Source organism: Haliotis rubra, unplaced genomic scaffold (genome assembly GCF_003918875.1).
Source record: "Haliotis rubra isolate DU_JTF1 unplaced genomic scaffold, ASM391887v1 Scf797, whole genome shotgun sequence".
Lineage (NCBI taxonomy): Eukaryota > Metazoa > Mollusca > Gastropoda > Lepetellida > Haliotidae > Haliotis > Haliotis rubra.
The window spans coordinates 171,030-243,118 of record NW_025767520.1 but is presented as its reverse complement, the minus strand read 5'-3'; the positions used below and the strand labels follow the sequence as shown (position 1 = coordinate 243,118).

Here is a 72,089-nt window from a genome sequence, read left to right as displayed (position 1 = left end):
CGATATAGACCATACACATGGACGATCATAGCGATAAGACGATCTCAACTCAGTTTTCCTGACCGATATAGACCATAGACATAGATGATCATAGCACTAAGACGATCATAACTCAGTTTTCCTGACCGATATAGACCATAGACATAGATGATCATAACGCTAAGACGATCATAACTCAGTTTTCCTGACCGATATAGACCATAGACATAAATCATAGCTCTAAGACGATCATAACTCCGTTTTCCTGACCAATATATACCATAGACATAGATGATCATAGCGCTAAGACGATCATAACTCAGTTTTCCTGACCGATATAGACAATAGACATAGATGATCATAGCGCTAAGACGATCATAACTGTTTTCCTGACCGATATAGACCAAAGACATAGATGATCATAGCGCTAAGATGATCATAACTCCGTTTTCCTGACCGATCTAGACCATAGACATAGATGATCATAGCGCTAAGACGATCATAACTCAGTTTTCCTGACCGATATAGACCATAGACATAGATGATCATAGCGCTAAGACGATCTCAACTCAGTTTTCCTGACCGATATAGACCATAGACATAGATGATCATAGCGCTAAGATGATCATAACTCCGTTTTCCTGACCGATGTAGACCATAGACATAGATGATCATAGCGCTAAGACGATCATAACTCAGTTTACCTGACCGATATAGACCATAGACATAGATGATCATAGCACTAAGATGATCATAACTCCGTTTTCCTGACTGATATAGACCATAGACATAGATGATCATAGCGCTAAGACGATCATAACTCAGTTTTCCTGACCGATATAGACCATAGACACAGATGATCATAGCGCTAAGATGATCATAACTCAGTTTTCCTGGCCGATATAGACCATAGACCTAGATGATCATAGCTAAGATGATCATAACTCCGTTTTCCTGACCGATATAGACCATAGACCTAGATGATCATAGCGCAAAGATGACCATAACTCCCTTACTCTGACACAGACATACACGCTCATAGTGCTGAGATCACTAAGAGTCATACTGGCCTATGTGAGAGGTAGAACAATGTGGATATCAATATTATCATACTGTGTATTTGCCCATATAATACCAGAATGAAGGACACATTGAAGAACAAGGGTGTGAGTGGACAACATGAACCCCACCCTTAATAAGATCTCAGATATTGCCTGCAGAATAAATTCCTATCTCTGACCATCAAATACCCAAGACCATGTATAGATTTACAAGTCCTGTTAGTACAAAACTCTTGTCATAGTTACCACTGACACTGTTCGCTGTTGTACCTGTTGACGGAAAGCTTTCCTTCATGGATCAACCACTTGATATTTGGCGGGTCTCAAACATTTGCAAATAGCAATTACCATATTCGCCGTTTTAAGGGTACCAGTATCTGTTAGTAAGTTCCTGGGAAAAACTTAAAGGCCAATTTGTATGTTGTGATTCCACGAAATCTGACCTGTACACAAATCTTTTACAGTAAACACCTACCAACATTCACTGATAAGGCTTTACTTTCATGAACATTCTGACCTTGGAGAAAGAGTTTTTCTTGTTTACAATTTAAATTATGCAACCCTTCTGTTAATTTTCGAAAGGCACCTATTACAGAGAATGCAGTAGTTACTGAAAACCACAAACTTTGTCTCAAACTTCACCACCATTCAGTCCTGAAAAGATTGAGTTATGGTTAAAATAGAAAGTTCAGTGTCCACCTTCACAACATCTTGAGGCGTTCCTCTCAAACTAAAGGTCAATCTATTTAATGGTAAGTCTGTAACCATGGTAACTTCAACAGGTATAGTTTGAACCGGAATACTGATTCATACTACTCAACCAAAATCTTCCATAATTGTTTGTTTGGCATTCTTGAAGTTGGTGAGTCAAAACTGAAACATACAACTTAAATGATGACAACTTCTTCTAGCTTGATAACAGTGTAAGAATCTAGATCGAAACGTTGCTCTATATAATAAACAAGAAGTTGTCATCCATAAAGTTGTAAGCTTCCATTTTCAAAATCTTCCATATTCAACATTGTTCAATCTCCACATCTCCTATTTCATAACTCAATCTTTGGTGTATTGCAACATTATATTTGAAAAAACCATCAATATGTCTTTCACACTAAAGTAAACCCAATCACTGTAATGACACAAGACATTCTTCAAACAGATCTTACCGCACCACCCAGCAATCAAAGGTCGCAGCTTTTTCTTAAAGTCTAGCAACTTAACATCGGTTAACATAAGTTGTCAGTAACAATGATAACATCTTTAATGTATGCTGCAAATCAATGACCTTTAAATAATTATTAATATTAAACAATGCCTAGTGAACATATGTATCATGTATTGAAATCTAACCCTCGATCTGCTCATGTCATATTTCACAAACAAAGGTAATGTTTTTGCAGAATAATCAAGATCTCATTTAGAAAACCTCTTCTCCTCTAATGTCGTAAAATACATAATGAAAATATAAATTCAAAGATTTGAAAAGGGCACTTTTGGGTGTCTAAAAATTCTACAAACTTGTGAGCATGATGTTAAACCATGTCAACAGGTAGATCCATATGAAGTTCAGTTGCACTGTTGAAAAGAGAAATAACAAAAATTCAACAACCTTGCCTAATATTGAATAACAAAACAATTTAAACTCATGAAGGCCCTTGTAGAATATCTTTTACACCTTCGGCCAATGTGTCACAACGATCCAGGTATTTCTGAAAAGAGAAAAAAAGACAGTATTTTATTGAGTACTGTTTGAATCAAACATTAGAGACCAAAGCATGATGATCTGGCTTCATTTCCTTACCCCCTCCATCCACAAATCTCAACCTCTGGAAAATCAAAATGCCACTGAGCAACTGTACGATCAATTATACAATTACATTTCCACACTAACATAATAGTTTTACAGTATCTGTTTGTTTTAGGAGCTCTCTGATATTTTGCATTGAGAAATTTCTTTCTTACATATTTGCTGATGAGAAAGTTAATTATTGGTGCCTCTGATGGAGATTACTTAAGTCCAGATTAAGAAAGGTAACCCTAAGGGACCATTCATAATTTATGGCTAGAGAGGGTGATGATGATTTTTATGGAAAGGCATGTACAATGTGAATGTACCAGCCTAAGATTTATGTACGAAGTTACCTCCCCTGCATGTCATGTATAAAATCAATGACACCCCCACGTCATAATTTTTATGTACAAAATTGATGAACAACACCCCCAGCCCCCTTAGAACAAAATGGGTGACCACCCCTTAAAATCATCATCACCCCTCCAGCCATAAATTATGAATGGTCCCTTATTTCTTTAAACAAATTTATAGGATCACATATTGTTGAGAAAACATACACTGCTTTCACCTGCTTTGAAATTTTTTCATCACTCAATTAAGTTAACAGGGGTGCCAGGCAGAAAATGGGGTCTTCCAACATAAATTTTAATTTAATTCTGAATTTAAATGAACTAAAACGCTATATTAAGTAGAAAGCAGAGTGTCTTGGAGGCATCACCTGTATTCTGTCAACCATGTTTTTCTTCTTAATCTTCGGGCCCTTATTGTCCTCTGCAAAACGGAGAGCGTCAAGTGACTCGAGCAGCTTCATGAAGGCTTCGGACGCAGACCCAATCTTCTTGCCCAGCTTCTGCAGCGCTGGAGACTGAAGCTTCTTTTCCAGGAAGCCCTAGAACACATCGAGATGCTGGATTCATAACTGCATAATGCTGTTTGTACGAGACTAGCGCATTCAGGATTCAGGATGAACTCATGACATTTCCTTATAGGTCTCCGTTTGAACCATTGGTCAGACAAGTTTTACAATCAACAAAATTCCTCCACCTGATTTAGAAGCTGGTATGATGAACGGGAAAGATTTTTTATGGATTGGTAACTTCTTTATTGCAATGGGTGCCAAATTTCAGTGTAGATGGTAACACTGTTATCATCACTTGCTTGATAACGGTGTTAGCATCTGCACCGAAACGTCGCATCAGTTGAAATAGAGAAGTTGTCTATCCATTAAAAATCATTCCTGTTTCATATTTGTCAGTCTTATCATGTGCATTACTGGCCCCATATAATCATGATAATAAACATCATCACAAATTGTTCATTTTATGAATATTTCTAGGTGTGCTCGTGGAACTAGGCATTCTGTTACAGCACTGTTTATGCCATCCAACTGGTGCGTGATATTATTTATAACATTCAGCTGTGGTTTGATATCACTTACATTCCTTATACCATCCGGCTGGTGTGTGATATCACTCACACTGTTTACACCACGCAGTGTGTGCATGATATCTCACATTGCTTATACCATCCGGCTGGTGTGTGATATCATTTACCCTGTTCATACCATACACTGGTATGATATCTCACCTTATTTATACCATCCAGCTGGTGTGTGATATCATTTACCCTGATTATACCACACACTGTTATGATATCTCATGTTAATTATACCATCCGGCTGGTGTGTGATATCATTTACCCTGTTCATACCATACACTGGTATGATATCTCACCTTATTTATACCATCCAGCTGGTATGTGATATCATTTACCCTGATTATACCACACACTGTAATGATATCTCATGTTATTTATACCATCTAGCTGGTGTGTGATATCATTTACCCTGTTCATACCATACACTGGTATGACATCTCACCTTATCTAAACCATTCACCTGGTATGCAACATAATATGCCCTGTTAATACCATCTACTGGTATGATATCTCACCTTATTTATACCATCAAGCTCATGTGTGATATCACTGAGGGTTTTGGACAGTTTTTCCAGTTCTGCCTCAGCTTTCTTCAACTTCTGTTCATCCACCACATCCACTGACTCAGGCTGTTACCATGGAAACAAGAAAAGAGCAGATAATTTGTATACAAATAAATGCTGATCAGGTAAAATGAGGTCGGAATGACACCCTCAGAGTCAGGCACCTAATTGCCAGCACACAAAGTCAGTCGCCTAACCCACACAGCTACCATGGCTTCCACAAAAATGGTGTTACCATCTACACTGAAAAATCGTTCCCGTTCATCGTACCAGCTTCTAAATCAGGGGGAGGAATTGGTAGTCTAGACCACAGACTTTGTCTGCCCCTCTGATAAGTGTAAATTAGCACGGCTCCCATGGCCAAAAGCTATGAATACACAATAGTGTTGGGAATTGGTTAAAATCTAATAATTGATGATTGGTCCATTACAACCAATCAATCATCGAAAATAATTGGTTAGTGTCATTTATCAAATGTTCCTGTTATTTTTGCATATTTAAATGATGATTAGTATGTTAGGAACACATATTTCCTGGATTCTTTAAGATAAATTCAATCATGACTTGGAACGAGCTTGTGGTGCTTATGAAATGTAAATTTAATGACACAGACAAAACCAGCCTTGTGAAAAATATTGTTAATGCAAACAAGTGTTCCAAGATTGGTCGTGTTCGATTACAAGAAAACATGTTCGATTGTTTGGTCGTTTAGTCACTGCGACCAATCTTGGATTATTTCAATTAATCGGACCACCACTAACACACAATGCCATTTAGAAAATGGTGAAATGTAACACATGTTACATTTGTGATTGTGTATTCACAAGCACAAAGTAATATTCTTTTGTACATGGTATAGATGTCGTTAACTACTAGCAAACAAGGATAAGTTGGACCAGCGCAGAGAACCATTTGGTTTGTGAAAGGTAAAGCAGATGTAGGCTAGTGCACGTGCATTGCATGACGATGAAATTGATTCCGTACATATCTGGACACGCCTTGTGCCTTGCTTCACCCATCGCACTACACTTGATCGCGGACAACCTGGGGCCCCTTCACTAACAAATGCAAGCGCCAGTGGGCGGCACTCATACATGCTTATACGGGTCAATTGTCAGGTCGGTGCTCAACTTATCCTTGTTTGCCAGTAATAAATTCACTGTACCTTCCTTCCTAGCAGCATAATCTTCGAGCCTTGTTTCACCCCAAGTGATGTTAAACTTTCGTCTAGCTTTGTTAGTGAACGTCCTGTTGGTTATAAACGTTATAACCATATACTATTCTACAGACAAATTCATGGATGCTTATCGCTGACACATAAGGAATTACAGTTCCGGGCATAACTAAAAAGTGAATATTTTTAAAGAACACAGCAAATCAAGATAACATGATCTACAAAAGCTGAATTTAAATTAATGATGTTCGAACTACGCAGGTCTTCTGCATACAATGAGGCTCTTAGTTTTTCCATAAAAATCAGAGTAACTGGACTGGGTTTTATCTGATCTTACTGTCATCAGTGAGTGATCATTGTCACATGCAAACTGTTTTCAAAATGGCTGCCGATACCATGGCAGCAAGTTCCTGTCATGGTGAGGTGGAGCTCAAAGTCACACTTCACCTTCAAGAATACTGCACTGACAATGGACATGCAGGCACTCAGTGAGACGTCCGACAGTGAGCATTGCTTTGCCTTACCTTTAAAGATGAGCCTTTGATTTGCCTGTGGGATTTCAGTGAGATCAGCAACTGCCTCAGTGAGATGTCCGACAGTGAGCATTGCTTTGTATTACCTTTAAAGATGAGCCTTTGGTTTGCCTGTGGGATTTCAGTGAGATCAGCAACTGCCTCAATGAGGTGTCTGACAGTCAGCATTGCTTTGTATTACCTTTAAAGATGAGCCTTTGGTTTGCCTGTGGGATTTCAGTGAGATCAGCAACTGCCTCAGTGAGATGTCTGACAGTGAGCATTGCTTTGCCTTACCTTTAAAGATGAGCCTTTGATTTGCCTGTGGGATTTCAGTGAGATCAGCAACTGCCTCAATGAGGTGTCTGACAGTCAGCATTGCTTTGTATTACCTTTTAAAGATGAGCCTTTGGTTTGCCTGTGGATTTCAGTGAGATCAGCAACTGCCTCAGTGAGATGTCTGACAGTGAGCATTGCTTTGCCTTACCTTTAAAGATGAGCCTTTGATTTGCCTGTGGGATTTCAGTGAGATCAGCAACTGCCTCAATGAGGTGTCTGACAGTCAGCATTGCTTTGCCTTACCTTTAAAGATGAGCCTTTGGTTTGCCTGTGGGATTTCAGTGAGATCAGCAACTGCCTCAATGAGGTGTCTGACAGTCAGCATTGCTTTGTATTACCTTTAAAGATGAGCCTTTGGTTTGCCTGTGGGATTTCAGTGAGATCAGCAACTGCCTCAGTGAGATGTCCGACAGTGAGCATTGCTTTGCCTTACCTTTAAAGATGAGCCTTTGATTTGCCTGTGGGATTTCAGTGAGATCAGCAACTGCCTCAATGAGGTGTCTGACAGTCAGCATTGCTTTGTATTACCTTTAAAGATGAGCCTTTGGTTTGCCTGTGGGATTTCAGTGAGATCAGCAACTGCCTCAGTGAGATGTCCGACAGTGAGCATTGCTTTGCCTTACCTTTAAAGATGAGCCTTTGATTTGCCTGTGGGATTTCAGTGAGATCAGCAACTGCCTCAATGAGGTGTCTGACAGTCAGCATTGCTTTGCCTTACCTTTAAAGATGAGCCTTTGGTTTGCCTGTGGGATTTCAGTGAGATCAGCAACTGCCTCAATGAGGTGTCTGACAGTCAGCATTGCTTTGTATTACCTTTAAAGATGAGCCTTTGGTTTGCCTGTGGGATTTCAGTGAGATCAGCAACTGCCTCAATGAGGTGTCTGACAGTGAGCATTGCTTTGCCTTACCTTTAAAGATGAGCCTTTGGTTTGCCTGAGGGATTTCAGTGAGATCAGCAACTGCCTCAATGAGGTGTCTGACAGTGAGCATTGCTTTGCCTTACCTTTAAAGATGAGCCTTTGGTTTGCCTGTGGGATTTCAGTGAGATCAGCAACTGCCTCAATGAGGTGTCTGACAGTGAGCACATCGCCCGCCTCTTCCTCTGGTAGACACATCCCAAGTTCATGCTTCCTGGGACCTGCAAACAGAGACATAGACATGTCCTGTAATAGGTTGTCCTCAGATCTCCTCAGAACTAAGATCTGATTCCAATGAGAATAATGCCATGGTTTCCGTGATAGATTCCAGGGGTGGTGGGGTAGCCTTATTGTTAAAGTGTCACACTCAAGACCCGGGTTTGATTGTCCACAGGGGTACAATGTGTGTGAAGCCTATTTCTGGTGTCCCCCGCCATTTTATTGTTAGAAAATTGCTAAAAGCGGCATAAAGCCATACTCAGTTATCAGGGTTCGATTTAGTGCTTTGTTACTTGCACAAGTGCAAGCCAATATTACAAATTGCAACGTAGTTATTAGTCTAACTTGCACCAGGTGCAGGTCAATTCTTGAGTGGGTAAACTTCTGAATAAAACATCTAAGTAATTCAACAGCATATTTCTTTCATTACATATTGCAATAAAAGCAGTGCATCTGGAATTTGCCTGGTGCAACTAGGTTGCACCTGGTGCAAGTAAGTTAGCATCCCTTAAATCGAGCCCTGCTTACTTACTTGATAGATACTGGTTACCAATGGTTTAGCATGGGAATTAATAAACAACCACCTAAGACCTTGATTAATAAATGGTTTTAGGGCTGGTTATGGATGAAGATAACAGAGAACGACCATAGATATTAGAGAAATAACTTTGAGCCAAAACAGTCTGAAAGAAATCAACATATTTCACAATGTTCGTGTCACTTATGAGTGGTCACATATTTGTCATGTTTATGCATGGATTACAAATGAATACAGCATTCTGGATATAATTTAGATATTATGCCTTAGCAGTGGCAAATGAATAAAGACGTAACTATGTGTATTGTATGTTTCAATTAACCTTTAATTCACCACGATAATATGTTAGATATTATCAATGATAATTTTCCTATTGATAATCATTAATAATTCTTCCCATGGACAATATTTCTGATTATCGATTTTTCAGCCAGCCCTAGCTGATACTCTACTTAAACATGTCAAATCCCATTCTGACCATGTCTAAGCTATAATTATAACAATTACAGGTTTGGTGCTCCTAACAGTAGCCATGGTAACAATCCTTACTCAGTCACCTTAAACATGGTAAATCATTTACCATCAGCACATGTTGGAGGTGGTGATACAAATGAGTGAGTGAGTTGAGTTTTACACCGCTTTTAGCAATATTCTGGCAATAGCACGACGGGGGACACCAGAAATGGATTCAAATGAACTCATGCAATGTTGTAGTACTTCATAGAAAAATAGGTATTTGACTGGATCTCCTTCATGTTCTTTCTAGTAAATACCAGTATTATTTCCAAAAATGAAATTTCCCAATGCATGCTGCATAATTCATGTTATAGTGTTTTTGAAGGTGGTTGTCTTTCATTAAATTTCCTCCAAAAATACACATTTGATCACACCACAAGCCTCACCCTCTGTTTGCTCCCCTGAAAACATAATCCTCCATTCACCTTGTTCACCCATAGTCTGAGTGAGCGAGTGAGTTTAGTTTTATGCCGCTTTCAGCAATATTCCAGCAATATCACGGCGGGGGACACCAGAAATGGGCTTCACACATTGTACCCATGTGGGGAATCAAACCCAGGTCTTCGCATGATAAGCTTAACACTTTAACCACTAGGCTACCCCACCGCCCCCATAGTCTGAGACAAGCACCCAGCAAACACATTCTTATGTTACCCCTTTCACCCTTAGACATACCCCTATCTACAATTTAACTATGTTTGTTAGTACACAGTACCTTCCTTCATATATATGATATGGACTAAAGGATTAAATACACTATCGTTACAGCATGGTGGTGTGTGGTCCTGTGCACAGAGCTCAGGTCACTTAATCAGTTGAAATTAAGCAACGTTGAGCTCGGACAGTCCTTGGATGGGTGACCGCGTTTGGCTCCTGAGTTTCTAGGACTTCCATCCTGCCCCACAACAAAGCTAATGTGATACATGTGGTCTCACCTTAGGCAAGTGAGTGTGTTCAAAACTGCCTCTGTTCACCCAGCAGAAAATGGGTACCCGGTTGGACTAAGTCATGTGAGTATAACCTTCTAGCTCCTAACAGGCAGCTTTGGTTATCCAGAGTAATAATCATCAGATTCTGATTAAGCGCCGCGAGCAATCACTTGGTGTTTGGATGACTTATTATTTTTATTACAGTAAGTGAGTGTGTTGGGTGTGTTGATGGATTATGAATAAGATATAAAATAACACAAATATTCTTTGTCCTCTTTGTGGCGGTGTGTGGTCCTGTGCGGAGAGCTCATGTCACAATCAGTTAAAGTGAAGCAACGGTGGTCGCGGACAGTCCTCGGATTGGTGACCGTGTTTGACAGCTTGAGAGTTTCTATGACTTCAGTCCTGCCCCACAACAAAGCACATGTGATACATGTGGTCTCACCTTAGGCAAGTGAGTTTGTTCAAAAGTGCCTCTGTCCACCCAGCAGTGAACTGGGTACCTGGTATGATACGATGGTAGTCTGACTTTGAACCTTGAGCGCCTGACAGGCGACTGGTTGTATTCTCCACAGGGAGTGTTCTGTACTCGTTGACCAGGGGTAATATGTCAGGGCTTTGAGCATGCAATGTGCATGGACAAATGTGCAATAAAATGGACTATAATAAATAATTTATAACTACAGACCAATAATTTGGTTTATATCAACATGATCATATGAGATAACTCATTCAGTATGAAAAAATATGCAGCCGGCAGGGGTGGAAATAACTTTAAAATTGCTAGTGTACTCCGGTACAGTGGCACATGTAAAATCACTTGCCCTGATAAATTTTCCACTATACCGGCCGCTTTTTCTTGTTGATGTTTTAAATATTCAACATAATCAATATTGGAAAGTCAACTGGACACCAGTACAGTGTGATATACAAATTTGCTTGCCTGACAGAAAAAATCACTGGACTCAGGCATCGGGCAATGGGTTATTTCCACCCCTGCAGCCGTTGAAATACACAGTAGTCCACTAGCTTGAGCCTACAGACCTTTGAACTGTGTTGAGGACAAAGAAATCAATGATGGTAGTCCTACTAGACTAGTAGTAACAGAACAATAAAGAAACACAAGAAATGCTAGTTCTATATCAATATATCATGTTTCCATACCTGCATAAATCATGTTTTCAGGTATATGTTGCATGAATTTTGCTGAACACTTTAAATATGACACATAGATATGATGAAAATGGAGAACATGGCCAACAGGATTCACTTTTAAAACTAAAGCATTCAAATGACACACATCTATATCATGTAAATTATTATAGAACACTTTCATGTATTGATAAGCATAGTTAGTACATGGATTTATCAAGGACTGCAAACAAAGTGCCCTTGGAACTCAAAATGTGAAGAAAATCATATCCTTCAAGAGTTTGACTCTTTCACTTTGTAAATTCTGACACAGAGCTCCAGATAAGATTTAACTCATGTGGGTACTGTACCCATTGTATATTTTGGGAGTGGGTATTATGAATGTTGAGTGGGTATTTCATTTTCCGTTACCCACTGCTTTCAAATATGTGCGTATTTCAGTCATTTTACTCACCTAAGTATATGTCATTGAGTAAGTTTACTAAGCAGGTATGTTCTGCCTTATGTCATACCTAACCAAAACCAACTTAAATATAATGGAAATGATTTCATAAACGATCACTCATCCTATACTGACAGTACAACACTTGTCCTATACTAACAGTACAACTTGATAGCAATCGATGTCTTTTTCATTATGCAAGCGATTTTTATAAATATATTCCGTACGCATATGTTTAACACATTTTGCGTATCTAACATTTTAAATGCGTAATTAGTACGCAACAATTATTTTTCAATGCGTAATTGGAAATTTTCTATGCGTATTTTACCCGAGTACGCAGCTTATCTGGGCCTCTGCTGACATATTGGGGAATTTTCAATTTATATTTGGCATTTTTACTGTCTTATCTTACAGACATTGGGCCTTTACACCAGCCTCTCATAAGGTCTTGTTGAATCCCTGTAGTATATCACAAATATTAGTATTGATCTAGAAAAAGTAAAGCGGTGCAAATCAGTGTGTAATAGTGCCAAAACAGTCTTAGTGCTATGGAGATCTTAATTCCCAACATTAACACAGTCGTAGCACTAAGGTTGTTTTGCCCAAAAGCAAGTGTCTCTATTCTACAAGGAGAAAACTCAAGATACAAGAGAGTGTACATGATCTACAAGACAGAGAATATGTCACACAACACTAGATTGTTTACCTGGGATCGGTACATAGAGATCCTGTCTATCTGCACCTGGAGACAATCACAGACATGATAGATGAGGGTAATGATCATATTTATGATAACATTATTTAATGTGTCTCTCAAATAGGTCTTTGCTAAGAGCTTAATGTAAATTTAGAATCTCTCTTCATGAAACAAAAATGAACATGTGCATAAATCACTGTCTGCAATGTGATCTTAATGAGTTCCAAGACCTGTTTATACATGTAATCTACATAGAAACAAAAATGAACATGTGCATAAATCACTGTCTGCAATGTGATCTTAATGAGTTCCAAGACCTGTTTATACATGTAATCTACATAGAAACAAAAATGAACATGTGCATAAATCACTGTCTGCAATGTGATCTTAATGAGTTCCAAGACCTGTTTACACATGTAATCTACGTAGAAACAAAAATGAACATGTGCATATATCACTCTGTCTGCAATGTGATCTTAATGAGTTCCAAGACCTGTTTATACATGTAATCTACGTAGAAACAAAAATGAACATGTGCATATATCACTCTGTCTGCAATGTGATCTTAATGAGTTCTATGACCTGTTTATTTGTAGATTAGAATACCTTCCAAGCCTATCCAATGTTAATCACTACACAGTGAAACTCTTGTGTAATATATCAAATACAAACAACGAGGATACGTTACAAGCACTCACCATTTTTCTTTAAAATGTATTTCTATTGACATATAAATGGAAATAGAAATATTGCTGTACTGTACACCATGTGACATGTGTTTTACCGAAATACAACTGTATAGGCTATGAGGCCAAAATACTGAATAAATATATCTGATATATGATCAAATAACATTGTGTACAGTCATGATGACCGTGATCATAGATACACACACAAGTTCCCATTAAAAGGGAAGCCTGTTACCATGGTGATCCTAATGTCAAATTAGCAACAAATTGTTTACCATAATTCATGTGAAGTAGAATAAGTCGGGTTCTTATTGGAAAATCAAGAAAAATGATTATGCAACTAATGCCTGATTCATCTGAAGACAGCAGCAATTAACGTATCGCCACCTGTCAATCAAACAAATGACATGACCAATGAGAAACGTCCAAATTATTCAATCCGCATCCGCTGTTGCCGTCAGCTGACAGCTGACCACCATTTTGTCCGACATCAGCGGTCTGGCGGACTTTTCAAAATAAATGCGACGTTTACAGTCAACTTTTTATCATGGTGAAAAGGTGTAGCTGGGCTACCTGCAACTCGTCACGCGGTACCCGGAACGACTTGCTGGTGGTATCACCTTTATTCCATTTCCCAAGCCTGCCAGAAATTTTGACAAATGTCAACGATGGTTACGTTTGTGTGGTCGCCCCAAGTATCAACTGAACATGGACAATCGTGACCACAGCCGAGGAAAACATTTCTTCGTATGTACAAAGGTATGGAAACTAAAATTGAATAACATCTTAACCAATGTTGAAGTTAATGTAAATTTAGAAATCTTTGACTTGGTAGACTTTCAGTGCTTTTAGTTGTTATATAACCAGTTTACACAGATTTTCACTGATTTAGTTACTAATGTTTCACCGCGTGGTATGTCAAGGACAGACGATGTCTGTGTTTGAGCATACAATTTCAGATGCATCCATGTTGTTTTTCGTAGTTTCTATCGACTAATAAAAGCGAGCTTATTTACAGCACTTTGTTGATTGAAAACCCTCCAAGACATTTCCGGACCCTGTGTCTGCACTACCTCATGAACAAAATGAAAATCCAAAGACAGTAAGACCACGACCCAAACCACGCTTGCCATTTATGGGGGACGGAAAATGGAAAGTTCTTCTTGAAACACACAGGTAAAACATTGTTGCCTTTATACTTACTGATCACAAAACACGACAAAACCATTGAAATATGAAAATCAAACAAATCCTTGTTTATTCTGAGAGTATCACAGAAAGTTAGTAAAGGTAATGTCACACATTTAGATCCTTTGTAGTTACGAAAAGACAGAAGTATCACATGCATCACAAGATCACAATCATACTCAAGTTCTATTCATATAAGCATGGTGAAGGGACTGATGTCACCTGCAGCAGGTGCATATTGACATAAAAATCTAATTGCACAAAACTGTGTTTCACCCAGGTCCCATAATATTGAGTGATAATACACAATAACTCTGAAGGATTCAAAGTATTCATTACAATCCATCATAAATATTAATACATCAACATGGACATTTGCTATAACCACTGAGATCAGCCACGACAGTGGTTCTTTTAAATATGTTTAAATACAACATTAATTTACATATTTATAGATGTATTTTGACATGGCATGGCCAGACACAGCCATTAGTCCCCTATCCAGAGACTGCTAATATTTCATACAGAAAACATGACTTCTCAAATATAGAGATAATGTATGAATCAGATGGTCCAATATCCACATACAACTAGTCCATACATACTTGTCATTTCTCTGACCGGCACAGTGTTTCAGAATATATTCTTACTCCTTCATCAGCTGGGAGATGAATAAAACTAGGAAGCAGATGGCAATATTACATGTGAAACAACAACAGTCATATGATGTCAACTGTGGGCACTTAACAAGTGAAGCCAAAAGTTATTTATCGCTGAATTGTAATAGCAATAAACACATATATTAGAAAAGTTAATCCAGGCATAAATAGTCCTGATAGGTAATCAAGAAGTTATAGGAAATCGACAAAGATGGTAACCATTTAAAGGCTGTAACACATTTGAGGTTCAGGTATAAGATAATTGGGTCTTCATGTTCTTTTTCAGATGTGAGTGAGTGAGTGAGTTAGTATTTAACGTCACATCGGCAATATTTCAGCCATATCGTGACGATTTTTCAGATGTAATCATGATACAGATATTTCTGATTCACCCAATCTGGTGGATATGGAACATCCAGAGCCTACAACCATGCAGCAGGAATCTGATATTCTTGTCCAACAAAGTGACACCATGGGTAATTTTTTATGAAGTTTGTTTCCCTGCAAAGTATGGTTTGAAGTGATTGACATATGTTTGTGACAGAGTTTCAAGCAGAGCCCTGAAGGTATTCCTATCTGGATATATCCGTTAAAGTCTTGTCTGGTGTAGGTTACAAAGTCGCAAAATGGTGCCCCAGTTACAAGTAGTTGTCCCTGTACCTGATACCAATGCCTATCACCTCTCTTCAAGTTGTAATATTTTCCTTCTTTTTTCAAAAATAAACCAGTCATACAGGAGGCTTCATTAATGGTCAAGTCCCTTAAAGCATAAGGACACTTAATTTCCACAATACTAGAAACAGAAGTGTCACACACTATAGCATCAGGGGTGGCTCCTATAAATGGAATAGATGGGTTTACAACAAAGCCAATGTCATGAAGATGATTTTGAGTTTTTTTCATGTACATTTGTTTAGCTATTTTCTCATTAGAATTCCCATATGTTGTTGGATTGGAGGAAAATTTCTTTTTGTCAAAAGTGTTTCTGATAAATGTGTCATTGATTTGTTTTTTTGCGAGTCATAAGCAGACCAAAGTTTGAAGTAGTAATTCGCCCTTTCCTCGCTTTGTACCACAAATCAGACTTGTTTGAGATCTGGTATTTTTTTATAAATTATGGGACTCGTCAACTGAAAGTTCTAAATCTTTCCACTGATGTTTTAAAGTTGCAATTGAATCCAGTTCCGGTAAGTTGTCATCTTTTGGAAATGTGATATCTCCGCACCTGTCCTCCATCTTTGGAACCACTATTGGTCTAATTAAGGGTGCCTGTAAAGAGAATAAGCCAGTTTATTCACACTTAGTTTTATACAAGGGAGGTAAGAAGGCTGTTTTACTTCTTAAATCTCAAATTGAAACAAGTATGTTGAGGGTGCTATGTGTTCATTCTTAACTTATTCTTTTGTGTGCAAAGCATTTTTTAAACATTACAACAAGTCAGATTGATAATAGGTAAGTCTGTTTCAGGCCTAATAATGAGTTTGGTGCCCTAAACTAGCCAGATCATTTCTTCTCTGTAGAATGTATTATTGCTTGAAACAGTTGTAATTGCTTTTACAGGTCCTCTGCCACTGGATATGCTGGCTCTAGCTGCAGAGAACAAGCAACTCAAAGAAGATATGGCCAAACTGATCCTAGAAAAGGAAGAGCTCATGCGTGCCCAGCAGATCAACACAAAAATTAGTGCTTAAAATGTTAAGCATGATGTGTATTCTTTTTGTAAAAATATAGAGAAAAAAGATTACAAGTATTACACAGGATTTCCCTACGAACTGTTTCAGAAAATATTTAAATTTGTTGTCCCTGGCAATGCTGATGATGAACCTTTTCAATTTACCAGAACAGTTAGCAGTTTGAAGTGTATGGGTCTTGAAGACCAGCTTTAGCTTGTTCTGATTAAACTTAGACAGAATTTGATTTTGAACATCTCTCAAAGTTGTTTCTGATATCACCCCAAGATTGCAGTACTGCGTTTTCAAATTGGATAAATTACTTATATTACAGGTTTGGATCCGTGTCAATTTGGCCTCACCATGATGTTTTGCAGCAACATATGCCTTCACAATTTCGCCAGGAATTTCCAAACACTTTCAGTATCATTGATGGAACAGAAATAAAAATTCAGAGACCCTCTTCACTGACAAGGCAAAGTCAAGCATATTCAGATTACAAATCAAGTACTACCCTGAAAGGTCTCATTGGTGTGGACCCAAGAGGTTCAATTACATTCATATCAATGCTGTTTTCTGGGGTGATATCAGACAAAGAATTAACTGAAAAAAGTGGTTATCTGTCCCTCCTCAGAGAAATGGTTAAGTGTGGGAAACTTAAAGTGGGAGATCCGAGATGGTCTGATGGCAGACAAGGGCTTTAATATTGAAAAGGAAATAAGGGCCACTAGATTACGCCTCAACATTCCCCCTTTTGCACCAGGTATAGGTCAGATGTGTGTGTCTGATGTGGCAGAAACAGTGAAAATTGCAACACACAGAGTGGTGGTCGAAAATGCCATTGAAAGGGTAAAAAAAATCAAAATTGTTGGTAAAAAATGGCATTTAAGTTTGTTTTCCTCAGTGAATCAAATTTGGTTTGTGTGCTGCTTCTTGACCAATTTTATGCCACATTTAATACAAGATAAAGATTAATTACTTGATGTCCAAGAGTTGATCCAACAACCTGAGGACCTATTGGTGTGTCAACTGTCTGACTGGTGCTGGTACATGTATCTGTCAGGTATGAAATAGGGAATCCCTTCATACTGTGCAGCAGAGACATGTCAGACTCCTGTATTTGAACTTTCCTGCAAGTACAAAAAGTATTAGTCACAAATATTGTATTTGTGTATGTTAAAAACTTGCAATGTCAATGAATATTTTGTACGTGCTCTTGTTCCTTGTTCACTTAACTGAACTGTAATATTTATGCAAACAACTGCTCAATAGTCATCTGATATTGCTTTCTAAACTGTGATGAGTATGTTCTACCTTGGAAATATCTGATGATCATGGAGTAAAAATGTCATATAGGTAATGCTTGCATTATGATACATCATTTTCATAAAACAAGTTCAGAATCTGAAATAAAACTCTAAGTATATAATAACATCACCTGTGGTCATTGAATGTGGCCATCACAGGTCTCCTTTTCCTATTAAGATTTCCAGGCCTGGCAATAATTATCTGTGACACTGCTTCAGATTCAATCTTTGGTCCCCTTGGTTTATCCCACTGCTGAGGCAGGCTAGTGGAAGAGGGCTGTGAAGGAATGGCTTGATAGCCGGATATCTTCCAGCCTTCCAGTATCAGGACAAGTGCCAGTACATGGGAACACTTTCCACTTGCACTGAAGAGAATAGGGTGAATAAATTTGTTACAGAACTGTGATTGACAGCAGGAATATATAATATATAATATAATTGAGAAGAAAATACATTTACATGGTTTTATTCCCGCAATGCCTAATAACAGATATTACATTTACCTCTTACATTTATTACAGAATCTGTTTCTTTCACGATGATAGAAATTTAACGTAATTATATGGGATAACATGGGTTTCATTGTCAACAACTGAAACAGCCAGCACACAGACGTGTAATTGATTTGATGTATATATATGCCGCTTATAAAAAAAACAACAGATTTATGCCATAAATTGGAAAGGCACCCGAAGTTATTTCGTGTACTACTCACCCACATTTGCAGCTACAATGGGCGTCAGTGAACGATTTGTGAATTCTGTCAAGGGACAAGTTGATTACATGAGGAGCTTCGGTTTTCCGTTGACTTCTATAAATCCTCCCGCAAATCGACACGATATTATCACAACATGAATGGAAAGTAACAGAATGAAGGTATGAGGCTGAACTAAAAGCCACTCCACGTTGTCTTTGCCGCAAAGTAGGTTCATAAGGCAAATATTTTGGGCCAATATCATCGGGAATGTCTCTAAACGATATCACGACTGCCATTTTGACAGTTGGTTTTGACAGCTATGTTGTCGGACCTTTTGAGAGTTATCTCCCTTTCTTTTGGGGGCGTGGTTAACTCTCCACTGGCGATCCGTTAATTACTGAGAGTCATTGTGGACAAAAATAACTGTGCACCTAAACCATTTTAAGGCCATACACAATAGACAACCGTGAATTAATTACATTGAAAGTTTCATTAGTTATTACACAGGTTACACCCTTCAAAAACATTGCATGATTTATAAAGGGTCGCTTACCATAGTTGTTTCATTAGTGACTCAACATGCACAGGTTGGATTAACAATAAGGCTGGTCATCACTGGCCATCCTCATGACCAGCCATAAGTAATCTTTGAAAACTCAGAGTGAATACTCGTAATACACAGGAACACTCAGCAATGCCTGACATCTTACTATTCATTAGGATAATATTTAATATTATAACACCACATGTTACACTGATACAAAATTTGTAAAAGTTTCCATCTAAGTGATTTGATCACTTTAAGACCATCATACAGCTGAAACATTTATTGCTAAGGAGGTGAGGTGAAATTGGGTTTAACGTCGTGCTTGAGAATATTTCGCTCATATGACGATGTGCATGCGTGTTTGTGCGGCTGCTTGTACTAGCCCAGACTTAAGCTGGTTTTATAGTGCTAGCCCACTGAGATACCATGCTGCAGTTAAGCATTAATACCCCACTCAGACACATTATACTGACTCCGAGCCGACCAGTCCTTGTTGTACCCATTAATGCCAAGCGCCAGGCAGGGACCAACAAGTACCATATTTTAACGTCTTTTGGTATGACGCGGTCGGGGATTTAACCCGCGACCTTCCGCTCTCATCACACCACAGAGGCAGTCTAATTGCTAAGGAGTGTTAAACATGTTAAAAGGAATTTGATCAGCATTCTAGATGGTTGTGAGAACGACATTTCGGTTATAGATTCTTACCCCAAGATCAAGCGAAAAGGTTTCCACTTTCAGCTTGATAACAGTGCGAGAATCTACACTGAAACATTGCTATGTGCAATTAACAAGAAGTTGTCATCCATAAAGTTGTAAGCTTCATTATGTTAATAGGTTAAGGGGATACTAGGAAAAGTAGTTATGGTGTCCTAACATAGTTAAATCAAGTTGTCGAAACACCAAATCGTTGTTAAGTTTAATCAAATATAATTTTATATATGTACCCTAATTGTTTAGACACAATATTTAATCTTTACACATGACAACAATTACAACATCTGACATATTAGACTGAAAGGAGGCTTTTTGACTTGAAAGTAGAGATTTTCATCTTTTACACTAACGACAAGCAATCACATCCCCTCAATAGCTAGTGTAACAATTCACATACAAGTACCTTAGAAGCATGAACGGAAGGGATACATGATGGGTAAATATAAGCCGTTTTTCCACAGCATGTTTTTTTTTTAAAAATTGGAAAGATTACAGAATACTGGATACATTCCGCCATCTTTGAAAACTTTAGGACTGCACAAAAAATTTGCGCAACTTGACTCATATTTTTAGTACTTCGCTATCTTAGTGTCCTTACTTTTTTAGCCCTTGGATACCTGTTACTGTCTTCTTTAGGGTTAGAATATAGTTAGAGTTCGGGTTAGTGGGTAGGGTTAGGCAACTTTCCCACGCTCATTCTGTAGGTCCGATGTTTCAAACACACATATATCCCAACACGAGCTGAATTTGACGTTCTGGTGATTTCGACGATTGCATTGCACACGCTATATCGGGGGAGTATGTGTGCGATCAGAGTGCACAAACAGTTTCACTGGAAAGGGCGGGTGCCCAGTCGCTGTCGTGAGAAGGTTTATTGACAATGGAAATCGGGAAGTAAAGTTATACAAAAAGCAAACAAACATCAATATTATTTACCCGAGATCGTTAATACCACTTCAGATGCAAAATCAGTTGTCTATATAACAAAAAATAGAAAGCGAAAATTCAGTTAGATCAGTCGTCTGCTGGTGACAGGCAATATATAAATAGGAAGCCGCGTGATCACAACACTCCCTCGCAGTGCGGAGCAAATAGTATGGATCATCGTCGAAAACCCATACAAAATACCAGCATGTTACGAGAGGCAACAGTTTTGCCGATACGATGCCATCAACACAATATTTGTATGGAACACTTGATATTTTTATGTGAAATAGATGAATATATCCTTTATCACTCAACGTTAGTGCAATAGTTCTCAATTCAGTGTCAGTGTGTGGTGGTTTGTCAACATGTCATCCCGTTACATTATCATTAACAACGAACTAAACCATACATTGGCTTAAATTAAACAATATCAGCCATTCATCATCAGCTTGCACACTGTTGTGTCAGTTGTCATTTCTTCAGTGCCATTATTGATAATCGTGAATTCACTCAAACCACACAAGCATTTGAATGAATTGACGTATCGCACAAATATATGAAAGGAGTACCCAAACCAAATGTCATATGACATATCTGGATAGAATCACAATCGACCAAGATCAATGTTTGCTAAAACTCACCATGTACCAACTGCAACTTCAAACAGTCAACTCCATCCGCCGCCATCTTGAATCTATGGACAATTTCATCTCCGGTTGTCGTAAAGAGATACACACGTCATTGAGTTGGACATTTTATCAATTACATTATAGGGTGCACCTTAAGAGGTTTGATCGGGTTTGACATAAACCATTAATGGGAGTATCAACTATGATTGTAATCAACAATATATAGTTGTCGTTACATTGAGATACCAACTCGTTCATCCATTCAGCGTAAACGCATAACTGAATCCGCTTGTTGATGCTGTCAAAGTGGTCTATAAGAGATTCTGATCAGACGAGAGTAATAGTGTTGAACGAGAGTATGAATATTTACGACTTCTGTCCTGTACTTGTACCTCCTTGTACTGGAAGCGAAATAAATACCTAAGAGAGTGTTACTCGTAACGGTGAAACTCACTGCCTGCGTGTGTGACTTTACGTACCCACAAAACCGTTTACCATTGGTACCGATCAAACTATGGTGGCTGATTAGGGCCATCGCTTTCTCGCCTTGGTATATCGCTTTCTCGGTCTATGGCTTTCTCGCGTGATGGTATCGCTTTCTCGTCTCGTGTTATCGCTTTCTCGTCTCGCGTTATCGCTTTCTCGTCTCGTGCTATCGCTTTCTCGTCTCGTGTTATCGCTTTCTCGTCTCCTGATATCGCTTTCTCACTTTCTTGCCTCCGAACTTTAAGGCGAGAAAGCCATAGCCCTAATCAGCCACCATATCAAACAAAGATCATATCAGTGCCTCGAACATACAATAAAAATCCCCAAAATTATGTTCCAGGGAATGTAGTTTGTTTGTTGCTTAACGCAATAGTACAGCGATATTGTGGCGGTCTGTTAATAATCAACAGCATGAGCATCGATCTATGCAGTTGGGATACAATGACAGATATCAACCAAGTCAGCGAGCCTGATAACCCGATCCCGTTAGTATAGTCTCTTCCGACAAGCATGGGTTACTGAAGATTGACCCGTGAAGGTCCGGGTTAAAATATTGATCTTTGAACAGTAACCCATGCTTGTCGTAAGAGGCGACTAACGGGATCGGGTTATATTGTCAAAAAAGGTCTCTCACATAGCCAGAGTGGCATTTGGCTGACTGGGGTTAGTGTTTTGATAACACCTGGTCAAGATGAGCTATAGTTTGTTTCAACAAAATGCCCATTTAGTGAGATTAGTGAAATTTGTATTAAAGTGAGATATCTGTACATTGATATGGTATTATTTGAACTTTTTGGAGGATTTTGAGGAAATGCTCAGTTCGTAACATTAGTCACATTTTTTGTATTTAAAGGTCACATGCAACGTAAAACACAACTTTGCAGATTCTGATACCTTTCGGTATGGACGTACCGAAACAAAGCGTCAAAAATGCAAATTCAACTTATAAAGTTGAAAAATAACGCGATGAAAAAAACCGCGCGAAATCGGAGTTCAAACGTTTCACTAATTTTCCCCAGACTTTTCTGGGGAATACGGGTTTCAACAGCTGGGCTGCGCTCATAGCACGTGCGCAGTGAAATAGGTTCGCGCAACTTGGAAGCGGGCTGTCTGGTGAATACTCGCACTGTAAAAAATTACCGTGATTTTGTTACGGTATAATGCCTGGCAGCTGGTTGCCAGCAGATTACCGTAGTAAAAATGGTTGTACCGTAAGTACAGCACCGCACTGTAGATACAGGCTTTGTAATTTGTTGGCAACCAGCTGCCAGGCATTAAACCGTAGTTACAGTACATACAGTAATCTGCCTGAAGCAAGAAGATGCCATGAATTTCACTGTTGTATCATAACACACGACATATTACACTGAAGTCCTGTAACTTACCTTCTAAAACCAAAATTAAACACACACTTTCAACATTAACAAAAGACAAAGGAAGAATTTTTCTTAAAATAAGCACTTTAATTATTTTCAGCAGATACAACACCACTTTTGCTGGCTAGTAATTTTAAGCGTGTTCAGGTAAACTACACTGAAAACACCATACAGTACTCACATGATTTTCTTAACACTGGCTTGCATGTACATACACATTACATGCATACCACAAAATAAGAGGCAAATCCAACAGTCAAGATAGTGTGCAGTTCAACCTTATTAACTGCTATTCCCTTATAAGTGAATGAAAAAGGAGTCCCATTTTCTTCAGATCAAAACATATCATTATTGATAGCTATCAGGAAAATGCACAAATCACAAAGGTGACAACAAAATATCATTTCTAAATTAACCTTGCTTTTCCACAAACCTGAAAACAAGTTGAACAGTTAAATGTTTACTTAACGTAACATAAAGGATAAGGTAAGATAAAACAGTTCACCATGTTCACTGAAAGATTAATAATGAAATGCATTCTTACTAAAAATAGAATGTCACAGACATTAAAAATCTTGTACAATGATAGATCAAGTGTCGTTAATGGGTGTCCATTCAAATCCAGCAATACTGTTGATCATGCGAAGAACCTTGGGATTAACACCAGTTGTCTTCCTTTTCCTGTCTGCTTTACATCCTTTGTCAGGGTTGATTCTGAGGAAACACCTTCAACAGTAAAATACAGGGAAGATAGCAAAATGCCAACTTCAGGTTGTAACTATTTAATCTGCTTGAGTAATGAAACATGAAATGCAAGTCCAAATCGTTTCCTTGGTAATGACAATATCCTATTGTATATTAGATGTATTAAAGCTCAATAAAACATTTTTCGTTGCATGATTGTGATGAAATACTTTTAAAACTTTTCTTTGAAAATTATTTATTTAGTATTTTGTCTACATTGGTAATAAAAGTGAACAAACCTTTGGATGAACTCCAGAGTAGCTGCTGCACCAGCTTGGTACTGTATGTTAAAACATAAAATGTTGCAAAGAGGACAGCAACTGCCTTTAGGAAGCTTGTGATTGTCTTCACAATGACTTTGTGATCAACAATGATCATATACTGTTTGGCAGATAGGTGTGTTTCTCCTGCAAACATAATTTGATAAGCAGGAATTAGTTAAGAGACAAATCAATCTAAGACACAAAGGTTTCATCAATAAAATGAAAATAGGATTGCTTATGCCAATATATTTTATTTCAGTTTCATTGCTGATTTGATAGTAACATTGTTTCTTTGATGCAGAAAAAAAACCCAATAATTTTATCTCAAGTATCATACACTCATATAGAGTTTTAAAGTATGTACGTTTATATTAAAAGAATTTGGTTCTGTTATGATATAAAGGAGATCACAAGAAATTTGAACCAAATTTCCAACATAAAGTAACAATATTGTGTGATGTATTTACTTACCCAGTAGTACCAGGCGGAGCCAACTTTCTGTATTGGTGCGTTCAATGTCAGCCACTGATGCAGTTTCCTGAAAACATAATTTCCTTATCATACTACAATAAGTTTATGTATCATATACACACATTCAAGTAAACATGTATAGAAAAAAAGGTACTGATACTGCTCTTTGTATTCTTTTAGTTTAGGAGTATATTATAATAATTACAAACAACATAAAGGAGAAGGCTGTACATTTTCGAAGTTATCTTACCACTAAAACTGTTGTAATGTTTACACTTTAGCATTGGCTAACAACTATCTTAGCAGTTCAAGAGCAAAAATCTATCAATTCTATCTTAGTTACAATGCCTTAAATATAGCGAAATCAATATGTTTACATTAAATACAGGCTTTACCATTAAAAAGTTATGTAACCTGGGCTGCGTATGGAGGCATGTTCCATTAATTTTGAGAAATTTACATAAAATCTAAGACCATGCAGGATAATACTTACATCAACAAGAAGAAAGAGTGCCTCTGGCTTCTCATTAACACATTTCATAATACAGAGCAGATTGGCTGGTATCCATGCCTTGACATTGTCCATTTCTGACTCTTTTTGTGCAGCACGAAACAACGGATCAAGTTCTCCCCTCATTTCACTGGAAAAGTAGCGCTGAAGTCGAACGCCTTTTGACTCACAACCTTCTCTGATGGCTGCTTCACAGTCAATCCCCACAAGAGTCTTAAAGTGACATAGGATTCCAACTGATTCTGAAAGAAAGGGCCAGTCTTCTACAATCTTTCCAATACTTTCACCTTCATTGATAGATTGTCTTTGTAGACTGTAAGTGTCATTCATCAGTTTCATAATATTCTCATTGTTCCAGTCACTAGGCGGTGCATCGTGCATTTCTTTAAGCATCTGTTTGCTCTTTTCAAGTTCAAAGCTGTCTCCATCAATAACTGGACCCCAGTTAACACATCCATAAGAGTCCCTTTTCTTAGTTGCAGGACTAACAGTTGGCTTTTGAGTCTTCTCGTCATCACCCATGACATCCGAACACTTCCGCTTACGAAACAGCTTGCCCACTCCTCTGTTGAGATTTCATTTCGGTTAACCAGCTGGTAGACCAATGAGTCATACCCTGAACCAACAACAAATCCGTCGATTCGATCTTCGAGTGACTGTGGGTACAATGCCACCATCCTTTTAGCAATGATCTCAAACTGCCTTTTGTAGGCATTTTTCGTGATTTGTCTGATCTCATCGACAACCACTCGAACGAGTTTCTTTCGTGAATCGGGCTCCAGTCTTTTATTGCTGTGCAAGCAAAATGTAATCTCAGGCACTTTGTTCCATGGAATGTTCATTTTCTGTGGCCAGTTCGGATCCTGATTGTTAGTGTAGATTACTGGCCTTGGCATCACTGGACTACCTGTACTATCAGATGTGTCCATACTTGATGTGGAAGCTGGAGATTCTGATGATGATGCATCTGAAAATTGCAATCACGTTATTGGGTTAAGACAGGGCAACTCAGGTGTTTTACTATTATCTTAATTTCAAAGAACAGTACTGATTTTGTCTGGCATGAAAATGTATCACTGTATACTTCTATCTACTCTATAACCACAGTATTAGTCTTAGTGTAGTGAGCATAGGGATGTATATGTCCACTGCTATATAAATCATCAACATTAACTGGTGCCCATCACCAGACTGACTTGAATAGTTTGGGGATTTGGACACTGCCTCGCATATTTTTTAGAAATAAAACTTTTTTCTTCATTTTTTAGGACGATCAAATAAAAAATCAGTTAAAATAAAGATAACAGCAAAATGTTGCAAATCAATTTTCTTAGCCTAAAACATACCTGCGCCTCAAATGCATCATGGTTTAATTAACTTTGTTAATTAGCTGCATTAATAAGAGCTGGTGGAACTACATAACACTTACTCACCTGGAACTCCCTGAAATGCCTTCAGAAGTTTTCTTGCCTGCACTGGTTTCAGTACTTTGACAAGATCAATTTCATGAACAAATAGTACATCTTCAATATCATCAACTCCAACCTCTATGAGAACTTCTGAAAGTCTCTTTAACCTCTCTTCTCCGATACTGGGCAAAACTTGCAAAATCCTCTCAACAACTGTTGCAGTCAGCAATGCCATGCCTACCAATGCTTCAAGGATATGAAACCTTGACCAGAGACTGTGTACACTGTTAATGGAAAGAGGCTTGTTACTTCTGATTCTTTGACACACTGGTATGGCTGCTCAGTTAAACAATTCTTTGTAACTAAGAGCAAGCCATAGTCTGGCACTGTGTGGTACTTAATAGAACTTACAATTATAAAAAGATTTTCTTCCCTTTCCAGTAAAACACGAATCTTCCCTATTTTCAGATCACCATTGGGGTACCTGAACCCAATGACCATTTCTTTCTCATATGAGATACCCTTAAATTGGAGTTTCATGCACATGTTAGTGTTGTGTTCATAAAATGCATGCTGTGCAACACTATTCTGAATTGGCTCACTGTATAACTGCGGATCAAAGGGAACACTTCCTTCGGTAATTAATTTGTTTGGAAAAAGCGAGCCACATGAATAAAATGCTTGTAAGAGCTGGTGTCTGTGGCTGAGTGTTTTTGACAAATGTTTGTAGTTTTGAAGTTTCCTTGTACATTGCTTAAAGTATGAGTGTTTACTCTCAAATCTCATTGTCCATAAATGTATGAGGGTACCAAATGATAAGATTAACCCTGGATAATGACTCAAAAAGTGATGTTTTGGTCTAAGTGGAACATCAGGGAAAACTCTTTTCCTACTTTGCAGATATTCTGAAACTAACACATGGAGGTAAGAAATTTGTGAAAATTCCACACAAGGAGAACAGATTATTTCTACCAGGAGTTTTAATGTCAGGAATAACTGCCAAACTGAATCCTCTGTGTTGGAAACACAGCTGCCTATAATAAGTGAAAACAACCTTAGAAAAACCCAGTTCTGGACTGCATGTCCACACAATCTGTCAGATTTTGGATTGATTTCAGCGGGCCTGTCTAAGCAATCATTGCCCTTATAAGGAAATCTCTGTATCGGTCTATTGAGTTTAGCATGACTAAACCAGCCCAAGCCAACAAAATAGTCTATCATGAGTGACATATCATAAGAGACGACTCCCTCAAATAAGTCATGTCCAACACATGGTGGTAAACCTGGATTCTGCACATGAAAATTTGTCAGAGAATTAAATACTGCAACCTGTTTTATACCATGGCATGACATTCCAGGATTATCAATAATGTGTGAAACACATTCATCATAAGACTGTTTTGTTCTTCCTTCATGCCCAGCCTGTTCAAATTTATGGCTCTTCAAATCAACTTGTGTTATGTGACAGTACCTACAAAAGTATTGAGCTGAAAAGCTCTCTTGAAAACCCCCTATCATATGAGAACCCAGATTGTCACCAAGAATACAAATAAGTGATCCCTCAACAACGCTTTTTCCAGAGTCAGAATTCACAGTAATTCCTGTGTTTTCAAGTATTTTCAAGTCTGCTAACAACTTTTCAAATACCTTTCTTTGTCCACACTGTTTTATTTCTATTTCTCTACATAACATGACCAACTGCATATGATCAATACTGGATCTTTTATAGGACTCAAAGTTACCAAGTGTAAAATATACACCAATGAGCTTGTGTTTTTTCTTTGCTGCCCCAAGAGGACTGACCACTTCAAACGCATCCTGATAAAGAATCAACTGGAAACGTTTACCTTCAGTGGCAAAAAAATCATTAGATTTAAATGCTTTTCCATCACAAATATCTGATAGTGTGCCACATGCATTTCCAGTAGAGGTGCCAAATTTGAAATGCGATTTGAAGTTTTTGAAAAGCATGGCTAATGTTTCACAGATAGGCACATAATGATAGGTTTTTGCCTTATTGTTGCTATCATAACCAAGAAATATTTCTTTTGGCTCAATATACGCAAAGTGATTCTTGTAAAAAGTTTTTCTTTTTTGTGCACTTTGCAGTGATCCAGTCTTGCATGTTGTAAACAAGTCAGACTTTGTGATTTCTGACTTAACTTCACTGATAATGTCTTCTCGTACCCTCATTGATTGCATTCTTTCATGTAACTTTTGTAACTGAATAGAAAGACTTATCTCATGTATCTCTTGAAATTCAGTGATCAACACTTGAATAACTGATTCTGGCAATAGATATTTCCCTTGCAACTTGAGGTAAAACGTAGCAAGACTTTTTAGAAAATCATAGCTTGTTTTCTCATTTACTTGAAATTCATCAATAGTTTCTGTATCAAAAGATTCATTCAGTTGGTCTTGATTATTTTCACCTATTTGCAAAGCAGTATCTCCATCCTCATCTGGGTTAACATCAACAGCATGGACTGGTTCTCCAAAACCATTATCGTGTGTGCTTTCATTTTCAGAATTAAGAGACAGCTTAATTTCTTTTGATAACTGTTTCCAATCATCATGTAAATGTTTTCTGGAGAGGTGTGAAGAAAAAGTTGATTTCTTACTAAATGGTGGCTTCCTCTGACAGGATTCAAATGGACACTGAACTTTTTCAGTATTTGTTATATGCCTTTTCAAATGAGCAACTAAACTTGGGAAATTGACAAATATATTATGACAATCCAAAATTGTACATTTTAAATTCAAATCTTTTGACTCAGCTAAACGACCTGCAAAGTGCCCCCTATTAGTTGCACCATGGACCATCGGCCTTTGGCAATGTGATCTTATTACATGTGACTTAAAGGCTGAATATTTGACAAACAACTTTTCGCAAGTTTGCAAACAACAGCGATATAACACATTTGGGATATTGCGATGAAATTTGTAATGAGAAACATATCTCAAAGGACTATCGCAACTGAAGTTGCAATGATCACAGCAATATGTAGCCATTGGCCGTACACGTGCAAGTGCGATAGCCAGAAATATAGCAAATGTAAACAGGTAATTGTACATCAACATGAATCTAGACCTTTTGTAGTAACAAAAAACCTTAACTTCTTACAAAATACACACGTTTTAAGTACCACACAGTGCCTTATTCGGCTCAAAACATTTCTTACATCGGAGAGGAGTGTTTCAGAAAATGTCGCCGATACTACTATAATGCCCGGATCATATCCCACAATACACTTAATTAACTGGGCAGTACCGTATATGTGGTTTATTGACGGTAACGCATCGTACGTGGGAGCCACGGTAACAAACCGTATAGAAATAACAGTGGATGGACTGTAATTTCAACGGTAATATTTTACAGTGCGGTGAAGGCTTTGGTGTGAGCTATTTTCATAATGTTTTGTTGATATCTCACAGGCGCGAGCTTTTTATATGTTATGACAGTAAATAAACTGTTTATATAATTTCATTTGTCTATTTCACCACACGTTCTTCTTACCGAGTCACTTTCTCAGTTCGATACTTAAAAGCAATGTCATTATTTAGCGTTGACACAATTTCTAACTGTGATATAGATATGTCGCTGTCACAGACAAAACTCAATGTCTGGTTTTATTGACACCTGTGTGTCTGCCTGCCTGTCTGCTAATGACAATATTCAATACACAACTGCGATCACTGACCACATGCAATTTGAACTTAACACCAATCAGGCTATACACCATAAACAAAACGCATTGATTTATGGCCCGAGTTCGGTCTCTGTCACATTATGTAATTACACAGACAGGCAGGTGTGATACTTGAACACATGACATGTTATGATGTCTGTTGATTGCAAAATGTTATACACAAAAAATGAGCATGTATTTACAAAACCCAACATCTCTATATATACACACACAATGAGCCGTGAAGGCGGCATCTGCTAATGAACCAGCCGTTACACTTGAGTGCACACCCACCCGCTCTGACTGGGTTCGGTATCCGGCTGCTTCGTTTCGAGGGAGGTTAACCCAAGTACAAAATATTGCACTTTTGATTTGCGATTATACGCTTATAATATTGTTTATTTGTTTTTTCATAATCAGCAATGCATATTATATGTCATGAAGAAGTGATAATTGTGTTTTAATTATGTTTGATTTTTTGGTTGCATGTGACCTTTAAGTGAGAAACATTGATATGGTATAATTTGAATTCTTTTAGAGTATTTCAGGAAATGCTCAATTAGTGATATTAGTGAAATGATTTTATGTAATTTGTTTCCATATATGCTCTTTTCATTAAGACCGCCTCCGTGGTGTAGTGGTTAGAGCGTCCGCCCGGAGAGCGGAAGGTCGCGGGTTCGATCCCCGACCGCGCCATACCAAAAGGCGCTATAATCTGGTACTTGTTGGTCCCTGTCTGGCGCTCGGCATTAATGGGTACACCAAGGACTGGTCGGCTCGGAGTCAGTATAATGTGTCTGAGTGGGGCATTCGTGTTTAACTGCGGCATGGTATCTCAGTGGGCTAGCACTATAAAACCAGCTTGAGTGGGCTAGTACAAGCAGCCGCACATACACATACACATACACACGCATGCACATCGTCATATGAGCGAAATATTCTCAAGCACGACGTTAAACCCAATTTCACCTCACCTCACTTTTTTTATCAAAATATTCTTTTTCCATCCGTTTATTGGTCTCAGTGTACTTATTGCTAGCTGTATGATAGTTCTCGGGGGATTCAGTTGTTTTCTGTTTTCGAAAACATTTAATAATTTACATCGTTCCATTTTCAAATAGTCACATTCACTATCAGATCATTTATTTCTATTAACTCCCCTTTTTATACCTGAAGCTGCTAAACTCAGAGCATCTACAATGAAATATACACTCTTGTTGATATCTGCAAAAACAACATCCATAGATTTGTGAAATATACCCTGTATCTCACCAGTTAGAAGACTGTTTCTAAATTCTTTTAACGTATTCATTTCTAGGGACAAAAAATGCTTTATTAGTCTTAGTTTCATTACTTTTACATTCACAAGAGTGATGCGCACGTAATTCTAGTGTCAGTGGTAAATGAGACGATTCAACGCGTGAAGGTATATCAAAACTTTGTATGCTATCAAAAATTCTAGTCGATGCTAAAACGTAGTCAGTAACACTTGTACCATTTGAATCCATGGAAGTGAGTTCACTCAATTACTTTGATTATATGAACAGTTAGTTCATTCATTTCATTAGTAGTGTGGGCGGTGGGGTAGCCTAGTGGTTAAAGCGTTGGCTCGTCACGCCGAAGACCCGGGTTCGAATCCCCATATGGGTACAATGTGTGAAGCCCATTTCTGGTGTCCCACGCCGTAATGTTGCTGGAATATTGCTTAGAGCGGCGTAAAACCAAACTCAGTCAGTCAGTCAGTCATTAGTAGTGTGTTATTCAATTTTTTACATAAACTTCCATACTATAGAAATGTTTGAAATCATTATTACCACAACTTTAATTATGACAAATGCACACATAAACAACAAGTTTCTTCCTACTTTTCCTACTGTAAATGGTTATATGTTCATTGTGAACAAGAGGAAAAGGGGAGAAAGGATCTCGTGGAGATGCATTCAGAAAGACTGCAGATCAACAGTCTCAACTGTGAAAGACATAATTTCTAAAATACCTGGACGTACGGGGCCTAACCATGGGTACAATGTGTGAAGCCCATTTGTGGCGTCTCCCGACGTGATATTGATGGAATACCGCTAAAAGCGGCGCAAAACCATTCTCAGTCTTTCAAAGAGTTCACACAGCCTGCACATCTCACAGAGTCTATTAATGTGATTTTCTTCTGTCTGTGTTCGCCGATTCAACACATATAAATTAATTTAGAAAATATACTAAACTGTAAAAAGATAATGTCCTTTTGTGTATTTATCCTACACGCATTCACAAACAAACGAAAACTCCAATCATGGGATAATGTAGACGTAGACTTTCACAAGTCTATAAGGTAGTGATTATAATAGTTATAATCTAAATAAATACAGATTGGCGTCGTTAGATGTACTGTCCGCTTATCTAGACTTGCATCTTTAAGGAATAGACTTACTAGAGAGTGTGTACCCGATACTGTGTATTGTTAAAGCACATACAACTTATGTTGTATAATTATTATATTGTTTTATTGTTATATCGGCCACCCACATGGGTTTGCTTATGGCAGACCTTTTGTGTAGCATATAATTATATACAAAAATAAAACAGACATAACATTCATCTCACATACAGGACACATTCACACTCTTTCCACTCAATATATACCACTCCTAGCCCCCTCTCTCTCTCTTCCTTCCTTGTTAGTCATTGTACTCTGAACATTGACTTGTTGACAACAAAGGCACTTTAACATACACAAAACGCTTGAGCGCAAACTCCATTCCTGCGCGTGTAATTGGAGGCTTTCGCTGTGAGGAGCTTGGTAAAATCCCGGTCACCTCTACCCAGAGCTCCATGCGGAATGTTTAAGTCATGGCTGGGCCCCGTCTCGCATATCGCAATATTAAGAAATACACTTCGCTCTACCACCATGTATAGTGTAATAAAACACACTTTTGCCCTGAACTATTATAGTTAAAGCACGAGGACGATTGCGTCCGAGGGCTTTAACGTTATAATAGTTCAGGGCGAAAGTGTGTTTTATTACACTATACATGGTGGTAGGGCGAAGTGTATTTCTTTTCTAAGATGCCAAATTTAATACTTTCTAAAGATAATTACGATTAATTTAAGGCAGAAAACAAACGACGGTGTCGGTGACCTAAATTAAGAATCCTCGCACAGGGCTAACTGGCGCGCTGTTCTATTGATGTGTCTGCCCCCTACGTTAAGACGAACGTTACCAAAACAAATGATAACAGTTTGATGACGGTTTACGTTCGGATTAAATATCTTCTCTGAATTATTTTAATTACATCTGTCATTAACGTAAACCATATGGGGCAATATGAACGTTGCATTTCTACTACCATCGTAAGTTTAGATCAGTACATCCAATGGAAGTTGAGTAGTCAAGCGACATTCCACGATTGCATTGTGGGAATGTAAACATTGCGAACGTTACCGTGTCGCTGAAAACTTGTGAGTCGAAATGACACATTTTAACCGTCTTTAAACATAAACGTAATGTTTCCACCAGTGATGTTAGCTGCGTGAAGCAACAGCAAACCAAGAAACTGGATGCAACGGTGTAGTTTACTGTAGGAGGCCGTACGAGGCGATGACAACTGACATGCATCGTGACGCCGCTTACATTGTGACGTAATGTAAAATGACGTCGCTTACATTGTGACGTAATGTAAAATGGTTCGATTACGGGGCACACTAGAATGGCGCAGTGACGGGATAACGTCATTCAATTGTTACGTCATCAAAAACTATACTTTATTTAGGAGATAAACGTATGTGCTGTGGCAAATTAGATGACAGAAGGCTTTGAACATTAGATCCGATTGATAGTCTCTAAATTTCATTTGGTGCTTCAAATGAAATTTAGAGACTATCAATTCGGTCTAACATTCATCTAATTTCCAAGCACAGTACGTTTATCTCCTAATTATCAAAATCGGTGCACTATTGACCGAGTAACTTTGCTTGGAACTCGGGAAAAGACAACTTTTTCATTTGTACGCCAAAAACCTGCCTACGAAAATCATCGCCTCTCGGCGAAGAAATACTATGTATTTCAATGGAAAACACGCAATTGGCGAAGAGATATAACCTTTTCGTAATCGCTAGATATTCCACTTTCGCATTACAACATCTCAAATGAAATGAGTTACTGATTTTACCTGCCATACACGACTTTATTGGAAAATTAGCGGTATCGAGTGATCGGGGCCACCATGTTTGTCCTTCACCTTCAATAGACTCGCACCAACGACGAGTTCCAAGCAAAGTTACTCGGTCAATAGTGCACCGATTTTGATAATTTTGGATTTAATCGAAAGGGAATTCATCTGGCTTTTTTTCAGTAAGAATCCCGGCTGCGTATTTCACAATTTCCCACCCAGATTTCGCCCATTTACGAGAGGGGGGTGTCTGACAAGTTTGTGTGCGTTACATCCCTTTCCTTCTTTATATGTATATGGATATCAGTGTACGCTTGTAGGACCCAGGACGTATTATTTTCAGCAATACAAGCCCCTGTGATTTTTATAATAGAAGGTAATATGATAGTGAGGTTCCCTCATAATTGTGGAGGAGAAATCGTATAATTGTATTTTTCGAGTTTTAATAAATGTTTTATCAGCATTTCCATCACGTCTGTTGTGTTGATATTAGTCATGTTGGTGGCCAAGCTGAAGTAGTGCGGCAGTGTTGTATACGTGCGCAGTGAAGCGCCGTGAAATCAGACGCATTTTCAATCCAAATTGATACCGTCTGATTGTATTGATTAGCCAATCAAATTCGAGCATTTCACGTAGCCATGGTAGAATGTCTGATAATGTATTTTTTTTCGATTGTTCTAACCGCTAGGCATCTTAGAATATACGGCGCAAAGGGAGCCGGGAACCAGCTTTAGCTTAGCGCCGGAGGAAGTTGGTCGGAGAGGGTGTAAAATAGCGGGTCTGAGAGGGTGTAAAATAGCGGGTCTTCGCTATTTTACACCCTCTCAGATGACACGGTGTGGGACTGAATTTATCGACTTGTACACCCTCGTTGCATCTCGCGTATTACTCAAAGTGACTGTCATTGTAGGTGCTCGACGAACGAGGAAGTTACTCATAGAAAGCAAAAGTACGAAAATACTTGGGATACCCTGTATGTTTGAGGTAGGCATTTGATCTTAGAAGATAGCGGTTGTTTCTGTTGTTGGTAAGTCTAATTTTTCTCCGATATCCCAGCAAAGGAATAGCCAGGCATTTTTCTATAGATTATGGTCCATGACACAATTGAACGATATAATATTCTGATGATAATTGTGGCCCGATAAGGCTGCTGTTGAACCAGGAAGATCGTTCGAGGCTCTGTTACTGAAAATATGTAATTTTCACATAAACAGACAACGCCATATGATTCGAAGTGAAAGAGTGTATCCAGTCAGAACTGTGGAGAATGTTTTGATAATGAGGTTTATTTTATCTCGTGCCATAATGTGGCACTGGCACTGAGACTGTGTGGCGCCGCCTTCCAGTTCGTGCAACATGTATTACAGTCATCATCATGGGACCCTCTATTGTCGTTATCGGGATTATGAACTTTCACTGACATTATATATATTTTCAGTTGAGTAATGGGCTGTTTTATCTTCATTTCTCTTGGCACATAATCGCAACTCGCTCAATAGGATCGCGGCAATACCGATTGAATTGTTTGACCCGGAAATAGTGGCAAACATATATCATTCTCGCTGAAGCAGGAACTAATTAAAGATATGAACAGACAAATCTTTTAAACCCCTGAAAGTGAAACAATTAAAGCATTCTTTAGACAAAACAAATATATGCTGCAGGATATTATCAATAATTAATATCATCTTTAAATGTAACCATTTACAAAATATCATAATTGCTAACCCTTTTCATTTATATTGCCTCAACACTGCATTGATGGCATATTTAGACAATAACTAATGAGTGACGGGAGTGACAGATTATCTTTCACGGTATTAATTGCATACTTCTCGCGCCTTGCTGATAAACTACTCAATATTTACAATATGGCAAAGCAACCAAATTATCAAAGCATTAATACAATATCTGTACACATCACATGAATATGTACAAACAGGGATACTCTACAACAGGGATAGGTCACTCGCTTGCTTTCTTTACCATTTGTACTAATTAGCGTGTGCCTCGTCATGCTCCAACGCACACAGTGACTTGGTTCCTTCCCAGCGCAACTTCGGCTGCGTTTAACAGTACTTCAGCCAGTGTATTGTATCAGTCCGAATTTTACAATGAATGAATGAATTAACAGCAAGAATTATATGTGAATGAATGAAAGAAATAAAGAACAAAAAAAGAAATACATAAGAAATTTTAAGTTATAAAACTATCACTATTACATGTACTTGCAAACACCTTTCACCTGATGGTATATTCCCCTCATAAAAATTAAAGGTGTATGTGAAAGATGTTTTAGAACAATAACTAGAAACACTCAAACAACGCCCTGTAGTATTTCAATGGCAGATCGGCCATATGTCATATTTTTCACACACCTCAAATACACGCTAACATTTTTTAGTTATAAAACTATTAGTATCACTATTACTTGCAAACATCTTTCAACTAAAGGTATATTTCCCTTCTAAAAATTAAACGAATATGTGAAAGAAGTTTTTAGCGATAGAATTTAGTCTTTCTTCGCTGTGTACTGAGAATTGAAGCCAGTGAGCTACAACAAGCCGACTTGAAACTTTACTACAAATCTACTGTACTAATACTGACACTAATAACAAGTATTTGACTTAAAATGAAGTGACAGAATAGGTAACTTATCTTCTACATGTAGGTTTTCAGTTGTCACAACACTCAGCGTATGTAATCAGCTGTTGAATATAAACCGGGCTCAATCTTAAAAACTACGCTGCCGCCATATTGGCTACACTGGTCACGTGACGAGCCGAGGCATATGCTAAGGAGCTTTCCGAGGAGTGACCACTCCCCTTATAGTCTCCCTGGTACAAACTACAAAAGTACTGACAGAGACTAACCTTCGGAAATGATCCCAAGAGCTACAAAATAAATGTCAAAATCCAAATATCTTTTTCCAGTATCCACAAGGGTTAGGGTTCCGCCTGTAACCCCCGCTTGAAATGTATTCTTTTTATTAAGATTATTTCAAGTGGTTAGGGTTAGGTTTAATGTTTAAGCAGGGTTTCAGATTGCCTTGGTATATGCTTTTTCGCTCTATCGCTTTCTCGCTCTATCGCTTTCTCGCCTTGGTATATCGCTTTCTCGCTCTATCGCTTTCTCGCGTGCACATGATGGTATCGCTTTCTCGTCTTGTGTTATCGATCGCTTTCTCGTCTCGCGTTATCGCTTTCTCGTCTCGTGCTATCGCTTTCTCGTCTCGCGTTATCGCTTTCTCGTCTCGTGCTATCGCATTCTCGTCTCGTGTTATCGCTTTTTCGTCTGGTGTTATCGCTTTCTCGTCTGGTGTTATCTATCGCTTTCTCGTCTCGCGTTATCGCTTTCTCGTCTCGTGCTATCGCTTTTCGTCTCGCGTTATCGCTTTCTGGTCTCGTGCTATCGCTTTCTCGTCTCGTGTTATCGCTTTCTCGTCTCGTGATATCGCTTTCTCACTTGCCTCTGAAGTTTAAGGCGAGAAAGCGATAGCCCTAATCAGCCACCATATCAAACAAAATCATATCAGTCCCTCGAACATACAATAAAAATCCCCAAAATTATATGATCCAGGGAATGTAGTTTGTTTGTTGCTTAACGCAATAGTACAGCGATATTGTGGCGGTCTGTTAATAATCAACAGCATGAGTATGGGTTACTGAAGATGAACCCGTGAAGGTCCGGGTTAGAATATTGATCTTTGAACAGTAACCCATGCTTGTCGTAAGAGGCGACCAACGGGATCGGGTTGTCAGGCTCGCTGACTTGGTTGACACTCACTCACTGAATATCAGTTCTAGCCCGGATCTTCACGGGTAGAGACAGACTAGTAGAGTGGCTTCTTGGGGAAGAGTGATACAGGAATGAGTGAGTGAGTGAGTAAACATAATTGTAGTCCTTGGACCATGACTCGTGTCAGCTAACTCTGTATTTGAAATGGCTCTTTCACTTCCCAATATTTATTCAAATGCCATGTGAATGTTTCAACATTTTAAAGGCAAATTGCACAAATTGCCTCTTTTCCTTTTCAAAATGCTTTTAAGATGTTGTAAACCCATGGCCAATAGACATAATGTTGCTTATCATATAAACATAATGTTATTACAATTAAAATCATATTAAATATTATAATTCGGAAAGTCATTTGAAATTTAACCAACACTTTTTGATCTTACCTCAGTAATTAAATATCACTTATCATTCATCTAAATGGTAACGAATCCAAAGTGGCATGTTTTCTTTTCTTTCTATTCACATAATGCGTTAGTTTTCTGAATTTAGTAATATTCATATGAATATACGTATGTAATTAGCTGTTAGGCAGAGATAACCAATGAACTGCGAGGAATGACGGATTAGCCGTTGTCTAGGGTGAATTAACTGTGTACGTTCAACATTCTATATTTGACAAGGGGCAGAGAGGGTGTCCTCTCGGTTCACTCTCACTTAGCCCGAGTCTGACCAAAAAGGTCTTGTTAAGACAACATTGCACTATGGCTAGATGAGAGATGCGAGCCAGGTAATTAGCATTAGCCACTGAAGCATAAGCCTTTGTTCAAGGGCTATAGTCTATATCTACAATTGAGCATTTCCTGAAATACTCCAAAAGAATTCAAATTATACCATATCAATGTTTCTCACTTAAATACAAATGTGACTAATGTCACGAACTGAGCATTTCCTCAAAATCCTCCAAAAAGTTCAAATAATACCATATCAATGTACAAATATCTCACTTTAATACAAATTTCACTAATCTCACTAAATGGGCAATTTGTTGAAACAAACTTAAGCTCATCTTGACCAGGTGTTATCAAAACACTAACCCCAGTCAGCCAAATGCCACTCTGGCTATGTGAGAGACCTGTTTTGACAGAATCTGGCTAAGGGAGAGGACGGTGGCTTCGTGAGAGACCTTTTTTGACAGTGTCCTCTCACTTAGCCAGATTCTGTCAAAACAGGTCTCTCACATAGCCAGGGTGGGATTTGATAATTAGTTGGTTTGAACATACTTTTAATAGGAAATTGGCAATGTTAGAGTTGTATACAAAATCTCGTACCTTTAGACATGTGTCAGCAGATCTAAATGTATTCTACATCTGAACATAATGCAATAGTCGGATGACCGTAGATCCAATGCAACGTTCACCTTTCAGATCCTATGAAACTGCGTCACAAAATACTTCCGCATCCAGTGGTATTATTTTCAGTAATTTCATTACATTTGCAGATATGGCTAGTACTCTATTAATAATGATGCAAAATTAGTCAAAATACATCTACACTAACAGGAGAATATGGGAATCTAAGAACTAAATTATATATCAGATAGGGCCATCCAAATCGCTATTACGTGCTTTCTCATGTAGTGCTTTGTCATCTTTTCTTATGAATTGTGCAACTACCAAAACATATCCGCTCACATTGTTGAACTTTGTTTTAGTATAGTTTGGTTCATGGTGAACAAACCATAACGAAAATATAGCGTCCATATCTACAACAAATTCTCTTCAAGTATTCTGAGTAACATTGACCTAGTGTTAAGCATGTCGGAGTTATGACCCCTTATCTTCATACGTGTATGGCCTCTCTGTCGTCGTTTGACGTCATAGAACAAAATCCATTTTCGACATTTATTGCGTGTCATTTTTAAGATTGAGCGTTTAACGTTATGCATAAGCACACAAACCCATTTCATATATACTTATGTCGTTCATATATCAGGCTGTATTTTCTTCTCTCACACTTTCCGTAACGATGCCAAATTAAAAAAATCGTAGCACAGTGCTTTCATCAATACACAATCAAAAGCGGAGATATTTACTGCTTTTTAACGCATAACAAAAATTTGGACAACATTTAACAGTGTCTATTTCTCAAACCGCCGAGGTAGGTGCACTTATATTTATACCAACGGATAGGAAATTTAATATTCTACATTTCTATGTAATTTTATAGCCATACGCAGATCCTGGACCACGTAAGTACGGAAGCCTATTAGGGCCATGTCAAAAGAAAATTCATATCCCTATTAACTGGAAATTTCCACTTAGTAACTGGAAATTTCCACCTAATAACTGGAAATTTCCACTTAGTAACTGGAAATTTCCACTTAGTAACTGGAAAGTTCCACTTAGGTTTCTTGAAATTTCCACTTAGGTTTCTTGAAATTTCATGGCCTAATAGGCTTTCGTACGTAAGGGCAATTCTCGCACAACGTGTCACTTTTCAAGTCTTATGATTCCCAGATCTTTCATAGCGACGGAATCCAGTTTGACCAATCCGGATGTGACGTCAAATAAACGTCTTGCACATCGCGCAAAGGGACCCGGGAACCAGCTTAACTTAGTCGTATTTTGCGTCGTAGGAAGTTACGTGTCTAGGAAAGCAAAAGTACGAAAATACTTGGGATACCCCTTATGTTTGAGGTAGGCGTTTGATCTTAGAAGATAGCGGTTGTTTCTGTTGTTGGTAAGTCTAATTTTGCTCCGATATCCCAGAAAAGGAATAGCCTGGCATTTTTCTGTAGATTATGGTCCATGACACAACACTCTCCTACCCAGAGTTCCATGCGGCAAGCCAGCATAGTACCTCTGCCACAGGCCAGAAAAATGTGACGATTCGTCACATCTTGCAATTTCCATTCAATATAATGTACAGATTTCTTTTACTCTTTTATTTTTGATGAGTCTACACATCTAACTAAACATCTTGAATAGAATGGTTTAGTTTCACTGAGAAAATATCCAAAAACATGTATACTGGGACTCTCTATTATCGCGGCACGCGAAAACATCGGGAAAGCAGAAACACCACGCCCCGCATCGGCTGTTTACATATGCAAATTACGTAAAATATATTCATCGTTCTTGAAAAAGTCATCTATTTCATTTGAATGTTATGTGTAATCGGAGAAATATTAAAGCATTCGTCTTTTCAGTAAGTTCTAGAACATTTTGAAACTGGCATGACCCCTACTGCCATTACATCTAGCATGAATCAAAACTTACTTCATCAAAAGCAATCCTGCGATAACTATAAGGTCATTAGCGTATTTTCCGTGCTTAAAATATAACAGGAAGTGACGTATTTATGCAACTTCACTCTGCACACAGCAGCAACTTGTATGGTGCGTTTTAAGCCGGAAAAACAATATTTTGTAACGTTATTGTTACCTTGTATCCAAATGAATAGAAGTTTCAGATGTTTGGGTTAAAAACATGATGATATTACTAATGTGAATAAAATTCCTAAATATTTTTAAATGATCAAACTATTTAGATTGGTTACTTGTCTTAGTAAACGTTTCACAGTGTCATCTGCTTGTACCGCGTGCCATAGTAAGAAAATAGCAATACCGCGATAATAGAGAGTTGCTTCAATTTCCGGGTCAAACGAGACAATCGGAATAGCCACAATGGTATTAAACGAGTTGCGACTAACTGTCACATTATTTGTGACAGAAATGAAGAATAAACATCAGTCAAGTGAAAATATATATAAAATGCTAAATGTCAGTAGCCGTTCATAATCCCAATGGCGACCACATTAACTACCTCGATAATAGAGGGTTCCATGATAACACTATTTCGAATTGCGTAGCGATCCTTTGTTTACATAGGTTGTACGGCTCCACGTACATGCTGTCATCGAAGCCGACGGAGAGCAAACGATGCAGCCAGTTTGATATCTAAATATGTACTGTCATAGACCTTACTGTCGTAGTTGTGGAAGAATATATATGTAACAATGTAAAACATTATGAAGAGAGCGCCGAAAGCTTTCGTGAGTCCAGTCTCTTCTTATTATGAATATGCGCGTTTGATTACAAACAAGAGAAAAGTCCGGTCACGTGATATGCAAATTAGCCTGTGGCAGTGATGTTATGTTAAGTCATCGCTGTGCCGGAGTGTGATGACACAAGTGAACGATATATTGTTGTTGGCATCCAGGCTTCTGTCTCGCGAGACAATGGTGAATATGTACCCAGGTCAATCCATCGCCGTCTTGCAGAGTCCGATGCGGGATCTACCGCTCCGCTGACGCTTCCTACAGGTGTAGTCTGTGGTGGGAGCCGCGGGGGAGGACTGCAGCCTCTGTCGCCTGCGGGTCCCTTAGTAGGCTTACTCCGAACAATATACAGCCTCGTGCAAAAAGTATTCGGACATTTGATGTAATTTCCATAGATTTACATGTTAATTTAGTGTAGCATAAATAATTTTCTTGAATTTAATTTTCGTAAGATCCAAGTCAAATTTTGCACATTAGTGAGGAATCGTCTTACCTACAATCAGATAATTTCTGTTTCATTTTCCGTTGCTTATTTATCGAATGGCAACAATTGTACAGTGCCGTGAACTTCTTTAACATGGCGGCCTATGCGATTGTGCATTGTGGAACCGTACGTAAGTTGATAAATGTGATATCATTAGTTAAATAGTGGTCGGAGAACTGAACTAAAATTATGTGCACAGAGCAGAGATGATTTCAAATTTGCCTGTCAAATTTCACAAAGATCAACCCTAAACTCACTTCATGAAAATTATTTATGCTACATTGAAATAACATGTAAGTCTATGGAAATGACGTCAAGTGTCTCCTATTCTCGCGGGTTTCCTATTCTCGCGGCAAATACGTTTTCTGCCGAAATTGCCGATGCGTGACACTTAGCGGTTGTTTACATGACCAGAGACCATATTGTGTGGTCTCTGACATGACCGACTGGTAACTAGGAAGTGGACCAAGTCGGTGAGTGATCGAAATCTTGCAGTGTCACGAATATTGGGGAGTTCATACCAACTTGCGAGAATCTGGCGTGACATCCCACAAGCCTTCCTTGCACGTTTGATAGGCTCTATGCGTCGTCGATGCACTGCTGTTCTCAATGCCGATGGTGGACATACCCGTTATTGAGCTTGTGACATGGTCGTTTGACCCCTGTCCCGCTTGTGGACTCGTGACGTCATTGTGATTGACTTTTCAATTGAAATTCTCCCGACTTGTTATGGTCTCATGATCTCTCCATTAAAGTTTATATGTACCTTCGACATTGTTTTAGTACTTATCAACTGGGATAATATTTTGATAACAATGCACAGTTTCTTTATGTGGCTAGTATATATACAAACATCTCATCCTGTCTCGTTACGGTGTTACTATGGCACATGGTACAAGCAAATGACACTGTCAAACGTTTACTTAAGACTAATAGTGAATATAAATAGTTTTAATATTAATAATTATTTAGAATTTCATTAAGATTAGTAATATCATAATTATGTTAACCCAACCATCTGAAACTTCTATTCATTTGGACACAAGGTTACAATAACATTACATATTAATTTTATTCCGCCTTAAAACGTGCCATACAATTTGCTGCCATGTGCAGGGTAAAGTTGCAGAATACGTCACTTACTGTTCTAGTTTTGCCACGGAAAATATGCAAATGATCTTATAGTTGTCACAGGATTACTCTAGACGAAGTAAGTTTTATTTAGTGCAAGATGCATTGACACTTGGGTTCATACCAGTTTCAAAATGTTCTAGATATTACTGCAAAGATGAACACTTTAATATTTCTACAATTTGACATGACATTCCAATGAAATAAATGACTTTTTCAAGAGCGATGAATTTTTTGTAATTTGCATATAGAAACAGTCGATGTGGGGTATAGTGTTTCTGCTTTCACATGTTGCGATAATAGAGAGTCCCAGTCCTGTCTAGTTATGTATTACTTGTGCATGGACTGCCTTAGGGATAAAAAGACCATGAGACAAATTCTGCTTATGTCATCTACTTGTTGAATCATCAGTTGTCCAGCGTCACATGTCCATGATGTCTACAAAATGATGAATAAGTAACATGATAACTTGAACATCTATCAATGACTGTAGGAAAGTTTGTTTGAATATTTTCATGAATAACACTTTTGGACGCATTTTTGTGTGACATGCAGAATTTCCCTGTCTGTGATCAGGCAGTCACTGGTAAGAGTAACAGGGTACCGTCTCAAGTACACGTTACGTCCTTTACTTAATAAGAACTAGATCTGTATTCGATTTGATTGATTGAAAAATCTGCTGGATTTTCATCTATTACGTTGGTAACGAGTCAGTAACGACTGATACAAATTTAGTCTGGGATAGGGCAATTTGACCGTACATAACTGAAAGAAATTCAGTGCTCGAATGTGATGGACTGTCATTTGAGTATCAATGCTGATGTGAATGGTAGAAGGGAATTTATCATGATGATGATTACAGGATGGAAATATAGAGCAATACAACTCCAGCAGAAAACTTTCAAACTGTGGAATATATTTCAATAGAAATACCACCCACAGTTCACATAGATGTTTCCCTTGTAATAAACGGAACAGCACATTTTCAAAGGAGTCACACACAGGAAATCCTGAAGCATGTTCCATTTGTTTTCTTATCGTTGTGAGGAGCGGTAGGGTAGCCTAGTGGTTAAAGCGTTCACTCATCCTGCCGAAGCCCAGGTTTGATTCCCCACACGGGAACAGTGTGTGAAGCACATTTCTGGTATCCCCTGCTGTGATATTGCCGGAATGTTGCTAAAAGTGGTGTGAAACTAAACTCACTCTCTCACACCCTCCAAAATGCGTGTCAGGATTCTTAAGATTTGGGTGAGAGGGCTACTTGCACTGATTCCATGACTTAGTTTAGACTCTGGACATAATGTACTGAGACAGGGCTCCAGATAAGGGCCGTATCGGCGTATGTACAACTTAACAATATGCACGATACGGTAGGAAATACAGCACAGGTTATAACCTGTTATCCATAAAACATTCATGTATTCATGTTCGTCCAACTTCTAAATGACTTAAAAAAAACTTCTTAGAATCATTTACAGACGTATTTATCTGAAAAAGTATTGTTTTAATGTTTATTGACCTGTTTACACAAGAGCAGCATTGTTGTGGTGCGTATATGAAACAAAACAGAAGATTACTAATACTCCATTAAATTCCATTCAATACTCTAAAATGTACTCTTTCAGGTTTTCCAGTACTCCTGAATTGAAAAAATAACAAGTACGTACTCCGGATGTTGAAAACTTATTTCGAGCCCAGCTGAGACTTAGCGTTATTCATTGTAATATTGCAAGGAAAATCCAGGTCATGATGCTAGTACACAACTTCCTGGTCCGAGGTCCTGCTGTTCTTTAAAGAACCAAGCACTGTCTGACAGACCGGCCATTAGGGATGTCCCGATACATAGGTTTCATGAATCAATATGTATCACAATACCCATGTCACGATTCGATACGTATCACGATATCTATTTTCACGGCATTATTGCGTAAATTTAGTTACATTTTGAACATTAATGTTACATATTTTATAATTGTCCATGAAAAGATCAACAGTTTTGATTCTCAGAGATTAAAAGTTCTAATTTCCCATCTTTGTACATGAAAAGTAATCATTTATAACTGATAACATCAAGACACATGTTACAATTGCAAAATGTAAACGATGCATAAATATATTTAAACTGATAGTTTCAAAACTAAATATCGATACAGTTTTGAATGTTTCGATAATTGTATCGTCTTTGAAAAAGTATTGATGTATCGTGGCATCCCTACCAGCTATATTCACTGATGTTGCAAGGATATCTGGACGGAGATATATCATGATAGAAAACTTACAGCCCAATAATTTGACAAAGTCTCAATACAGACAAAATGCCATGCTGTGTATTAATGTGAAATGGGTACGAAGTTGTGAACGTGAGCCAAAGAAACTGAAATTATATTTAATTTGTTTACGGAAGTGTCTGATGTATTTCTACAACACAGTACAGAGTTCAATTTCCCTATTTACATCCTGCACTGGTGCATGTTATTGTTAACAATTGCTGGTGCAAGTTTGGTGTGACCGGTACACTCTTACCATAGTCCAGTACGTATTGCAGTTTCAGAGCTCTAGATAAGCTTTTTCCAATCTGGGTATTTTACCCATGGTGTCTGTTATAAATGGGTACAACTGATCTTCAGTGGGAACTCAATTTTAGGTGTGAACAGTACAATCTTACCAAAGATTTTTGTAGTTTTGTTCTTGTATATATTATACACATCCTCTTTAAACACCTTGTAAATTCATTTCACAAATCCCTGTTGTCAATGTGTTTTTTTTCAAAATTGTAAATATGACATATGTAACTTCCGGGAGAGGGCGTTCCTAAGTTGGATAACTTGTGCCCAATCCATTTCATTTTCGAATAAAATATGTTTAAAACAACGGTACACTCTTACCAAAGTCCAGTACGTATTGCTGTTGCCGAGCTCTAGATTAGCTTTTTACCCATGGTGTCTGTTATAAATGGGTACTACTGATCTTCAGTGGGAACTCAATTTTTCCGATACCCAACCCCTGTTTTAAAATGTGGGTATTTTCTATGTCAGTAATTTAAAAAATGTTAAAAAAGATAACTGTAGCCAATGGTTTGTACTTCCGACATTAACATGGTCGTTGTTTAATGAGAAATACATCCACATTGTGTCTGATCAGGTTAGACATCTGAACACTGGGTGTACCATCACGAGCCCACTCAAGTGACAAACCTATCTTTGCCGGCCGTCTCATTTCATCAGATTAGCTGTGTTTGCGTGATTGTTTCTTTCTGTAGGTTAAATTCAATCGATAATCTACCCAGATTTTTTACAGTTAGTCAGCTTTCTGTTAGTATTTGATTATTTTTATTTCTAAGTCAGGGTCTGCAAGTCAACAACTAACCAAAGCGTTTCTGTAATTTTCCTTTTAATTTGAGACGCTATAGATATATTTCAGTGCATAGTTTGGACATATCAATGCATATTTTACGCAGATGCTCAACTTATCTAGACTTCTAGAGATTTTGGTCTGTTTCGGTATATGAGATATGATCATAATGCAGAAAATTGACAACAAGAGCCAAGCCTTACATTGTTTAATAACGACGGGAAAAAATAACCTTAATCTTTGTTATTTTGAATGAACAAGGCCAAATTTTTGGATTGCATTACGGTACACCAAACCGAAGGCAAAATATGGCACACCAAACCGAAGGTTCTACTACAACCACGGTATACCGTTTCACCCCTAGTGCAGGTTACTGTGAGTAACAGTTTTCACCTGGTGTAGGTAACAGTAAATCTTCCAACATCTGATAGCTGTCATGTGTTTCAATTGGGAAGTAAGTGACTGGAAATGATGTTTCTCTCCTCAAGACTTGTTACAAGCATAAACGTTTGTGTAGTCATAAATCAGTAGTGTAGCTGTAATCATATAATTGAGATTACAAATGAATTAATGCAAAATTGAAACAGAACCATTCATCATTTATCATCATGGGGTCGGGTTCTGCAAAACAACATCAGCAAACGAATAACGTTGATATGGGGTTCAGGGGTTCAAAAATCCCATCGCCCGACGCCCGGGACAAGTCAGTTTTCATTTCGGGCAATCAAATAATGGTATCTTACTTGTCTGTGGCCTACTAGATAATTTCAACTTATGGTTTCAAACTGCAAATACACTTTGATTTAATTTCATATCAGCTCAAAATGTAGCTATTAAATTTCGCAATGATAATAAAGTAGAGTTATCTTTCTTTGCTATTTATCACTTTTCAATAAATAGTCCAGTAAACATTAACATCAAATACCATGTTGATTTCTTCTTTCCTAATTACGTCATCATAATTATGTCATAAAATCAGGACAAGTGGAAAATTAGTCAGGACAAGTTACTTTCTTAAAGTCTTAAAGTGGCTTTTTAAATTTTTTTTTGAACGCCTGGGGTGTTGCGATACTTTTCGCCTTGTCTGTTGTTGACATTTTAGATTACAATGAAATCAGCTACCAAATCAGATTTGGTTTGGTTTGGTTGTTGTTTAACACTGCACTCGGCAATATTCCAGCTATATGGCGGCGGTCTGTAAATAATGGTGTCTGGACAAAACAATCCAGTGATCAACAGCATGAGCATCGATCTACACAATTGGGATACAATGACATGTGTCAACCATGTCAGCGAGCCTGACTACGTGATCCTGTTAGTCGCCGCTTACAACAAGCATGGGTTACTGAAGATCAATTCTAACCCGGAGCTTCCCGGGTCATTAGAATGAAAACAGCCACTGATTGTCAGAGCTTGTTGAGTGTAGTTCACATCACCAGATTGATGTAGTCACTAAAATGTCACTTAAATATGTACTATAATGTAGTGTTGGTTATCATTCTCAATATGGAGATCGATAATCAGAGCTCAGTAATCGATCAACAACCGGAAGATGAATTGTAATTGTACACCTAACCACAAAACTCATGTTGGCAGTAACAGGACACAATCATAACATATTGTTGATGAAACAAATCGATTGATCAATAGATCAATCACTCCAGCACGATAAATGTGTTGAAAAACTGAATGCTATAAATATGCAATATGTATGCAGTTAACAGTTTGATTATTTTGAATGATTCAATGAGTTCACTTGTCATCCTGATGACACATATTATGAATTATTTGCATCCATTCTCGATTGATAAGCAGGAAGGCGGCAGTATTTTGTGTCCAGTTTAACACAGGACATTATGTTTCTGCTGCAGTGATGTTCATTAGATTTTAAGCTGTTATAATAATAAATAATAATAATGAGAAGTCTTTTAATGCACTAATCTCCACCCAACAAAGCATGCTCAAAGCGCTAACACCCTGATTATTATTACCCCGGATAACCCAAGCTGCCTGTTAGGCGCTAGAAGGTTATAGTCACATGACTTTGTCAAACCGGGTACCCATTTTCTGCTGGGTGAACAGAGGCAATTTTTGAATAAACTCACTGTAATCTGTTGTTGTGTACAGATCAATATCTGTTGGTGTTTACAGATCAATATCTGTTTATGTTTACAGATCAATATCTGTTGATGTTTACAGATCGATATCTGTTGTTGTGTACAGATCAATATCTGTTGTGTACAGATCAATATCTGATGTGTACAGATCAATATCTGTTGATGTTTACAGATCAATATCTGTTGTGTACAGATCAATATCTGATGTGTACAGATCAATATCTGTTGATGTTTGCAGATCAATATCTGTTGATGTTTACAGATCAATATCTGTTGTGTACAGATCAATATCTGTTGATGTTTACAGATCAATATCTGTTGTGTACAGATCAATATCTGTTGATGTTTACAGATCAATATATGTTGTGTACAGATCAATATCTGTTGATGTTTACAGATCAATATCTGTTGTTGTGTACAGATCAATATCTGTTGATGTTTACAGATCAATATCTGTTGTTGTGTACAGATCAATATCTGTTGATGATTTCAATTTGTCGACAAACAAAATATTCTGTGTCCATCCTGGATGCAAGCTTGATCCGCATACAGACCAAACTGGCAGGACATTGGGAGAAGGTCAAGAACATGATTGAAATCACTGTGCCCTGCCACCTAGAGTGTCCAACAATCCAAGCTTTAGGATGTTTCCGTGTCACCCCTCCCAGGAGCGTGACCACTGGAAAAAATATTACCCGCTGCCACGGTAACAGCCAAGCTCTCTACCGAGAAGCTGTGTTGCTAACAACTGAATGACGTCATAATATGACGCATGCCGTGTCCGGAGTTTGAAATCCATTCGATCAGCTGTTTTTACGTTCACTTTGTACAGATCAGAATATGTTTCACTGATTTTGCATGATTCTCCCTCGGGTAATACAGTCTGATGAGACCATATTACATTTGAGAGAAGCATACAACTTATAATGTTTACAGATTGATATCTGTTGTTTACACATCAATATATGTTGGTGTTTACAGATCAATATCTGTTGATGTTTACAGATCAATAACTGTTGATATTTACAGAACAATAACTGTTTATGTTTACAGATCAATATCTGTTGTTGTGTACAGATCAATAACTGTTGATGTTTACAGATCAATATCTATTGACGTTTACAGATCAATATCTGTTGATGTTTACAGATCAATAACTGTTGATGTTTACAGATCAATAACTGTTGATATTTGCAGATCAATAACTGTTTATGTTTACAGATCAATATCTGTTGTGGTGTACAGATCAATATCTGTTGATGTTTACAGATCAATATCTGTTGTGTTACTGATCAATATCTGTTGATGTTAACACATCAATATCTGTTGTTGTGTACAGATCAATATCTGTTGTTGTGTACAGATCAATATCTGTTCTGTTTACACATCAATATCTGTTGATGTTTACAGATCGATATATGTTGATGTTTACAAATCGATATCTGTTGATGTTTACAGATCAATATCTGTTGGTGTTTACAGATCGATATCTGTTGTGTACAGATCGATATCTGTTGTGTACAGATCGATATCTGTTGATGTTTACAGATCGATATCTGTTGGTGTTTACAGATCAATATCTGTCGATGTTTACAGATCAATATCTGTTGATGTTTACAGATCGATATTTGCTATTATCTTACCTTCATGCAAAATACTTTAATTTCATTGGTCAATGACGCTTTAGGATGTTTCCGTGTCACCCCTCCCAGGAGTGTGACCACTGGAAAAAATATTACCCGCTGCCACGGTAACCGCCAAGCTCTCTGCCGAGAAGCTGTGTTGCTAACAACTGAATGACGTCATAATATGACGCATGCCGTGTCCGGAGTTTGAAATCCATTCGATCAGCTGTTTTTACGTTCACTTTGTACAGATCAGAATATGTTTCACTGATTTTGCATGATTCTCACTCGGGTAATACAGTCTGATGAGACCATATTATCTTCGAGAGAAGCATACAACTTATATTTACAGATTGATATCTGTTGATGTTTTCAGATCGATATCTGTTGTTTACACTTCAATGTCTGTTGGTGTTTACAGATCAATATATGTTGATGTTTACAAATCGATGTCTGTTGATGTTTACAGATCGATGTGACCTGATGGAGACGTTAACGAGACAAGTTACCATGGTTTCTCTCTTTCTACTGGTCTGCTTCGTCTCCATCTTTGTCAGTGGTAAGAATTTCTCAACGTCATGAGGCATTTCATAGTTCTCTGTTCAATTCAGGCGGTATGGTAGCCTAATGGTTAAAGCGTTCGCTTGTCACGCTGAAGACCCGGGTTCAATTCCCTACAGTACATGGTTACACTGTCTCAAGCCCATTTCTGGTGTCACTTGCCCTGATATTGCTGAAAATATTGCTAAAAGCAGCATAAAACTAAACTCACTCTCTGTTCAATTCCCTCCCCTTAGTCACGCCAGGATCTGCTGACTGGTGGTACAGACCCTGATTCTGATCTGTGGTTGTCAGCACCATGCTGGTGTCTGTGGGTTCACCCAGCATAACATTAACAAAATTACAAGCTGATCACTTCAAGGGGCTTCAGAGTGTCAGCTTCATCCCCACCTAAATAGGAAATGTAGGATGTATTCATCTCCTGGGTTATACAGGGAAATATGACATGGATCAATAGATCCTGTTCAGTTTGGCCTGGCCTTGGTGTTGTTTTCCTGATCAAATCAACCCTAGTTTTTTTCCAGTTAGATTGTTTGATAGGCTATTGTTGAACACTGCACTCAGCAATATTCCAGCTCTATGGCAGTGTCTCTATATGATCAAGCCTGGGGTCCAGTGATCAACAGCATGAGCATCCATCTACATAAATTGGATATGATGACGTGTCAACCAAGTCAGCGAGTCCCATCTCCTGATTCCGTCAGTCGTCTCTTACGACAAGTGTGGGTTGCTGAAGATCAACTCAATCATGGGTCTTCGTAGGTTTGTTCCTAATAGAATTCCAACTGATATGACCTCCAGTTGAATTGATAGGGGTGTCAGATCTTCAGGCACATTGAGCATGCGTGAAGGTTGTAATTTTAATATATTTTTCCCCCGTAATCTTTACAAGTTCAGATTATGACAAGGGTTCTCGGATTTCATGTTTGGTAGTCATGGTAACAGAATGCTTGCTTTTCTCAACAGATGCAGCAGAAACCAGTACATCATGCCCTGAAGTAGGCTGCTTTGGACGGCCAGTCAACATCACCTGTGACATAACTGGCCAATACGAGTCTATCGGGTTTTCGCGGCGAGATAATATTGAAGTAGTAACATGCCTGAAGAATAAAGATGAATGCTATGTTAATACTCAAGGTTATGAGGTGGTGTTTCGCTCAGATGACAAACATATTATGCGCATAAAGAGTCTGAATAAGACAGATGTTGGAACGTGGAATTGTCGTGATGAAACAAACCCACTCTTGAAGACTTGTCGCATCGAAGGATATGGTAATGTTCTCATGGATAACTTTATTCTTACAAAACTTTCATCTCTATTACATGATTCCCATTCGACCAGAATTGTGACAGGAATCACACAAACTGGAACAGATTTATAACAGAATTCTTTTAGTGTCAGAGATGATGTCAGAGATTGATTGTGGGAGGGTTAACCGGAATTGTGACAGGAATCACACAAAACGGAACAGATTTATAACAGAATTCTTTTAGTGTCAGAGATGATTGTAGGAGGGTTAACCAGAATTGTGACAGGAATCACACAAAACGGAACAGATTTATAACAGAATTCTTTTAGTGTCAGAGATGATTTGTGGGAGGGTTAACCAGAATTGTGACAGGAATCATACGAAATGGAACAGATTTATAACAGAATTCTTTTAGTGTCAGAGATGATTGTTGGAGGGTTAACCAGAATTGTGACAGGAATCACACAAAACGGAACAGATTTATAACAGAATTCTTTTAGTGTCAGAGGTTGTGATTGTGGGAGGGTTAACCAGAATTGTGACAGGAATCATACGAAATGGAACAGATTTATAACAGAATTCTTTTAATGTCAGAGATGATTGTTGGAGGGTTAACCAGAATTGTGACAGGAATCATACAAAACGGAACAGATTTATAACATAATTCTTTTAGTGTCAGAGATGATTGTGGGAGGGTTAACCAGAATTGTGACAGGAATCACACAAAACGGAACAGATTTATAACAGAATTCTTTTAGTGTCAGAGATGATTGTGGGAGGGTTAACCAGAATTGTGACAGGAATCACACAAAACGGAACAGATTTGTAACAGAATTCTTTTAGTGTCAGAGATGATTGTGGGAGTGTTAACCAGAATTGTGACAGGAATCACACAAAACAGAACAGATTTGTAACATAATTCTTTTAGTGTCAGAGATGATTGTGGGAGTGTTAACCAGAATTGTGACAGGAATCACACAAAACGGAACAGATTTATAACAGAATTCTTTTAGTGTCAGAGATGATTGTGGGAGGGTTTACAGGTTAACCTTGTTGCATCTCACAGGCAACTACCGTCTCTAGTCACAAGGTGGCTGGGTAGCCTAGTAGTTAAAGCAGTTGATGGTCATGCCAAATACCTCAGTTCAAATCCCCACTTTGGTACAATGTGTGAAGCCCATTTCTGGATTCCCCTGCTGTGATATTGCTGAAATATTGCTACAAGCAGCATGATATCTTACTCACTCACTCTAAGATCACATGACATGGTGACTTAACTTCCTTTAGCCTCTAGGTAGTAACAGAGACTAAGGTGTGTGTGTGTTTAGTGTTACTTATAGCTGTGAATATATTTCTGGAAATGTTCTTTGTTCAGTTTGATTTTTGCTACTTTCAGATGTAAGACAGTCTCCAAATACTGCACGTCCGCCGCCTGGCTCAGACTGCATCAACATCAAGGGAAATTTCCGTCCGCAAACATTATGTACATGTTTTCAAGAGGATCCAAATGTCAACATTACCATCAAGGTGAGACAAATTATGTCTGTCAAATATACATATTTATCAAAGAGTCAGATATGCTGTTCTTGTGTTGGACCAAATGTCAACATTACCATCAGGGTGAGACAAATTATGTCTGTCAAATATACATATTTATCAAAGAGTCAGATATGCTGTTCTTGTGTTGGACCAAATGTCAACATTACCATCAGGGTGAGACAAATTATGTCTGTCAAATATACATATTTATCAAAGAGTCAGATATGCTGTTCTTGTGTTGGACCAAATGTCAACATTACCATCAGGGTGAGACAAATTATGTCTGTCAAATATACATATTTATCAAAGAGTCAGATATGCTGTTCTTGTGTTGGACCAAATGTCAACATTACTATCAGGGTGAGACAAATTATGTCTGTCAAATATACATATTTATCAAAGAGTCAGATATGCTGTTCTTGTGTTGGACCAAATGTCAACATTACCATCAGGGTGAGACAAATTATGTCTGTCAAATATACATATTTATCAAAGAGTCAGATATGCTGTTCTTGTGTTGGACCAAATGTCAACATTACTATCAGGGTGAGACAAATTATGTCTGTCAAATATACATATTTATCAAAGAGTCAGATATGCTGTTCTTGTGTTGGACCAAATGTCAACATTACTATCAGGGTGAGACAAATTATGTCTGTCAAATATACATATTTATCAAAGAGTCAGATATGCTGTTCTTGTGTTGGACCAAATGTCAACATTACTATCAGGGTGAGACAAATTATGTCTGTCAAATATACATATTTATCAAAGAGTCAGATATGCTGTTCTTGTGTTGGACCAAATGTCAACATTACTATCAGGGTGAGACAAATTATGTCTATCAAATATACATATTTATCAAAGAGTCAGATATGCTGTTCTTGTGTTGGACCAAATGTCAACATTACTATCAGGGTGAGACAATTTATGTCTGTCAAATATACATATTTATCAAAGAGTCAGATATGCTGTTCTTGTGTTGGACCACTGTTCCATGTGTGAGTCTGATTGCTGAGAAGCTGTTCTTGTGTTGCACCACTCCTCCATGTGTGAGTCTGATTGCTGAGAAGCTGTTCCTGTGATGGACCACTCTACCATGTGTGAGTCTGATTGTTCTGATGCTGTTCCTGTGATGGACGGACCACTCTTCAATGTGTGAGTCTGATTGCGGAGAAGCTGTTCTTGTGTTGGACCACTCCTTGTTTGAGTCTGATTGCTGATAAGCTGTTCTTGTGTTGGACCACTGTTCAATGTGTGATTCTGATTGTTCTGATGCTGTTCCTGTGTTGGACCACTCTTCCATGTGTGAGTCTGATTGCTGGTAAGCTGTTCTTGTGTTGGACCACTGTTCAATGTGTGAGTCTGATTGCTGAGAAGCTGTTTTTGTGTTGTACCACTCCTCCATGTGTGAGTATGATTGCTGAGAAGCTGTTCCTGTGTTGGACCACTCTTCAATGTGTGATTGTGATTGCTGAGAAGCTGTTCCTGTGTTGTACCACTCCTCCATGTGTGAGTCTGATTGCTGAGAAGCTGTTCTTGTGTTGGACCACTCCTCCATGTGTGAGTCTGATTGCTGAGAAGCTGTTCCTGTGTTGGAACACTCATCCATGTGTGAGTCTGATTGCAGAGAAGCTGTTCCTGTGTTGGACCACTCCTCCATGTGTGAGTCTGATTGCTGAGAAGCTGTTCTTGTGTTGGACCACTCTTCCATGTGTGAGTGTGATTGCTGAGAAGCTGTTCTTGTGTTGGACCACTGTTCCATGTGTGAGTCTGATTGCTGAGAAGCTGTTCTTGTGTTGGACCACTCTTCCATATGTGAGTCTGATTGTTCTGATGCTGTTCTTGTGTTGGACCACTCTTCCATGTGTGAGTCTGATTGTTGAGATGCTGTTCTTGTGTTGGACCACTCTTCCATGTGTGAGTCTGGTTGTTCAGATGCTGTTCCTGTAATGGACCACTCTTCCATGTGTGAGTCTAATTGTTCAGATACTGTTCTTGTGTTGGACCACTGTTCCATGTGTGAGTCTGATTGTTCAGATACTGTTCCTGTGTTGCACCACTCCCCCATGTGTGAGTCTGATTGTTCAGATGCTGTTCCTGTGTTGCACCACTCCCCCGTGTGTGAGTCTGATTGTTCCAATGCTGTTCCTGTGTTGGACCACTCCCCCATGTGTGAGTCTGATTGTTGAGAAGCTGTTCTTGTGTTGGACCACTCCCCCATGTGTGAGTCTGATTGTTCTGATGCTGTTCCTGTGTTGGACCACTCCCCCATGTGTGAGTCTGATTGTTCTGATGCTGTTCCTGTGTTGGACCACTCCCCCGTGTGTGAGTCTGATTGTTCAGATACTGTTCCTGTGTTGGACCACTCCCCCATGTGTGAGTCTGATTGTTCTGATGCTGTTCCTGTGTTGGACCACTCCCCCATGTGTGAGTCTGATTGTTCAGATACTGTTCCTGTGTTGGACCACTCCCCCATGTGTGAGTCTGATTGTTGAGATGCTGTTCCTGTGATGGACCACTCCCCCATGTGTGAGTCTGATTGTTCAGATGCTGTTCCTGTGTTGGACCACTCCCCCATGTGTGAGTCTGATTGTTCAGATGCTGTTCCTGTGTTGCACCACTCCCCCATGTGTGAGTCTGATTGTTCTGATGCTGTTCTTGTGTTGGACCACTCTTCCATGTGTGAGTCTGATTGTTCAGATGCTGTTCTTGTGTTGGACCACTCTTCCATGTGTGAGTCTGATTGTTCAGATGCTGTTCTTGTGTTGGACCACTCTTCCATGTGTGAGTCTGATTGTTCTGATACTGTTCCTGTGTTGGACCACTCTTCCATGTGTGAGTCTGATTGTTCAGATGCTGTTCCTGTGATGGACCACTCCCCCATGTGTGAGTCTGATTGTTGAGAAGCTGTTCCTGTGTTGGACCACTCTTCCATGTGTGAGTCTGATTGTTCAGATGCTGTTCTTGTGTTGGACCACTCCCCCATGTGTGAGTCTGATTGTTCTGATACTGTTCCTGTGTTGGACCACTCTTCCATGTGTGAGTCTGATTGTTGAGATGCTGTTCCTGTGATGGACCACTCCCCCATGTGTGAGTCTGATTGTTCAGATGCTGTTCCTGTGTTGGACCACTCCCCCATGTGTGAGTCTGATCGGTCTAATGCTGTTCCTGTGGTGGATCACTATTCCATGTGTGAATCTGATTGTTCTGATGCTTTTCCTGTGTTGGGCCACACGATATGTGTGAGTCTGCTATTTCTGCTAACGTAACATATACTTCTCATGTACGCGAGATGGGTGCTCTCCACGGTACTAACTGAAGTGCACAGAGGACCAACTTGATTGTGTGTAAACACGGCCCTTGGGGCCCTGGCGTCCCGTAAAATCCCAAGCATTGTGGATACTTGACAGTCGTGAATATACAGGTTTCCCGGGAGAGCAGAAACACCACGCCCAGGGGGTTGTTTACAATGGACATATACAAATTACGTAGAACAATTCATCGTATTTGAAAAAATTATTTATTTCATTGGAATGTCATGTCTAATTTTAGAAAAATTGAAGTATTCATCTTTGCAGTAAGTTCTGGAACATTTTGAAACTATTATGACCCATATGATACCGCCATTAAAACTTTCTTCCTCAAGAGTAATCATGCGACATCCATAAAGTCATTTGCATATTTTCCGGAAGTGACATATGGTGTAACTTCATCCAGTAAATACAGCAGACCGCACGCATCTTAGAAAGCGGCAAAAAATTATTGTTATCGTGTATCCAAATGAATAGAAGTCTCAGATATTTTGGTTAAAAACATGATGATATTACTGATCTCAATTTGGAAATTCATCAATATTTTTTAAACTATTAAACGAGTTGCGAACGTCTGCCACATTATATGCGACAGAATTGAAGATTAAACATCAATCAACTGACAGGGGTCTTCCCCTTACCCAACTATTGTTTCAGTAGAAGAAATGTCTGGGGTGTGATAATCCCTTTAATCCCTCATTATGTTCCCTGTGAAATAGTATCCGGGACCAAATATGATCAAATATCAACTACTTTAGACTCAATGTTTATCTTTATTTATTATATATATTATAATGACTATATAAGTTACAGTGAATATGTAAAACCAGGGATTATGTATAATCTCTGAAATTTTCAGTGATTATGTATAATGTCTGATTCACTCAGTGATTATACATGATCACTGAAAAATAGACTAGAATATTTAGATATATATATTCCCTAAAATTGCTCCTTGTGTAGTTTGAAGAAGATTTCATCCAAAAAGGTGTGGAATCAGTTTCAGTAATTTTGGTAACTGTATTAAAAAATTCCTTCTTATTGATCATAAGAGAATTTGAGATTGACTCATTTAAGGGCATTTAACACTGCATCAATACCTAGCTGAGAGACCTCCTTCAGACCGGCCAGCACCAGATGCCACACCAGTTACTGTAGCTGTTCCAGATCCCTCAGCAGTTCACGCAGTTATAATTCAATTTGCAGCAAATCATATGAATATAGTTCACTAACTTCAAATTTAATTGTTAGCAAGTAGTATGATTATCAGTTCATCTTGTGAAATATGTTCATTGGTGGTCATGAAATAGGTTCATATACATACACATACACATAATGTTATGGAGAGAGTGTCAGCTAACCTTTGAGCGACCTATGAGCGTCCAATCAAACGCGACACAGACGAACGGATTTAACCAATCAGACAACGACAACTTGTTAGGGTTCGGCGGGACTTACAAAACGGTTTTTGAATTTTCTCTTCCTTGGTTGCTGACACTGATCTATCAACAAACGAAAATCTGCATAAAACACATGTATTTTACCTGAAGTACATATGCTTATTTATTACCCACGTGATCAACGTATGGGTAGTTGCATATTAATCTTGTATGTCACACGAGTGTTGTATCGCGTTGACCTGTGTCATAACGACTTGACCTGAAATTCTAACGATTTGATTGGATAACCGATGACCTCTCAATTAGGTCACATTCTGAAATAACTATTTTTTCATTCATAACAAACACGTGAATTCATTCATTCTACGACTTAAATGCATTGTGGGAATGTAAACATTGCGAACGTTGCCTTGTCGCTGTTTAATTGTGAGTCAAACTGAGACTTTCTATCTGTCGAAAAACATAAACGCAATGTTTCCACCAGTGATGTTAGCCGAATGAAGCAGCTGGAAACCAAGAAACGAGGTGCAACGGAGTAGTTTACTGTAGGAGGCTGTACGAGGCGATGACAACTGACAAGCATCGTGACGTCGGTTACCATGGCTGTGACGTCATTAGTGTGACGTCATGCATATATTGTACTACAGTACAAAACTCTTCCGCAACCTCTTTATGAAACCGGTTTCGGTTTGAAACCAAAAACATATAAAAAATACGCTATTTTGTCAATTTAAATGGATGTTAGACGTGGGTAATAAATAAAATACCACACTCGGTCTCATTACATACGAGACCTCGTGTAGTATTCTCTATGGACCATGGTTACTATTTGCTTCTATATTCGCAAGATGACATTCTTGAATATTGACAAAAGCGCTGTTTTCAGCGACTGTTTACTCATTGCGTGTATCACTCGGAAGCGATCGTGCAGGAAATAGCATTCGGAATCGTTCGGGATTTTGAGGTAAAGGTTCAAACGGTATGTGCGAATGTTAACTTTCGGGATTTGGTAAGCTGTGTTCTGATTGGTCAGTCCAAAAGATTAGCTGACGCGACCTTCTATAAGGTTTTGTTAGACTCAGTATAGCAGTGTAGCGAATAATACTGAGCCTACGTTTACTTAGACTGCTCCCCTAAATGACTTGCTTCCCAAGTCACTTCTACGCGAAACGGTTCGTGCAGTTTGAAGAAAGTAAACATGTTTCAACACAATAACAAACAAGTGTGCATTGGTGTGCCTCGAAAGCTGCTTATATATCCTGAACATCATTGAAAACGCACCACCTGTAAATTTCGAAATATGGTAATAGGATTGTTTTGAGAGTGAAACTGAACATCGGAAATGTTGTTAATAACACAAAAGACAATAAATAATGCTGTACAGTAAAGAACGGATTGCCCTAACACATCACGGAACACATCACATGACAACAACAAAATTCATGCACCACACACACGAACAGCACAAATTGCACGTGTAAAACATACTGATTAGGGGTATAAATGACCGTCGGCAAAAAAACGTTCTCATTTTAGCTGTACCTCCACAAGTAAAATTTTGCAATGCCAAGATTGTCACCAGAGGAACGAGAACGGGCATTGGGCATGTTGCAGGTTGGCACATCAAGCAGGATTATTGCAAGACGATTGGGTTGCCATCATTCCTACATCATAAGACTTGCCAACAGGTACCAACAAACAGAAACCACCAGGGACCGCCAACTTCCTGGCCAGGCACTTGTTACCTCGCCAAGATCGAGACATTGTTCGGCGCCATATTCGGAATTGTACGTTGCCGGCTGCCAGAACCGCCAATGTTGTCCAAGGCCGACGTGGTTTGATCGGTGCTTCAACCGTCCGAAGCCGTCTCCGTGCGGCATGATTACCGTGTCGACGCCGTTATGTTGGACCCATCCTGACTGATAGACATTGCTGTGAACGCCGACGATGGGCTGAACAGCATCGTTTGTGATTGTTACGACGTTGGCATGGTGTTGTGTTCTCCGAAGAGTCACATTTTCACGGGGAGAACGTTACCATCAGGACTGTGTTGTGCAAACAGATCAGTGGGGTGGAGGCAGCATTATGGTGTTGGGAGGGATCAGTTATCACAAAACCGCTCTGGTAGTTTGTCATGGCAGAGTGAATGCCCTTTACTACCGTGACACCATTCTTCAGAACAGCGTCGTTCCCTTCTTTAACCAACATCAAGATCTGCACACATTCGAGCAGGACAATGCTCGAGCGCACACTGCACGTGTTTCTGGCAAACAACAACATTCCTCTACTTCCATGGCCTGCATTGTCACCAGATTTGTCTCCTATTGAACACTTGTGGGATTCATCGGCCAACGCCTCTCACGTCGCCCAACAACCTTGGGAACTTGAGAATGCCTTGCAACAAGAGTGGAATGCATTGCCTCAAAACGTTATTCCGAGACTTATCAGTTCAATGAGATGTTGCACAGCTTGTGTTGCTACTAACGGTGGTCATACACGTTACTGACTTTCCAATTTGACTCCATCTTTCTTTCATTGTCAGCTGAATTAAAACTTCACTGTTTTGCTGGATTGGTCCTTGTTTCTTTTCTTGACCAATCATTGGACTACAAAAGTATGTAAAATTTGTACCGATTGCTCATTTATGCTCCTGGAAATCCAAACCAATACAGGTGGTGCATTTTCAATGATGTTCAGTATAATTTGAAGCTACGGTGAATGAGCTTTCAGAAAATACTAATGTAAGTTTCTGAAAAATATGCATTTAGGTCAAATTTTGCATAACTTTTGCACATTTGTGTCAAAATTTGACGATTTAATGTTTTCTTTTTACATCTTCATGCATATCAATCAATAACTTGAACAACTATCAATGAATGTAGCAAATTTTGGTTAATTAATTCTTATATAACACTTTTAGACACGTTTTTGTGTGACATGCAGAATTTCCCTGTCTGTGATCAGGCAGTCATGCGAATCAGTGACCCCCTCTTAGGTAGTCACTTGTACGCGTAACAGGGGATAGTCTCGCGTACATGTTACGTCCTCTACTGCTTGCTTAGATAGTGTCGATAAGGGCGGTGGGGTAGCTGAGTGGTTAAGGTGTTCGCTCGTCACGCTGAAGATCTGGGTTTGATTCCCCACATGGGTACAATATCTGAATCCCGTTCCAGGTGTTTCCCTTGATATTGATGGAATGTTGCTAAAAGCAGCGTAAAACTAAATTCACCCACTCACTCGAGTATGATAACAAATTCTCTGAGCCAGACCACTCAGTCCATTATGTCACCTGTTATGTGGATTTTTTCAGATGGCCGAGAACAGCTACAATTTCACATATGACCAGTACAAACAAGATGATAAGGTAGACCTTGTTGTCGTCCCGACAGGTGGAGAACTGGAATGCCGTGTCACCGGGCCAGCCGCCCAGTGTTACTCCAAGCCGAACAGGACCACAATATGTACCAGTAAGTGGCTAAGTGTAGACACTAGGGCTGTATCCGGCTAGCCAAGGGGTTAAAGCATTCACTACTCACGCTGATGTTTACCCTGACATAACCCATTTGACGTTCACCCTGATGTTTGCTACGGTGTAACACCAGACGTTCACCCTGCTAGGGCTTCACCCAGACGTTCACCCTGATGTTCACCCTGATGTTTAGTTGTCCCATGTTCATAACCTTCACCCTGACGTTCACCCTGATGTTTCACCCAAATGTTCACCCCTGACGTTCACCGCCTCCCGTGACGTTCACCCGCCCGAAGGTTGCGTTCCCCGACCGCGTCATACCAAAAGACTTTGGGGCCAGACGTTTACCCCTGACGTTTACCCAAGAAGTTCACCCTGACGTTCACCCAGACGTTCACCCTGATGTTTACCCCTGATGTTTACCCTGACGTTCACCCTGACGTTTACCGAAATATTCAGACGTTCACCCTGACGTTCACCCAGACGTTCACCCTGATGTTTACCCTGACGTTCACCCAGACGTTTACCCTGACGTTTACCCAGACGTTCACCCTGATGTTCACCCAGACGTTCAACCTGATGTTTACCCTGATGTTTACCCTGACGTTCACCCTGACGTTCACCCAGACGTTTACCCTGACGTTTACCCTGATGTTTACCCTGACGTTCACCCTGACGTTCACCCAGACGTTCACCCTGACGTTCACCCAGACGTTCACCCTGACGTTTACCCTGACGTTCACCCAGACGTTTACCCTGACGTTTACCCAGACGTTCACCCTGACGTTTACCCAGACGTTCACCCTGATGTTTACCCTGATGTTTACCCTGACGTTCACCCTGACGTTCACCCTGACGTTCCCCTGACGTTTACCCTGACGTTTACCCAGACGTTCACCCACCCAGATGTTCACCCTGACGTTCACCCAGACGTTTACCCTGACGTTCACCCAGACGTTTACCCTGACGTTCACCCTGATGTTTACCCTGATGTTTTACCCTGACGTTCACCCTGACGTTCACCCAGACGTTCACCCTGACGTTCACCCAGACGTTCACCCTGATGTTTACCCTTGTTCACCCTGATGTTTTACCCTGACGTTCACCCCTGACGTTCACCCAGACGTTCACCCTGACGTTCACCCAGACGTTCACCCTGACAGTTTACCCCTGATGTTCACCCAAACGTTTACCCTGACGTTTACCCTGACGTTCACCCTGATGTTCACCCCTGACGTTCACCCTGACGTTCACCCAGACGTTCACCCTGACGTTTACCCAGACGTTCACCCTGACGTTTACCCTGACGTTCACCCTGACGTTTACCCTGACGTTTACCCAGACGTTCACCCTGACGTTTACCCAGACGTTCACCCTGATGTTTACCCTGATGTTTACCCTGACGTTCACCCAGACGTTCACCCAGACGTTCACCCTGACGTTTACCCTGACGTTTACCCAGACGTTCACCCTGACGTTCACCCTGACGTTCACCCAGACGTTTACCCTGACGTTTACCCAGACGTTCACCCTGACGTTCACCCTGATGTTTACCCTGATGTTTACCCTGACGTTCACCCTGACGTTCACCCAGACGTTCACCCTGACGTTCACCCTGACGTTCACCCAGACGTTCACCCTGATGTTTACCCTGACGTTCACCCTGACGTTCACCCAGACGTTCACCCTGACGTTCACCCAGACGTTCACCCTGATGTTTACCCTGATGTTCACCCTGACGTTTACCCTGACGTTTACCCTGACGTTCACCCTGACGTTCACCCTGACGTTCACCCTGATGTTCACCCTGATGTTCACCCAGACGTTCACCCAGACGTTTACCCTGATGTTCACCCTGACGTTCACCCTGACGTTCACCCTGATGTTTACCCTGACGTTCACCCTGACGTTCACCCTGACGTTCACCCTGATGTTCACCCTGATGTTCACCCTGATGTTCACCCAGACGTTCACCCTGACGTTCACCCTGATGTTTACCCTGACGTTCACCCTGACGTTCACCCTGACGTTCACCCTGACGTTTACCCTGATGTTCACCCTGACGGTCACCCTGACGTTCACCCTGACGTTCACCCAGACGTTCACCCTGATGTTCACCCTGATGTTCACCCAGACGTTCACCCTGATGTTCACCCAGACGTTTACCCTGACGTTCACCCTGACGTTCACCCAGACGTTCACCCTGATGTTCACCCAGACGTTAACCCAGACGTTCACCCTGACGTTCACCCAGACGTTCACCCTGATGTTCACCCAACTGTGAGATGATGACAAAAGAGAGAATATGTGGAGGGGGAAGGGGGGGAGAGGCAGAGAGGGGGTACTTTCAGTACAACCCAGGGTTTGTCGTTATCCCCCCTGTATCAGTTGTCTCACAGAGATGGGGGCAGTTTACAGGAGCTTGGAGGAATCTTTTCTTATTGTTTAACAACAGCAGAGATGCCATCCCTCCTGAATTTAGCGGAATCATCCGGAAAAAAGCATGTCCATTCCGACAAAGCCAAATTCATTTTCAAAGTATAGCAAAGATAAAGTCTTACTTACTGGAGGGCTAGGATCATCTTTGACTATAAATAATGATAATTAAGTAAATATAACACTTTATTTACAGAAGTTCTCATTGTTTACACAAGAAAGTAATCTGGAGTTGAGTAGGCTGCCTGATAAATTCCATGCACTGTATATTTCATCCACATAACGTTCAGAAACACTGCTGCTGAGTACTGCAAACCGGTTTCAGTTGTATAAGGATTGCTATGTGTAGTGGCATTGAAAACTTCCGTGCCTTGAGTGCAACAACTTTTGTATCCCTAATTTGTTGGGAAAATTCCTAATTTTTGCTATCTTAGGGAACACCAATTTGTCATCTCTGCAACGGCACTTTGGTCAGTTATACAGAGGTTACTGTACTGTTAGTCAAATCTTATCCTTACGGACTCACATATGTCTGAAGATCGGCCTGAGATGCAGAGTACTAGAGAGTGCAATCTGTAAAGATCTGGGTTAGAATTGATCTTCAGTAACCCATGCTTGTCATAAGAGGCGACTAATAAGATTGGGCGGTCATAGTACCTCAAATGGGTAGATCGGTGCTCATGCTGTTAATCACTGGATAGCCTGGTTCAGACTTGATTATTTACAGACTGCCGACACATATAGCTGGAATGTTGCTGAGTGCGGTGTGACAGAACGACAAACAAACACACAAATCCTTGTATTCCAGCTAAATCTCTAATCTGGATTTCCCAAAATGGGTTCAGACTGCAGGGAGGTTTAACGATCTCCTTCAAATGTGTGTAATCATGTGACCAGTTACGTGACTTTGTCGCTACCTTCAGTCTTGCTCAGTGTAAAGTGCTTCAATATGGAGGAGTGAGACAGATATATCATCAATATTAAAACCCAAGTTCAAACAAGCCCTAGAATATGCCGAGCTCCTGATGACGTCACCTTACAATGGGCTTGATAATGGCCCGTTGTCATGCAATTCGGGGGCATTATCAAGTTACAGTGGCCCCTTCATTTCTGAAAACATTTGGGCGTTTTAATGATAATTCTGTACATTTTATGTATAAAAATATAGATTTCATTTTTTTCATGTCCAGGTTCAAGTCCAACGGTTCCTACGTGGGGCTTCGCTATCATTGTCCTTCTGATAGAGATCTTCATCTACCTTTTGGTAGATTAGATCTACTGTGGGTGCAGGCCAAGCTGATGTCCAGGAAAGCTGATGTAACAACTGCAGGGTATGTATAGCATCAGTCTTCCTGCAAACTTACGGTATGAACCTGTACCACAAACCAACTCACATGCTACAATGGCCATAAGTGCTTGTCAAACTAAACTCAACAAAATGCAGCTTTAACAAAACTTGACATATATTAAAATGTTTAAAATATTTGTGTTGAAGTGCTCCCTGTGGGTAGGAATCCATGCTAGAATTGTCCTTTGCTTTTCATTAAAGGCGACTAGACTGACTGACTGAGTTTAGTTTTACGCCGCTTTTAGCAATATTCCAGCAATATCACGGAGGGAAAAGGCGACTAGATGAATCAGGTTGTTGGTTGATCACATGTCACCACATGTGAGGATCGATACTCATGATGACCATCACTGGCTTGTCTGGTCCTGACTTGATTATTTACACAATGACATCACTGGCTTGTCTGGTCCTGACTTGATTATTTACACAATGACATCACTAGCTTGTCTGGTCCTGACTTGATTATTTACACAATGACCATGACTGGCTTGTCTGGTCCTGACTTGATTATTTACACAATGACATCACTGGCTTGTCTGGTCCTGACTTGATTATTTACATAATGACCATGACTGGCGTGTCTGGTCCTGACTTGATTATTTACACAGCATCGGTCTCATTCACTCATATCTCGTTGTTGTTTAACAGCAATATTCTCGTCATGTGATGTTGCCTGGAAATCATCAGAGTAGGTGTTGTAGGACCCACTCCACAAACTGATTGGAGTGCTGAAAGTGTCATGATTCCAGTACTCTGTCATAAACTCTCTATCATCTCAGTGCTAAGATCATATCATGGAATGGGCCCCAGTCAACCAGCATCTGAATACATCTCCAGGGCTCTGTTATTTCAATGCAGCAAGTGTCATAAGTCTCGCACACTTTCACAGACTCATGATTGTCTTAGCGTTACGATCATAATATGGAATGGGCCCCAGGCAACCAGCATCAGAGTAGATCTCCAGCCCCAGTCACCTCACTGCTGCAAGTGTCATAGACCCATGATTGTCTTAGCGCTAAGATGGTATAGACCGATCCAGTCCCGGCCGATAAGGCCCTGCCCACTTCGTTTTTGACGTTAGGGGGGACAACCACTGTCTAATCACAATGGTGTCACCGCCGGCGAAACGTATGTGATTGCAAACGTTGTTGATGAATTCTGCTTGTGGTACTTTGGTATCTTCCGTTTGTGAATGATATTAAAAGAGGAAAGTTATATGTACTATATTTTTAATATATTTTAGTTGACAGATTGCAATTGGCGAGTGAAAATGAGTTACATGCCCGATGATAAATCGCCTCAGCAAGCTGCTCAGAGTGGGAAGCGTATTTTCTTTCGAACCAAATAATGTATCTGGCAATATCACGTCCGTCTAAGATATTAGCAGGGGAAGTGTAACTGAATTATGTTGTTTGGTTGTATTTTTCTCTCAAAGATTCCCATCGTAATTTTATTAAAAACCGTGAACACAACCACATGTTCAAGTTGCAGATCGTGTCGGTATCTACACATGTATAAATAGATTGTCTACACCGCGCCTGCATTATTATCAATAATGTGAAAACTCTACCTTTTAATGAACAAAGCAGAAAATATATTTCCCGTCTACTACTACTAAAATTTCCCTCTTCAAAATCAGTACACCATCCAAAAATGACACTGAATATAAGGAACTCCATTTTTTCAATCACCCTTTCCAATTTATTTTTTTATGTGTACTTTGTTGTGGAATGCTAATTTACAAACTTTCACAGTACTACATTTCATGAACTGCCAGCATTTATGTACAGGTATGTCACAGCACCAGAACACAAAGAAGATCCAAGATACAGTCTGCACATGTACACTAGCAGACCCATCTTCCAGAAATAGGAAACCTGTGATGCAAAATCTTTGAACAGTGGATCGACAGTTATCCAAACAATTAACTAGGATTGAAATAGAATGTTACACAAAATACAATATATTGCTTTTTCTTCAAAGATATTCAACTGCTAACTACTAATGTAAGTAAAGTGCCAAGAAGATATCCCAAGTTCAAAGCATTTTGTCAATAAAATTACATACTGACATTATTGCTTCTTAAACAATGATACTCTTTGTTTTATTGGATCTGAGACCATATCCCTAAGGGACATAAAACTAATTTTGATCTATTTCCTCTTCTCAGATACTTACTAGTGTCATCAGAAATATGTTAAAGTTGTTTCAAAATCTGGTAACAGTCATAACGAAAGTTTAGGAAAACAGACATGAAAATGTCCTGAAGCTTTCACCTCCTGCAAACCAGTGTGTAATTTAATATGAAGCTCATTTTCCAAATAACCATCAACAAACCTTGAACAATTTGTCCAAAACCAACATCTTAATAAACACTACTTTGGCTGAGTCTTCAAATATTGGTAACCTCCTCAAAAGCCGATGATTTCTAAGAAGTATTACATCAAATCTGGGTTAAATATATGTTTCATTATTCATTCCAGTTACATGAAAAGTCGACTGAGAATTTTGTAAGTTATTCTGTTCCAAGACTGAATAATGCCTGACCAGGGTGTTACCAAAACATAGCCTTTGATTTTGTTTAAATTTTCTGGATGTTGAAAAAATTTATTATGAGTTATGATACTATAGTACTGTCGGAAATAGAAAAAAACTGATTTTAGGCTGTTACTCTGTATCCCTAAAATTGACACAATTGCAAATAGCATATGTCGAAATAACCCACTTCGGAATAACTGGGCGTTCAGTGGGATGCGTAATACGATATCCAGAAAAGCATGTTTACTCGTAAAATCGGACAAAACTTAGAAAAAATACGAATAGTTGCTGAAAACAATAGATCAGACTATAGATGGCAATTAGGTCGCTCAGCCATTTCGGACCGTTGACTCACCTGGCATGAAATCCACGTGCTGCCTACAGGCACAAGGGGTCATCTCAAAGATATTTTGTGCTTTTTCATGTGTGTTGACTATGTCCCATCTACTGATTAACATCTTACGTGTTTTTCTTTCATAAAGTTTATGTTGAGATATGTAAGAGAGTATGATACCCGAAAACCATAGAAACGCATTGTAGTATCTCTCATTTCTGCACTAATTTCCCCTCAGTAAAGTCCTTTTTCTCCGTTTCCTATCTCTCTACCACTGAGACTGTAGTTAGGCCGAACTTAGTTTAACAGATATTTCACACTTTCACATATCAACTACATAAATTGTAGAGATAAATGAGAAAATACAGTTTTTTTCTATTTCCGACAGTACTATAGTAATCACTTTCAGAATAATCTTATCAGTAAATATATTATTTAAAATACCAAAGATATATTAAAAAGCAGGAGCCAACAAGTTAGTTAATTAGTACCAAGTGATTGTTCTGCCATGATAAGTCCTAGTTCTGCCTTAAAATCACATGAATTTGAAATGCCAGTCAACTAAGTAATTATTTATAATTGATTAGAATATTAATATTTATTTTATTACCTTTCCACGTTTACTAAAGGAAGCGAGATTCTTAAAACATACCTTGCTATCATTTCCAGTGAATTGATTAAAATGACAGTTATGTTATTACTCCTAAAGTGTACCAATGTACCTCCCCTAATTGTAACAAAATTATGTTGTAACAAAAATTCAAAACAAATAATGTTCTCATAGTTAAGAAATACACTTTTATTTCACTCTGTCCATTATTCCAGAAAGTCACTATTCTTCTCACTTAGTGTTCGTCTCCGATCCACATGGAGTAAGGTAATTCAATTCAAGGCCCCATCTCCTTATAGAAATTCTGAAATATTTACGGCATGGTTCTATAGACTCTCATTGTCCCCCGCAACGCGTTTTGCGGGGGTATTGAAATGGACTCCGTCCGTGCACATTTGTCTTTTCTGGAGCTGAACTCTAAAACCGTTCACTATTTCTTCATCAAACTTGGCACATAGATAGATCTGGTGGTGTACTGGTGCCTTTTGGTAGTTTTGGAATTCTGAATAAAATATTTTTTGCGTTTCCATGGCAACAAGTTTGACTTGGACTGAAATTGGTGTTTGTGCTCCTTTCCAGAGCAGAACTCTAAAACGGTTCAAAATTTCTTCACCAAACTAGGCACAAACATAGATCTGGTGGTGTACTGGTGCCTTTTGGTCGTTTTGGAATTCTGAATAAAACATATTTTTCCTTATCCTGACTAATGCTTATTGCTTGTCTCTTTCCTCCTGCGAACTTAGTGGAACACTTGTATCTCCTATTGAAGTTCCCTTCAATAAAACAGACGTAAAATCACTACTCACCAGAGTTGTCTCTGTTCTTTGTTTTGGCGGGAACTGTGGCGCCACCGTTCCCCCCACGCTTCACTCTCTCCTTCTTCGCCCTGTGAGCAGGTTGTGAGACCGCCCGTGTCTCCTATGTGGCACTATATCCTTTTATTTCTTAGTTCTAAGCCTCTATTCTACCTGTATAGAGGTTTAGTTAGTATTAGTTATCAATATGGTTTAATATTTAATCGTATTTAGCACTGTTTAATCGCGGTTCGTCCGTGGTTGTTCAGTTGTTTACGTTCATGAAAACCTGTTTCAATTGTAGATTTCGGTTCTCTGCTGCTGACCCTCATCAACTGTGTCCCAGTTGCACTGTACCATGTTCTTCCAGCTCTCGCTGCAATCAATGCCAGCATTTAAATACTTTAATAATTACCTTCTTTGCGTCCTTAGACGTACCGCAGATAGGTCTAGGCGGGCTAGTAACGCCATGGATAAATCGGCTGAATCCCTCACGAGTCAACTGATGTCGGACGACCCTCTCCCGTCTGGTGTTACGCCGGAGTCTTCGTCGGGGGAAGGGCGTGGGACGTTGTCGGCCACACCCTTGAAGAGACCTGCTGCCCCAGACGTCCCGTCGTCGCAGCCTAAGACGAAGAAGTCGTCTTCTACCAGGAGGCTACGCACCCCCAGGGTGACGTCCACCTCTAAGGGCAAGTCAGCGCAGACTACTAGGACATTCTCGGCCGAGATTGTCCCGCTGTCGGAACAGGGGCTCTACGATGAGCAGCCGCTTATCATCCCAGAGCTCCATCACAAGAAAAGACCGGTCTCAGCGACGGTGACTTCAGCACATTCCGATGTATCTACGCTGACGGCAGATGAGGGTTCCCTGGGCACTTCCACTTCCACCGCAGACAGGGCAGCTCTACTAACGCCGCAGACCTTCAACACGGGGAATTTTATGCAGCAGTTCTCCCAACAGATCATGGAAATGATGGAGAGGCGCTTCGCACTAAAAAAGGCATCGCACGATCAACAGCCAGCCCACAGAGAGGACCCAAGCCTTCACGAATGTCCAAACGCAGTCGACGCCTCCGCAAGACGTTCCACCAACGTCCCGACTGGCAATGAATCTACGCTTCAAGACCAGTCTGCGCGAAGGTCAAATCAACCATCGCCTGCTACGGACCAGGACGATCAGCATTCGCGAAGGCCCTCGCGAAGGAGAACTAGCCCATCCCCGGACTCGGACTCGGACGACCAGCATTCGCGAAGGCACTCGCGAAGGAGCAATCGTCAATCCCCAGTTATGGACCCTGATGATCAGCATTCGCGAAGGACGTCGGACACAGCCTCCAAAGCCTCATCTACCTCCCGTAGATCGTTGAGGGATCCATCGAGGCTGTCACGAACTAAACGGCGCTCATCTCCACACAGGTCTCCACGCAGGTCGCCCTACAGACGTCCGGGCTACTCCCAACGCCGATCTCCCCGCAGGTCTCTGCGAAGGTCTTCGTGAAGGTCTCCACGCAGGTCACCACGAAGGTCACGACGACAGTCACCCCGCGCAGGTCTCCATACGGATCCCCACACTCGC

General features: G+C 39.4%; 2 protein-coding genes and 1 long non-coding RNA gene across 3 annotated transcripts; 2 read left to right on the top strand and 1 right to left on the bottom strand.

Moving 5' to 3' along the window:
- Window positions 1–2,640: 2,640 nt before the first annotated feature.
- On the bottom strand, window positions 2,641–21,356 carry LOC124261338 (BAG family molecular chaperone regulator 1-like). The gene is made up of 7 exons (XM_046695648.1): window positions 21,313–21,356; window positions 12,280–12,315; window positions 7,861–7,995; window positions 5,998–6,080; window positions 4,785–4,898; window positions 3,551–3,721; window positions 2,641–2,749 (listed from the first exon to the last, which is right to left on the bottom strand). Exons 3-7 carry the CDS (start codon window positions 7,970–7,972, stop codon window positions 2,684–2,686), a joined length of 546 nt encoding a protein of 181 aa, XP_046551604.1. The 5' UTR covers window positions 7,973–7,995; window positions 12,280–12,315; window positions 21,313–21,356; the 3' UTR covers window positions 2,641–2,683.
- LOC124261339 lies at window positions 14,105–16,473 on the top strand. Its single transcript, XR_006894295.1, has 3 exons — window positions 14,105–14,135; window positions 15,167–15,282; window positions 16,367–16,473. It is a non-coding gene; the product is annotated as an uncharacterized LOC124261339 (long non-coding RNA).
- A 13,987-nt stretch (window positions 21,357–35,343) lies between the features above and the next one.
- Window positions 35,344–63,317, top strand: LOC124261334. The gene is made up of 6 exons (XM_046695643.1): window positions 35,344–35,439; window positions 51,387–51,476; window positions 52,445–52,750; window positions 54,125–54,255; window positions 62,292–62,477; window positions 62,841–63,317. The coding sequence occupies exons 2-6, from the start codon at window positions 51,401–51,403 to the stop codon at window positions 63,315–63,317; spliced, it is 1,176 nt and encodes a 391-aa protein (XP_046551599.1). The 5' UTR covers window positions 35,344–35,439; window positions 51,387–51,400.
- Window positions 63,318–72,089: the final 8,772 nt, after the last annotated feature.

Coding starts and splice junctions, on each gene's coding strand:
- LOC124261338 (XM_046695648.1), bottom strand. CDS start 7,972: ATGTGTCTACCAGAGGAAGAGGCGGGCGATGTGCTCACTGTCAGACAC. Junction 4,899..5,997: donor TTATGCTGCTAGGAAGGAAG/GTACAGTGAATT, acceptor CCATGGTAACAG/CCTGAGTCAGTGGATGTGGT. Junction 2,750..3,550: donor ACATGGTTGACAGAATACAG/GTGATGCCTCCA, acceptor TTCTCTTTTCAG/AAATACCTGGATCGTTGTGA.
- LOC124261334 (XM_046695643.1), top strand. CDS start 51,401: ATGGAGACGTTAACGAGACAAGTTACCATGGTTTCTCTCTTTCTACTG. Junction 54,256..62,291: donor ATGTCAACATTACCATCAAG/GTGAGACAAATT, acceptor GGATTTTTTCAG/ATGGCCGAGAACAGCTACAA. Junction 62,478..62,840: donor TAAGTGTAGACACTAGGGCT/GTATCCGGCTAG, acceptor ACGTTCACCCAG/ACGTTCACCCTGATGTTTAC.